At 35.3% G+C, this 72,089-nt stretch overlaps 4 protein-coding genes across 4 annotated transcripts in view; 2 read left to right on the forward strand and 2 right to left on the reverse strand.

The window, feature by feature from the left end:
- LOC121266816 (probable ubiquitin-conjugating enzyme E2 24) overlaps positions 1 to 8,959 on the reverse strand; it is a 9,563-nt gene extending 604 nt beyond the window's left edge. The window contains exons 1-9 of the mRNA XM_041170646.1: positions 8,529 to 8,959; positions 5,492 to 6,660; positions 5,200 to 5,272; positions 3,642 to 5,080; positions 1,977 to 2,114; positions 1,198 to 1,608; positions 1,042 to 1,105; positions 776 to 915; positions 237 to 548 (exon numbers count right to left, since the gene is read on the reverse strand). Of these exons, the coding sequence (XP_041026580.1) occupies positions 237 to 548; positions 776 to 915; positions 1,042 to 1,105; positions 1,198 to 1,608; positions 1,977 to 2,114; positions 3,642 to 5,069 (2,493 nt within the window). The 5' untranslated portion in view covers positions 5,070 to 5,080; positions 5,200 to 5,272; positions 5,492 to 6,660; positions 8,529 to 8,959. The remainder of the gene's footprint in view (positions 1 to 236; positions 549 to 775; positions 916 to 1,041; positions 1,106 to 1,197; positions 1,609 to 1,976; positions 2,115 to 3,641; positions 5,081 to 5,199; positions 5,273 to 5,491; positions 6,661 to 8,528) is intronic.
- Positions 8,960 to 17,345: 8,386 nt separating this feature from the next.
- LOC121266817 (50S ribosomal protein L21, mitochondrial) lies at positions 17,346 to 21,341 on the reverse strand. Its single transcript, XM_041170647.1, has 5 exons — positions 20,793 to 21,341; positions 20,627 to 20,707; positions 18,814 to 18,915; positions 17,982 to 18,056; positions 17,346 to 17,895 (listed from the first exon to the last, which is right to left on the reverse strand). Exons 1-5 carry the CDS (start codon positions 21,246 to 21,248, stop codon positions 17,776 to 17,778), a joined length of 834 nt encoding a protein of 277 aa, XP_041026581.1. The 5' UTR covers positions 21,249 to 21,341; the 3' UTR covers positions 17,346 to 17,775.
- Positions 21,342 to 40,674: 19,333 nt separating this feature from the next.
- LOC121266818 (linoleate 13S-lipoxygenase 3-1, chloroplastic-like) lies at positions 40,675 to 45,943 on the forward strand. The gene is made up of 9 exons (XM_041170648.1): positions 40,675 to 41,093; positions 41,187 to 41,458; positions 42,702 to 42,939; positions 43,115 to 43,450; positions 43,879 to 43,964; positions 44,103 to 44,210; positions 44,346 to 44,647; positions 44,792 to 45,058; positions 45,155 to 45,943. Exons 1-9 carry the CDS (start codon positions 40,679 to 40,681, stop codon positions 45,909 to 45,911), a joined length of 2,781 nt encoding a protein of 926 aa, XP_041026582.1. The 5' UTR covers positions 40,675 to 40,678; the 3' UTR covers positions 45,912 to 45,943.
- Positions 45,944 to 70,626: 24,683 nt separating this feature from the next.
- The window catches only part of LOC121266820 (L-type lectin-domain containing receptor kinase VII.1), a 2,550-nt gene continuing 1,087 nt past the window's right edge, over positions 70,627 to 72,089 (forward strand). Inside the window, exon 1 of the mRNA XM_041170649.1 lies at positions 70,627 to 72,089. This exon is cut by the window's right edge and continues 734 nt beyond it. Within this exon, the coding sequence (XP_041026583.1) occupies positions 70,776 to 72,089 (1,314 nt within the window). The 5' untranslated portion in view covers positions 70,627 to 70,775.

Raw genomic sequence — 72,089 nt, forward strand, 5'->3', positions numbered from 1 at the left:
TAACTTTTTTGTGACATTCAATCTCCGGGGTATCATGTAAGCTTTGAAAGAATAATTTAATGGAGGCACCCTTTTCATGGATATCTCTCCCATATGAATCCTCCAAGTAGATTCATTGTAGAAAATGGAACATATGCAATTGAAGTCATTGCAAACAATAAATGATTGAAAATCATGTGAGACTCAAACCACCACATCGATAGACTGAGTTGAGCTTTGAGAACTAATGGTTGTACCTTGGGGGGATTTCGTAGTAGATATAGCATGGACTTGCACGTGACAAGGAATGCATTTTCGTTGTAGCTTACTGAGTTTTTCTCTCCCTCAGCTCTTCCAATCTGCTTTTCATACCCCGCCTCATTGAAATAAGGCTTATCATTAAGCACGAGGGCCTGGAGCGAGAGAAGAACCTGAAGAATGGTTGAGCTTCCTGGATTCCATACTTCAGAGCCTGTACCACTCCATGTATTGAGAAGACTAAGACAAACCTTTCCAGATTCATACAAGTTAGGGTTTACACGGAGACCACCGGAATTGTAATGCACCACCTGCATGAGATTTCATGTCACAATAACAGCATAAGATTCTTTTTGGATATAAAATAAAATACCAGTCTTTTTTATGAGTGATTACATGCGTGTATATATACACAACAGATTCATGCATGGACTGTGAACTTGGACACCCACCCTCTTTCAATTAGTTGGGCACTATTTAAGTATTATACCGAGCACAAAGTTATTAGTAAGCACATTAAAACTATGAGAAAACTTACAGGTGGTTGGTAAGGATAATCCAGGGGAAGGAAAATGTCAAAGAAGAAAAGCCCATCATGATATGGAGTTCCAGGTGCGCCAACAATGGCTGCTCTCAGTAGATCCATCCTTTCATCAAAGACACGGACATAAATTGTTTCTGTGAAATCACCAAAGGTTTTTAAGTAATAGCACAGTGAACATGGTTTGCAAAATTTGCAAAAAACCCCATCCAATTTCCAGAAAAAAAGAAAATAAAAGAATGGAAAAAGACAAAAGTGCTAACCAGGAAGATCTTTCTCTAGAATGCTCCATTCTTGCTGAACCTTCTTTAACCAAACTCTTTTTACCTATAAGGGAATTGAAAGGGGAAAACAATGATCATTCTGATTGTTTGAAAATATTATCTTCTACATTTAGAAGGGTAAGCCACGTTTCTTGCCTGAGACAATGCCAACCCTTTATCAGCACCAAGAAAGTGATGGTCTGAGCAATCACCAACCATATCAAACCATCTAAACTGATCAGAGTTCTCACTGGCTGTTGAAAATGGAATGGCTTCATCACCCTGAGTTTCTTTAACTTCATGATCTAAACTTTTCTTTCTAAATGTCTGCAACAGCTCACAACTGTCCATCACTTCGTTCTCATGGAGAATCCTAGATTCATTTCCATCTTCAGAAATCAAGCCGGATACAACTGGGCATGAAATTGAAGTTGAGCCAACAGATCCAAACAGGTTTGTCACAATGCTAACGAAAAATTGAATGGCAGCATGAGGAAGGAAAAAGAAACCAAACTCCCATGAATGCTTTTTGCAATTTTCACCAGCACCATCAGAATCAAATAAATCCTGTGTGTAAAAAGTGCTATTCAGATCACATGGAGACAGTTGCGATAACACAGTTTCTTTAACAACTTCCAGAATCATATTGGAAATATTAAAAATCCCCTCAATTACTATTTTCGAGTGCAGAAAGACAAATTTTAAGACAAAATGCTGCTCATATCTTAAGATGCACTCAGTCTCAAGTTAGTCTAGAGTTCTTAATTTTAACGTGCCACCAATTCTCCCACTTTGCTCTACATAACCAATCAATTTATCATTTTTTAAATACTGTAGTCACCAATTAATCCAGGGCATTGAAATCACTACTCCAAATCTGTTTGTACACTATTTGACAAGTGCGTCAGAGAGAGAGAGAGAGAGGATGGCTTTACCTTTCCTGTATGGTTATAAGACTCTTTGTCATGTTCAATCATCTCTTGATTCGATTCCTCAACATTTTCTTCATAGAGCACAGGAATTGCAGTTGGACCTTCATATTTATCCATCCGAAATATCTCATCAGGTGTAACCTGTAACGATGGCCAAAAAATAATTTGAAGAAGTTGCAATCCCTAATTCATGCATTGAACAAGAATGTAGTAATCACAAAATGGGTTTCATAAGTTGCTGAAGTTGGCTGGATATCATAACACTCGCTTAGTATGGGTGTCTGCATTACCACATCTATACCTAATCACTGCATCTTAATGAAAGCTGGAATGATGATCCAAATCTATTGTATCGCTGCCCGAATCAAGAATAGACATGCATCTCCCAAATAATTATCATAAGTGGCAAAATTTGGTCTTAAAATGTTACAAGGTCACCTAGTTGGTTGTTTGCAACTATTAACTCTACTACAGGATAGTGTTGTTTCACTAAAAGTCGAACCCTATCCTACATTAATGAATGCTTTCCTTTCCCCCTGGATAATTTATACAAAATTTTAAATTTGGAGAAATATTGTATGACAATACCACATTGTCAAGTTAAAAATGTCAAGAAGATATAATAAGCAAAAGCCTCCAATAATTCATTAAAAAATCAACAGGTCATCCATATTTCACAGGAAGGCAGAAGATGCATCAGGCAGTGGCATTTTTTTCGAGTTCAGTGCCAGCTCAATGCCAATTACCACCAAAGTTACTGAAAGTGTTTATCAATGTACAAACATAACAGTTTTGAGGCATGAGCTCCAGAAGGGGAACAGATCAACCCTAAACCAAACTCAAATTGGATTAACAATGGTCACAACTCAACCATCTGTAGTAGGGTGGAGAAAATTTTCAGCCCTATGAAAACTAAATTTTCAAGCACACACCAAGTATATAGCCTGTCCAAAAACAGGGGAATGAATGGTGGAAATTACCACCTAAGCACAAAATTTTGGGAAACGATATCTTCATGCCATTTTTGTTTCTTCCACACCACCAAATATGGAAATAGTGCTACCCAGTTAGTTTTCTTAAGCCAGATAATTATGTATGCACACAAGGACAAATTTATCAATGATATACAGAAGAAAACACCAATCTGGTGAAAGATTCCCTGTAACGACAAGCCAAACCTGACTTCAATTAAAAAAATTCTTGTTGACCCCATCATAAATCCCATTTAATAGACAGTCTTATTTTTTAAGTTTACATAAATACTCTCAAAGAGTGATTCAATGACCTGTTCTTGTGAAGAAACATTGTTAGACCTGATTAAACAATCTCCCAATATAATGCAAAACTTGCTGAATTCCAATACTAGCCGAGTGATTCAAATGACAACAGGCCTCACATTTTCAGCTCTCTCATGTATCTCTTTCTTAATGATTTTTCAGTGGTCGCATACTAATTAATTGCATGACACTGTGCAATCTTAGTTTGAACATATCCCATTTGCCTAACACAATCATCTGAACTTTTCCCCTTCAAATATAAAAAATTCCGAAAGTAATTGTGCAGACTTAGTCCTAGTCACAACGGTATCTTATACAATCAACAAAATCTCAACTACAAGTGATTGAGTACATGCATGCACAAATAAATATTTAGATGACTATATCATACCTTGGTTTGCAAACCAGTAGCCCATCTCACCTCAACAGAACCACCTTTGAAGCCTGTGACATTGCCAATACACGATAGGTAAGACTTATCAGGGTATTGGTTCTGATCCATGTTGCATTTCAAAGCAGCCTCCTCACCCATGCAAGTTTCTGAGGTTACATCATCTTTATCGTCTGAATCCCCAAACTGGTTCTTGACTAACCTAAACACAACATCACCAAAACAATACGAAAACTCAGGGTGCTCAACCAATTCATAAGCACTCAAAGTTTCCTCCATCATGCCTCCATCCAAATTACTTGCTTCACTCACAGAAAATTTTTTCCACTGCACCCTTACAGTTCGTTCCTTTGCATCCACAGACTGCACAACACCCCATCTGTGGCTGCTAGACATGTGTGGATCCTCACAAGTTCCCTTTTCCAACACAAATTGTTCAGGCAAGAATTCACAATCGTTTACAACAGTCATAAGGAGTAAATTTTGCGAATCAAGTCCAAAAGAGTAGCTGCCATCCTGCCACACAACATCGACTTTAGTCTTTGTCTTCACAATCACAAAGACCTCATCTAAATTTGAGTTCCTTGCCTTAAATACACTTGCTAAGTTCTTATGCTCTTTAATCAGCTGACCAGTAGAGTGCTCCTTTTCACCCTCACTGTCAGCTCTTGGAAGTATGCACCAGTCACCAAGCTGCCAATTTGCATATGAAAAACAAGACAACAAAGTCAAGTTTTTCGGATCCTGCAAACATGGTGGAGTAGGCAAGCTCAAATCACTACCCAAGGGAGCAGATGCAAGCCAATCCACATACACCAAACCTGCTTCCACACAGCAAACAGTTCCTTCATCTTGATTTTGCCTCCAAGTACCACGTAACCAACTAGCTGGTGTAGAAACATTTGATGGCCTAATTCGCACTCTCTGTCCTGGATAATACGGATACTGTGAGTCTTCCAGTACATCATGAGAAATTGGCAAGACTTTCTCTTGGTCTATCACAGTGACTACACAGTTTACCCCATCATCAAGGTTAACAGTGACTTTGTCAACTACTTTGTCAACCCTTCCAAGCCAAGGCCCACCAACCACATAATCCCCAACTGAAATGGAGCGGATCTTTAGAAGTTTCTTGGAATTTACATTTTTTACTGTTTTTCCCCAAACACTTTCCAAATCTACCAACATATCAATGCCAACCACTCTGCCCATCTGTCCAGATGGATCTGTTACGGTGCCCACCAAATCCCCATGTATAAATCCCCTCTCAAATGAGAGAAACTCATCAATTTTCCCAATGCTCTCCTCGAGGCTTGACAAGATGCTGCTAGCCTGCCCACCATATAAGTATTCAGTTTCCTCCTGATCCTCACTGCTGCCACTTTCACTATAACTCTCCCAATCAGAGTCATTTAGGAACACATCCATGATTCAGATGCCTATTAGAAGATACGATTACAACTCAGTCTAATAGCAATTGCATAATTACAAGAATAAAAAGGAAAGGCATCAACAGAGAAGAATTAGAGCCTATAGTCTATTAGGCAGGATCTCTCATCTCAGCTGAAAAAGATACGGACTCACAATTATGTTTTCCGGTAAGCCAGCTCAAATTCCTCAGCTGATCTTCACTGAATATCACAAGAACAAGATTCTTTTAGGAAGTCAAATATCTTCAAAGAAAGCACATATTCCTTAACATTTATAAAGAGATACTGGATTAAAATCAAGACTTAACCACATTTCTCTTAATTGACATGACTTTGAACTACTTAGGATGTACTTTTAGATTGTAATACTATAACAATAGTTACCAAGAAGAAAATTAAAGTAGGGATAGAGAGAGGTACCGTAATATTTTTCCCCTTTTAAAGAAACTGGAGAAGTTGACAGTCTCGCTCCTAATTTGAGCTCGCTTTGTTAATATTTATTGCCTTGAGGATGAGTAGTTTGTAGTTGTTCCAAAGGAAGATAACAAATTGCAGATTAATGCGCACACACACACACACACACACACACACACTAATTGACGATGATATCTGATAGTTTGTCTATATCTCCAACCGGATATGTAAATTGCTAACACTGGAGATCTGCTGCCAAAGGAGATTTGCCCTATAGAGATAACAGGAGTCGAGTTACAACCCCAAATGCCAAAGGAGATTTGCCCTATAGAGATAACAGGAGTCGAGTTACAACCCCAAATGCCAAAGGAGATTTGCCCTATAGTGATAACAGGAGTCGAGTTACAAACTCAACCCCAAATGCCAAAGGAGATTTGCCCAATGAATGGACAGAAGTTCCCACTAGAAGAAACTTCTGAAAGAGACTTTCCCACTGCAGAGGAGTACAAGAGCTACCATTGTCAGATCTACCCCACAGATGATATAGAAGACCTTCAGAAGGAAAAAAATGTAATTGCAGGAGATATTCCAATAGCAAGGGTGGAGTTCCAGTTAGACGGATGAAAATGATGAATTTCCAACCAAACAACTCTGAAGTCACCCAACTGAAGGAATCTTTAGTAACTTTTGCCAAAGGAGATTTGCCCAAAAGAACTGGATCTTCACAAAATTATGCTAAGCAGTTTGTTAATCTTGAAATGTATATTGCCAAAGGAGATTTGCCCCAAAAAATAACCAAAGTTTCTGTCACATTATCTTCTGCCGAAAGAGATTTGCTTCATGTAAAGAGTTTGATTGACCAACTGAAATCCAAGGTCCAGATAAGGTGAGTCATTTCACATAACAGGATACCAATTGTAGATATATCTAGCAGCTTGACTGACAGAAACTCAGTTGCATATTGTTTGTCTCTGAGAGCTATCTGAATAAGCACTTTAAACTGAAGAAAGCTTCTCTAAACAGCTTAACATCGCAATTGAACCTGAAGCAACACCATATCTATAGCGACTTTGAAACAAACAGGATGCTGTCTCTGACAGAACTATCAGTGTAACCAAGTTTCAGAGCTAAAATGCAGAAGAGCTTTTCTAAGCAGTTTTACATTTCCACAGAACCTGACAACACAAAAGCTGATACTAATAAGTCCTTAAAAACTTTTAACTATTGACAGAAAATAGAAGCAGCAAAATCTGAGAATCCAGAATCAGTTAATCTGATTGCTTCTACCATTCTTTCAAAAAGTAAACTCTTATAAACTATAATAAAGATACCAAAAATGGCCATACAAGTAGACGAAGAATAAAAACTAGAGAGGTTGAGTACTGTTACATTTGATTTGACTTTAGACACTAATAAGCGAAAAACTAGTGTTGTTTGTGTGTAAACGATAACTAGCTAACCATTACCAGAATACTACAATTATATACATAACAGAATTAAGACCAGGATCTTTTTAGATACATACAGCTCTAAGATGTGTGCTTTTTTAATATATTAATTAATCGAATTAAAGGTTCACCTTTAAGAACAATGGATATGATAATATGTTAAAACTCTTTCAATGCATGAGCTTCATAATGTAACCATCAACTCAGGGTACCACAGAGGGAGAGAGAGAGAGAGAGAGAGAGAGAGCAGTCATATGGTATAACAAAATCAAAGTTGGTGCCCCACCATTTATATTGCATTTGAATTACGGATTTTTCTAGAGGGGTTTAATTTCAGACTCCAGGATGGATTGCTGGAAAATGTAGTTTTAACAACACGTGAAGGTTAAGTGAAAGTAGAGCAACTATTGAACAGATACTATACTTCAACCAAGTCTATTTGTGACAACACCTTTAACCTAATCATTGCTTTTATCTATCAACAAGGGACCGATTTCACCAAGATTAGTTAAAAAAAAAAAAAAAAAAAAAAATACACGATAGTGTAACTCTCAGTTGTCATATATCATTCAAGCAATTGAAAACATGAGCTAAAAATTCAAGTACCTAGCTCCAAAGTTTTCAAATGCAAATGAAAACAAAAATTATATACAAATCCAATTAGCCATCAATTTCATTTACAAACAAATCTTCACTCCATTTCAAAGAACGTCCTACAATGGCCTAGTGAAAGTAATCTTGACAAACTATAGTAACACAAGATATACCACCAGCTTCACTGCAACACCCTTACAAACTGTCGTGACAGTCCCGTTCGGTACCGCCACATTAGTTATTAAACTCATGTGAAGAGTCCACTTGTGTCAGGTGCCATATTAGTCTTAAAAACAAAGTAACTATTTTTTAATGAAAAACAAAAAATGTAGGGATGGCCAAACCACCCCAACCCCTTTGAGGTGAGCGCCGGCCACTGCCTCAAGGGAAGTAGTCAGCCACCCCAAGGTCCCTATTTAAAAGTTACTTTCGGCTATTTTGTTCTAAATTATTTTTAATTTTATAATTATTTACTAATGTAGCTTCGGTGACAAGTGGATTGTCCACGTCAGCGTGGCAGTGACACATGCGACTGGCATGTTAGTTAAGGTATTGTAGTGAAGTCGGTAGCAAGTCGCATGTTAGTTAAGGTATTGTAGTGAAGTCGGTAGCATATCTACAATTAATTTACTCAATCTATACGAACAACCGTGCCCCTCAAGAAACTCAAACGCCATCAAAGAGAACTTTTCCAAAGTCTAAAAACAGAGAACTTGCATCTTCTCACACCAGACTTCCATAAATATCACTAAAAGAACAATATTCCAAACTTATGCCCCTAAGAAATTCAAGTCCCACGAAGATCCAAAATATATAAAAAGTTAAAAGCATTTCCAATAATTCTACAAATTTAAACACCATATTGACCGAAAGCTTGTTGCTTGATTGTGGCAAAATTCAAGATAAAAGTTAATTCATTAATCCATAAACAACAAAAAAGAAAAAAGATGTTTAGAAAAGATGGAGATTAATGAAAAAAATAGAAGAACAAAGTACTGCACCATTGGCCACCTCTGCTATTCATTGGACCGCTCAATTTTATTATCAGCACCCAGAAAACAGCACAAAGTCTTCAAAAAGCTGATCAAAGGAATACCACCCAGAACATTACTGACCGAAAACGAAGCCGCACCTATGGTTTTCTTTACTTCAAAGTTTTCTTGTGCTTTATCGCTTCCTCTTTTCTCAGCCAACAGAAGAATTTACTGTTGGTCAAAGAAGGGAAAAGCTGGGAATTCAGAGAGGCGGAGTTCCTCTCTGAAGCCCGCCCTTCTCACCATAACCGAGCCTCCAAACCATTAGAGCACTGTGTCTCTGTTTCTGAGGGTTGGTGTGGCTTCCCGGGATAGGTGTGTCTCACTGTTTCTGTTGCTCTGGAACGTACGTTGTAGGTTCTGCGAGTGGGCCGCGCTTATGAGTCTCATCCAAATAGACGAGGAGAGCGTCTATTAAATGGTTTACGAAACAAGAATATACCAACAGTATCGGACATGCCGTAGCTGTTACAATCTTAAAATTAAAATTATGTTTTTTTTTTTTTTTTTTTTTACGAGTAAATAAAGTTTTGAATAATGTTAGATGGAGCCCGACGCGCACTCTTATTTTTTTAAAATAAAAATTATTATTAAAAATTAAAAATATTCAATAAAAATTTTATATTTATTATTTTTATTAAAAGAAGTAGGCAGTATTTATAAGTTTTAAAATTGTACGAATCATTTTTTAAGAATACTATATATATATATATATATATATATATATACAATTAAGAGCTAGAGATTGATATAAGGAAATTTCTATTTTGTGTTTATAGTTTAATTAATTTGTATATTTTTAGGAAAGAGAAGATTAAATTATTGGTTCTAGAAAGGGGCCGTGATTAGATTGTTGATTCTAGAAAGAAAATATTGTAGATTATATAATTCAAAAAAAAAAAAAAAAAGGAAAGTGAATTTTTGGAAAAAGAGCTAGAGTTACGAAAACTATGTATATTCTAAGATTATAAATGCCATATGAAAATTAAATAAATTATATATATAGTAGTACTAGAATTATGCCCTTTTTTCAGTTAAGATTATATAATTAATTTGATATTCTTATAATAAAACATTAATATAGATTGTTCTGTTGATGTATGTCAGCTAGCAAACCTAATTATATATGGAGGGTGCTAGCAGGCGGCCAGCATTTATAGTGGAGCGTACGGCTAGTTATAAATTTATTGTTTTTATTTTATTTTTTTTAAATATTTTTAATTATTAAAAAAATATATATATAATTTTACTAATAATTATTTTCTTAACTATAAAGTAAAAAATTAAAAAATTAAAAAAATTAAAATGCATTAATCTTACCGGTAAGATTGAAGGCTCCACTGACATTTTCCATTATATATATACAAGCACTTTTGGCGATGGCTGCTGCTTGCTTTAGTTTCCCACGATAATGGCCTTCACATGTTAACGTTCACGCACGTAAGTAGCTTTTAAAAGTTAAAAGGATCCAATGTTGCAAAAGAGTATATGCTAGCTTGATCATACATTAATTACAACATCACACGTTTTATTATTGTGAAATAATATTTTTCATAAACAAGGATATATATATATATATATATATATATATATATATATATGTGTGTGTGTGTGTGTGTTAAGATCAGAATCCAATTAATCAATAATCATGATGAATTCATTAAGCATTTAAACTCATTTATGCTTTACACGTACGTAATATGAACGGCCTTATTGATCATGCATGTTGTAATCATGATTTCTCTACAAAATAAATAAAAATCACGCATGCATGCATGCCATGAGGCGTTTCCGACTAATTGCCAATATATATATATATATATAAGAACTATTAATCCTGACTTTCTCCAATGTACGTATATATATAGTTCAGACAAGTAGTGTTTAATTGTTTCCATATATGATGGCTCTCCAGCTTGCACCATTTATTGATGCCAAGTGCATGTCTACTCCTGATCTTCTGGATATCCATAAAGAATAATACGAGAAAAAGATGTTGAATTAATGAAAGATGAAAACCGAAAACTCTTCTGATCTGTACAGGCTAAAGAACAAATACATATTAAGTACGTACGTGGTTATAAATAATTATGACATTGCTAGTGCTCGTTGAAGTAGGCCACTTTTTAGAAGCATCAATGGAAGTCATGCACTTTAAATTATTTCCATAAAGATGAAAATGACAAGTTTGGATCGAGTAGATATGAACACATATATCTGTATACATAAGCATACAAATTAAAAGAGAAGTACTTTTAACACAAATGCAAAATTACTGGTTTTGATTGCTTACAGGGAAGAAAAAGAATATAATATGGAGTCAGAAAACAAATCAGGCAAACTGGTTCTTTTTCAACGGTACTACATTTTCCTTAGGATTATGAAGATCCTCTTTTATGTACAATCTTTTGCAAAACGAGGCACGGCATGTATACCTTGCTGAAAAGACATATCATACACTTAGCTAAACACACGTTGCAATGAAAATGACAGATTCCTAATTACTGCATGCATGCAGTGTATGTACTTTTTATAATCCATTATATGCTTTTCTTTTTGGTGGATCAAGTTTTAATTCTAGGAGTGCGTTTTGCCATGTAGTGCATGCCCTCATGAATATGCATCCAAATTCATGTGATCTGAACCAAAGACGTTTTCACAAATTAAGGACCAAACCACGTACGTACAAGCTGATCAGATCTGAACTGGGATGTTTAGTAATTAATCTATTTTTGGTAAGTATTTAAAAGTGACATATATCCGAGGAAAAAGTTACGATCGAACGCCTGGTTATTATGATAGCCAGCCATGCACGATATTTACACTAACTTAGTAGTACTGTTGCACAAATTTTGCGAAGCCAAACTGATAATCATGATTATATACAAACAAGCTTAGCAATCAAGCACTTGTTAAGGTACGTTTGAAATTTCAAATCATTTCAATTTTTTTAAATTTTGATATAAAATATAATAAATAATTTAATTTTTTTAAATTTTAAAATAATAATATTATTATTAAAAAATAATATTCTAATAATATTTTATCATCTTAACTCAATTTAACTCAATTTAACATTTAAATACAGTCTAAGCTCGCATGCATGCATGATTGGTTCTCTGGTGAGTAATACTATTCATACATAACCTAGCTGCAGTACTGCACATGGTTTGTTGGAACTTGGCGCACTCAATTTTCGTCTCCAGTACTATACGTACTCATATATATATGTCCATACTGTATTTTTATTAGCTAGCATTTGGAGTACTGTATATATATACCATATATATATTATGAGAAGGGGCTTGCTAGCAACAAATGTTTTGACGCACCAAATCGCTTATCAATATTTACATAATTTTTTTTTATTAAAAATAAAAATAAAAATAAAAACAAATTTTGAGAGAAGAATGAGGTCTCATATCTCACGAAAATCATTTTCGTCTTCAATTTATACTGTTTTATTAAACGAATGCCTTACATTTAAGATCGATATGCGGTTTGATGCATGAAATCACTTGCAAGAAGACATTTCCTTATGAGAAATGCACTAGTCACAAAGTGATTGCACAAGAGTAATTCCACAAACTAATTTAGCTTGATTTGGTTTGTTAGATTGTAAAGTTAATTTTATTATAAGATAAATCTGCGAATTACATAAATCGACGTCAATTTGTGAAATTATTTTTGTGTAATCTCTTTGTGGCTGTACAGAAATCGACGCCACCAGCAGCCACCGACGCGAACTGATCGACCGCATCAGGAACCAGCCGAATTGGTGGAGAACCAGTAGGCGTGTGGTGGCAATTTGAAGAAACCGACGTTCAACTGTTTGGTCCGGATTTGAAGCTGGACCAGACCACTGAACCGACCGATATAATAAAACTTTTTTTATTTTATATACCCTTATCAAAACGACGTCGTTCAACTTAAGTTTAAGTAGAACGACGTCGTTTTATAACTATAAGTATTACAACAAATAATGGAAATGACGTTGTTATGTATTAAACTAAACGACATCGTTTTATTAAGAACGTAAGAAAAAAAAATAGTCATTTTGAGATGCGTCTTCTTCTTTCCAATTTACTCTGCAACTCTCTCTCTCCTCTGTAACTCTCTCTCTTTCTCAGTCTCTCATTATTTTCTTAGTAGATAATCGCCGCTAAGGGAACCGACGCCGATCGAGAACTGTCAGAGAACTGTCTCGATCGATTTTGCCCAAAAACTGTGCGGAAGCTGTCAGTTTTCACCCTTAAGGGCAACGTCTCTCTCTCGCGCGCGCACAAAAAAAAATTTGTGATTATAATGAACTTTATATATTGAGAGCATAGTGAATGGTGTGTGTTCTATATATATATATATAGAGAGAGAGAGAACACATAGATCACAAGCAATTTAATGTAAAAAAGTCAAATGGAATTATTCATTTAAGAATAATAGGGTACCAGCTTATATACAAAGCGCTGTATAGCAGCTGGTACAGCACAATTAGGATCCATCAGATGATCAGATGGAGTTCGAGTTCAAAATATCCAGAACTGGCTTATCCCTCTCATCGTTATAAGTGGCAGCGGTTGGCAAGATACTGCGCGCTCAAGGTCTTTATAACTGGCACTTTGCTCGGTAAAAACCTGTTCTTTGAGAAAACAATAGAAGCATATTCTACCCAATACAAGCTGCATGTTGACGATGACTAGTTTCCACGCACTGATCAACAACTCATGACATACAATATGCGTAATTATTGTCAAATGAGCTATGTGGTATATTAGCACAGTACTAGAGATATTCTCAAAATCCTCGGAGCCTTATACCGTTGAACGTGGATACTGATGATCTTATTATAATTTATCTACTACTTTTCACTATTCTTCCATGGAAAATCGACACATGGTGGAGGGCTTGATCACTCACAAAATGGCTGTCACATGCATCGTGTTCTAGATGAGTCACAAAAAGTGCATTCAGTATCTCTCTCTCTCTCTCTCTCTCTCTGTAATCTCTCTCTGCTAGGCAGCCTTTCAGAATATCTCGTTATGAGAAGAACATGTTTTTCTATGAACTTTCTATTAACGTATCTAACGTACAATAAAATCATCTGAATTGATAAATACCACGAACACATGATGTAAAAAGTGTACGGTAACGACAATAAAAGTAACCCATTTATGGCTCAACTTGAAATTAACAAATATTGGAAGAGATTTATACGTAATTCTCCAGTTAGCGCACCAATATATTGCAAAAGGTTTTATAAGCCTAGCTAGATCATCATGAGTATCTTTTCCTGTGACTGTTGTGGAGGCTAACGAACAGGACAAACAATTATAATTAATGTGATCATCTTGTTTATTATAAGTGGATCATCCGTTATCTTTAAATGAAAGGGAAATATTTATTTAAAAAAAAAAATAGAATCATGATGATCAGAAGGATCAGGAGATCCACTAGGCCGGAGCGAGACTAGGCGCATTACCTTTATTTAATAAGAAAAAAAAAGTTCCTATAATTCGAAAATCTTAATTAATAATTACCCATTAACCAGTCGCATTATAAACCACTAGCTAGCAGGATCGATGGAGATGGTACTGCTGGTCCAAGAGATTAGGTTACATTTGAACGTTGAAGTGAGTTGAGTTGAGTTGAGATGATAAAATATTGTTAGGATATTATTTTTAAATATTATTATTATTTTAAAATTTAAAAAAATTAATTTATTTATTATATTTTGTATTGAGATTTAAAAAAATTGTAATAATAAATTGAGATGAATTGATGTGAGTTGATGATCCGAAGCATATAGAAAATATGGAGAGTAAGGAGACTTCCCATGTTCAAGCATGTATTATATCAAATGTTGTTTCCTTGAATTAGGAACCTGATCTATGATGAAGTTATATAAACAATAAGCCTCGTATGAACCAACCCTAGCTAGCTAGCTATTAGATCATGGCCTCCATAAAAGTATACAAACCTGAACAATGATTCATTTTATTATTGCTTTCTGTTTTTGGCTCAAAATGAATGTTTATTTTCCCTGCCGGCCAGTATGATCCACTGCTACAGATCATCCACCCTTTTGCATGTCTAATAGTACTGCCCATCTTTGGGATCGGACCACCATTCCTAATTCATTGGATGGTTGCTTCGTGTTTTCAATGGAAGAATGGTATTGGTTTTTGTAGAGGCCAGTCTACGCATTTGGAATGCTGCCTCATTTGTTTTTTTTTAGATAATATGAGATGAGTTGAGATGAAAATTAAAAATTGAATAAAATAATGTTAGAATATTTTTTTTAATATTAATTTTATTTTGGAATTTGAAAAAGTTTGAATTGAGATTTGAAAAAATTATAATTATTAGATAAGATGAGATGCGTTGAGATCAAATCTGAAAACAAACGAGGCATAAAGCTACAATTTTTGTATTCATAATTCAGAAACAAGTGTAATGCTACGTATAGTCGTGGAGTGTGCAAGCGTCGTGCAATCGCTTTGAAAAAAAGTAAGGTCTATTATTAAAAAATTAATTTCCTTTTCATATAGATCCCGTATTTATTCACTTTTTTCAAAATGATTGCGTGATGCTTGCACACTCACGACTATAAATATCATTTCTCCATAAACAAAAGACGTTCTCCACAGAGCACATAACTCCCTCTATACCCAATAAGAAGATCGATGCCCTTGCTTCAATTTGTTTTGCAGAAGATTGAGAATTGCCCATTTCAACTGCTCAATCATTGTAAAAGATGAAAAGAGCTTGTGATATGATGCACAGGTCTAGCGACCATGTCAACGTGTACATATACGCGCGTATATATATTTATAAGAAATCTCTCTCTCTCTCTCTCTCTCTCTCTCTGAATTTTCACCTCTTGTTTTAAGTGGTCAATTGCCGGCCTAATGTTTTGAGGAAAAGACCAAGGAGTGATACAAGTCAAATCAAAACCCCACCATGTTCTATCGAGCAAAAAGGAGAAGGTGTCTCTGATCGGTAAATGACAGTGACATACAAAGTGGAAGCTGGATGGAGCAGCAGGCATGCTTATCGCAATCTACAGCGCTTAATATTAAATAAAATACAGAACACTACTTAAATTCTGGACATTATTATTGTTAAATGGTGCAATGGAGATCTGTTACGGCCAAAGTGAAAAGAAGTGGACAAAACTATTGTGACAAAGAATTCCATTATCATAATCATATATTAAATGAAGGTGGGGAGAGAGCACAGAGATCACCAGTGCCAGAGGGAGGGAATACCATGCAAGTTTTCATATATAGTTTGTTGCAGAAAGGGGGAATGGATGGGTGGCCGCCAAGAAAGCGAGTCCACTTAGAACCACTTCGCTTCATTGAATGGGATATCCTCCAATTACTAAACCCATGAATCACAGAGAAGGTTTGGACTTGAATCGGAAGAATCAGAGAGAGAGAGAGAGAGAGAGAGAGCAAAACCCATAAAGATGGGTTATTTGAGGGGGTCCGCAAATGACCTATAAACAAGCCCCACCTGTCATAGGGCATTATTATTTATATTAATATCAATCCATCGAGAGAGAGAGAGAGAGGAAACACTATTTTGGAGAATAATCCAAACAGTATAAAGATTATCTTATTTATTTCCACGCTGTAAATAATTAGTTTCCACACCATCACTTCTTATAAGATTTTTTCGATTTTATTATAGAGGAATGATGTTGATTGTTGAGGTAACCAACCATGATCTCTCGAATACCATTCCCTAGTTTAGTATTTAAAATTCCGTAACATAAAGTTTCATCCTAAGCTATTTGGCCATACGATGTGTATTAATTAATTTGTACGTCAATGCGATTGCTTTCGGTAGGGAGGAGTTGGAGTGGATGGGACTTCCTAGATCTAGCCTTCTACTGTTGTTGGAGATGGACTGCTCTGTCATGTCTTTATCCATATATTATATATATATATATATATATATATATGTATATATATATATCCCACAAATTTATACGTGGCCACATGTACTTCTTTTTAGTAGCATAAAACGTGTTGAAATCTGTTTTTCCAATTTCCATTCTGCAGAATTAGCCGATCCACGAAAGTGTTTTTCTCCATCCATCCATATCCATCTATTCATTTTTTCAGGTCTATTGAATTCCAGCTTTAGTCGAATCAACTGCAAAATGACAACGAGAAGTACCTCGTTTTGCATGATGCATGTTTGTCGACTCATATATGGCAATCATATATATGTTGGTTATTCAAACATGGCATAAAGTTTTGCTAATTCGGAAAGCAAAAGAGAGAGTTAGATCATATGATCCCATGAATTATCAAACACTTTTATCGGTCATGGGCTGGACGGAAATCCACAGGGCACACCCAAGCCGAAGAAAGACTATAAAAAGAGGTGAGAAGTAGTGATGGGAGCAATACTGTCTACTCTTAACATGTTTGTCACATTTGAGAGTATAATACTCAGCTTCCACTAGCAAAAAACATGCAGATCTAACCAGTTGGGAGTAGCTAATTATGGAGTCTCAAGCACTTTCAACGACATAGCTTAAATACTGGAAAAAAATGGTTTGAAATCAAGAGTCAATGGACACGTAAAGCACGACAGAGTAAATAATGGTAGTTGCTCCAATACGCACCACAGACACATTTCTGCCATCCTAGAACCACTTCTCATGAGCATAGATTATTACAGCTTGATAGATACAAGACATGAGGGTGTACCTCAAAACTCTAAGTTTCGATTTTGAGCCCATAAGTTTCTGACTTTGGAAGAATTAAAATCAATGCAAAGTAGGTATGATCATTATGTAATGTGCAAACATGTGCCATTTAAAGGGATACAAGAAGATTTATTACACGAGGTTGCAACCACAATATATGCTTTAGGCTCCTAGAGTTAGGTAGAATCTAGGAGCAAATATGTAATTCTCTAAGACCTCGAAAACATCTCTGTTTTGGGAACAAAATTGATTGATTGCACAAAAGGTTTAACGATTCGAACTGCTAACTACAAAAGATAACGGGAAACACAAGTCCAACATCTGCCCAATTGGATGGTGGTTGGTTATCTGCTCGACTTGACATCCAAGATGTACATGGTCCCCAATTAGAATGTGATCATGCTCATCATATAGCATCAAAAATTCAAAACACAGACGGTATTGACATGGACATCCATTAATGTTGGTGTATATAGCCTCGGGCTAAACCTCTTAAGCAGCAACTGCAACTTTTTCAGGCTTCTTCCCGGCACTGTTTGTAGACGTCCCAGTGGCTATCTTTTCAGGTTTCTCAATTCCTTGAATATCAGTTATCCTTAATTTAGTCAGCTCCTGAGGATAACCATAGATAAAGAAAAATTACAACCATGATGTAAGCACAATGCACTTGTTCAGCCAATTTCATTTCAAAAACATACTTGGCGATGTCCTTTGGTGCGACGATAGTTCTTCCTTCTCTTTTTCTTAAAGATAATTACCTTTGCATCTAATGCCTGTGAGAAAGAGAAACATAAGAAAATAACTGAATGCCCAAGAAAAAAGAGATGCCATAACTTTCACCATGTTTCACAAAAGCTCTATGTTTTTATCAGAAGAAAATAAAGTTTAGAAAAGACAGAGATCTATATAAGATGGGGTCACATTAGTTATCTGCATACGTTTTGCCTCTGCCATGTGTTTTACGATTTTTCAACTTGCACCAGCACCTTCAGGTGGTCTTTTTAGAGGACCTTAATCATATCCAAATCGTCAAAACCAGCATGCCCTCAATCTATCACTAGTTTGGGGTACATAGAAGGTTGCCTGATTGGGGTCATTTTTCTTACTACTTCTATAATTCTCAGCAACCCTACTTCTTGAAACATAATTTGCAGCAACCCATTACTCTAGATCGTTGGTCAAGGATTGCCTTTGTAAAGTTCAAAGAGTTGCCAGGGTCGACCCCAACCCTGTTCAATGTAATATATTTATCTGCGGTGTTGCATATCATATAAAAGATCAGACCTTCAGTATTCGGGGGTATAACAAAATTAAATATCCAGTTTGGTATTATTTCCCTGAACCCAAATATAATTACTATTTCTGTTCTGAACTAAGCAACTCTCTGCATCTAGAATTCCCCTCTTCCTCTGTAATTAATCTTGGAAGAGATGTCTCCAATTGATTGAAAAGATTATGTGCACTTGAGAACACATTTGCACAATTACCATATACATGAGAGAGAGAGAGAGAGAGAGTAGTAACACTCACGTGCTCCTCAACAACTGCATGAACAGCTCCATCTGGTACAATGGGCCTGCCAATAATGGTCTGACTACTGGAGCCGAGCAAGAGGATCTTGTTCAAGATCAACTGCAACAAACAAAGACGTGGAAGCATTAATAAATTAATCAGCTAATTGAAATAAATAGATGTTTGAACTCTCGTGGAGAAAGTAAACTAGATAACTCTCCAGTAAACTACAGACAAGACAACAATAATTAAAACCAAGGGAATCATATATAAATTTCAGTTACACATCAAATTGGCTAGAGCATAAATTAACAAGGAAAATATAAATTAATTTGGAGATGGTTAACATATAGATTAATTTTAATTGCTTTACAATCAAGTTTAACACTCCAACTTCACCTGAACTGTCATCAACAAGGCCTCAGTCCTATATCTGAGTTATACAAGCTCAATTGCATGAATTCCATGTTGCCACACAAATCTTTAACTAGTCCTTACAAAAAGGATAAATAACTGCAAAATAGAAGTGAACATCATCCAGGCTGAGTTCAATGCCAATAACAAGTTCATCTTCTCAGTGTCTCACTTTCAGCCAAACTGGGCACTATATACAATTCTTGCCAGCATACAATCCTAATATTCCATCTTAAAATGCATTTTAGCCACCGTTTAACTGAGCACGTTAATATTTTTTATATGTAATGAGATTTCGTTAAATAGCACAAACTGGCCAGCCCAATTGATTACATTAATCTTAGCTGCTCAACATCCAAAATTAGTAAACATAAACGGTCTTCCACTTGTTTTGAAAGTTGCCCTTCAATCTCTCTCTCTCTTTAAAGGTAAACCAAGACCTGTAATTTTTTTTTTTTTTTTTTTTATAAGCAACAGATTATAGTAATAAGAATAGGCATAGCCCCAAGTACACAGAGGGTATACAAGAGTTAACACCTAGTTAGGAGGAAGAAATAGAAACAAGCAAATCATGAAAATTTAGGCCATTGAAATATACTGCTTTAGTCCAAAGGAATAAAGTTTAAACAAAGAACAATCTAATCTCCTCCAATGAGCGCTCCTTATCTTCAAAAGTCCGATCATTTTATTCCTTCCATAGGCACCATAGATACATATAGGAGCCATCTTCTACACACACAGCTGTGAGTTGTGAAATACCAACCAGAACCTTCCAAGACCAGTAAATAAAACCAGCTTCCTCTTTGAGTAATTTTTCTAATGAGAAAGAGCAAGTCATTGATGAAGAGAAGCTAAAAGCTATACGGCGGATTGGAGATATCTTCCCATGGAAAAAGGGGAAATATACATAGAAAGACAGAAACCTGTGTGGCATGAAGATCAGACTAAAGTGCACTTTATTTAGCGATAAAATCTACTCTTTGAGTTGACTTATCAAAGAATCAAAGAACGCTGGTCTCACAACTGAGCCACTATATTTTAACATAAAATACTCAGTGGACCAAATAATTTTTTTCATTGGAACGTATTGAAAAGGAACAATCCACCCGATGAAGGCAAGGTTATAAGCATGAACCAAACTGTTCACGCGAGTTAATCACACAAGTGGATCAAGCCGTATGATATCCTATTGTGGCAAGTCCAGAGAACCAGAAGCATGCTCGATATTTATGAGACTATGGCAAGTCCAGAAGACAACACACCCAATCATTCATCCCGAAACGCATCAACACGATATACAATGCGAAACACGATGTTCATTCCCTAACTTTTAAACGATATCTTTGAGCCCACCAATCAACAATGCATTACATATCATGCGATTTATACCCGACCACGTAAATACAAGAGAACCCACCTTGTCATTCACCTCGCAGAATTTCAGTCTCTCGGTGAAAATGCAATCCCCGTTACTCACCTTGAACTGATGCGACCCAATCTGCAGATGCCGCATGGTAATCAGTACCCCATAAACACCCAATAAAAAACACCACCAAAATAATAATAAAATGGCGAAAACGAACCTGAACGACAGCGAAAATAGGCTCGTAGGACTTGAAAACCCAGTCGGAGCGCTCGAGCGGGCCAACCACCTTGTAACCAATCGCCGCCGCCTCAGCCTCTCTCTCTTCCGCCGTGTACTCTGTTTTGAAATTCGATACCGATGCATTACCATCGTTCTCATCCTCGCTACTTTCGCACAGTTCTTCGTCATCGTCATCGTCATCGTCATCCTCGGCGTCCTCGTCTTCGCCTTCGGCCTCGGTGTCCCTGTTGGAAGAGAAATGCCGAGGGTGGGACCAATGGGAGCACCGAGTAGGTCCGATAGTGGTATAATCGTGGGCCAATTTGGAAGCGATGGTTTTGAGCGATTGGCCGGTGAGGGGAAGCGGTGTTAGGTGGAAAGAGAGACTGATGTTTGTGGAGAAGAGGGCCGAGGTGTAGCGGGTCAAAGCGAGGAGGCACCGCCTGTTCGCCATGGATACTCCTGGAGCTCGGTTCCAACACTCTGATAGGACTAGGGTTTTTGGCTAGATGGAGCCGGAGGGTTTTGAGGTGGCCCAGCTTTCCGTGGGTTTTGACATCTCTTAAAAGAGGCCCAACAGAAAACCGAAGCCCACACTCAAATGTGATAAATTGACATCTCTTTCACTTGCTATTTCCGCTCTGTATGCTGTTAATTGAGATTCACTAGGTGTAAATCGGTCTCGTCCGGTTCGGTCCATCACCTCTGCTCCGGACCAGACCGAACATCTTTAGGGATTTGATTGGACAGGTAGGTATCGGTTCTTTCAATCTGATCAAATTATATTTTTATTTTTTCTTTTATTTTTTTAAATAAATTAATAAATTTTTTTTATTGAAAATACTAAGGAGAGGTTTGTATTCGCAACCCATCTCAACTCATTTCAACTCATCTCATTACTATTCATTACTATTTATCAACTTTAACTCACAAATCTCACTACTATTCACAACCCATCTCACTACTATTCACAATCCATCTCAACTCATCTCAACTCATCTTCGAATCCAAACAACACCTAAATTAAAATTAAGTGAATTATTAATGTGGATCATGTAACTAACTCAATAAAAAATTATTTTATATAGTCAATGATAATAAATTAGATGAATATTAAATTCTTAACTTATATAATTACTCTATAATTAGTTAATTGATATTATACATTAGTTAATTGATAGAATATTAATTTTTTAATAACATATTTAAAAATTTATATTTTTAATTGTGATAGGTTAGATGAAAATTACATAATTAATTATACAATTATTATATAAATAATTTTTTTTTTAAAACTCGGTTGGTCCAGGATAGGAAACCCCTAGATCGGGGCTGGACCAAAAAATCTTGGTTCTCTATTTCAGGGACTGAGATCAACTGGTCTTGGACCCAGGTCGGTCCGGTCCGATTGGTTTCTCCGGTCTGGACTGACCAACTTTCACCCCTAATTGAGATCAATGAAATGGCAGCCCAAGGCGTGCATAAGTGGTAGAGCTTCAGATGCAATTCACTCTGATAGAGAGAAGATTGCCCCATCTCTTACTTTTATGGTTCTGGTTGTAATTTGTGTTTTTGGGTCGTATTCGTGTCATACCGACTATATAAGTCAATCCAAACTTGACCGGTTAAGTTAAATGTGTCAAACGTTCAAACTTTAATCCGATTTATTTAGATAACGGATCGTGTCGTGTCACTCGTTTAATAATTAATTAGAAATATGCTAATAATACATGACTCATTTAAATCCGTTTTCATGTTAATGTATTGAACTAACACGCATGACCCATTCGACTTGATTAACATAAATTATAATCCCACATAAAAGTTAAAAATTATATTTATTAGTAGCCACAATATCTTTTTTATTTTAAAAGAGTAACCACAATATCTTAAAAATATATGAAACTACATACTAACAGAAAATATCAATATTTTTCAAATTTTAACATATAATAAAACTAATATTACAAACCTTATATTAATAAATATGAGCATGGGTCCAAAATTAGAATTCCAATAATAAAAAGATAAACATATATTATATATCAATATTATAACTCAAATATAATAAAATTGTAATTTTGAAATAAAATCTATACAGGTCAAAACGGGTTGATTTTGGATTAGACAGATTGATCCATTTATATATCGTGTCTTAACGGGTCAATCTGTTAACATCAAATCTAAACTCGTTACTTTCGTATCTTATTCGTATTAAATTAATGAGTTGTATCACATATTATTACCCCTAACTTAAAGATATTGTTATGCTCCAATGCAATTGGATTACATTTTCTTTGTAGAAAAAGAAGTTTTCCCACCGTTGGTTCCTTTGAAATACGAATCGCAAAGTCGTTCATCTTGTTTATTGAAATCTCGTTTTGTTTGTTATTTGCATTTTACCATAATTCAGAAAAAAATAAATGTTAACACGAATTTATATCAAACTCAAGTTTCTTAATTAATTTAATGCCCAACTTTTCAACGCTACCTATTAAGTTGTTGAAGTTTCAAATCATCATCATTATGATATTTTCATCGAAGAGATATTGAGACACATAGAAACAATAGCCTCGCATTTGATAAGGAAAATGCTGTATATACTTGTCATTTTATTTACATAATCATACACGTTGTTCTGTCAATTATTGAAAATAATAAAAATTTTAAAATTTGAAATTTGAAATTCAAGTTTTTTTAAAAATATTGATAAAATAAAACTGTCACTCAATATATATGATATTATGAGTAAAATTATACGTATGTATAACATTACTCGAGAAAAGAATGAATCAAAGTGAAAAGAAGAAGAAGAAGAGAGCAGACAATATGTAAAATTATATCAAATGTTAAAAGAACGAGATAAAAATGACAATCATTTGATTTTTTAAAAATTATGATTATATTCCTAAAAGTTATAATTATCTTAAAGGTCTATAGATATTTTCGCTCATTGATTGTATTTTTAATTTTAAAATCTGAACTACATTCCAGGATTATTCGAAAAAACACGTTTAAGGAAAAACATCATTCCTCAAACGTTCTTTTAAGTTTATTTGAGATTAAAAAGTATTTCAATATGTAACACTCAAACAACCTAATTTGTAATATTTCAAAATATGTGAATAGTAGTAAAATCGTTTAACTTAAGATGTTTTATTATGTATTGAGATATGAGAGAAAACAAAGTTTAATTAAGATATTATAAAGTTAAAAAACAATTTGAATATAATTTTTTAATATAATTTTTGTTTTAAAGTTTATAAAAGTTCTATTAATTTTTATGTTTTATTTAGAAATTTGTAAAAGTTATATTTGTTTTTGTGTTTGGATAATGATTAGTTATATAAGGATTCAATAAAAAAGTTGAAAATTTGATATTTGGGTAGTTAGTTGAGATGAGATGAGTTGACATAAAAATTCAGATAATGAGTTGAGATGAGATAAAAATTGAAAGTTAAATAAAATATTATTAGAATATTATTTTTTAAATTATTATCATTTTAAGATTTGAAAGAGATGAATTGTTTGTTATATTTTATTTGAAAAATTGAAAAAATTGTAATGATGAGATGGGATGAAATATTTTTTATATTTAAAGCTAGCTTAAAAAATATTTTGTGTTTAAATAATTTTTGAGAATAAAATTATTACAAATGTTGATAATTTTGTATCTCTTCCACTAGTTTCACGTGTTTCGAATAAAGAGCATGTAACTCAAGTTTGATATTGAACGCATTTTCATTGCTCCCTGCATGAAATTCAGAATAAGTTAAAAGATGGTAATCGTGCTGTGCTGTGGGGGCGCTAAAAAAGTAAAAAGTACGTAGGGCTTGGGTAAAGTAACGTAAGAACATTCTTCAATCAATTTAAGGTCACCTTCGATCAATCTAAGGTCACGTTTTCTTTGAATTTTTAAAAAAAAAATAAATTTGTCTCAGTCATCGGCCAAAAAGTTCATGTTAAGAAATGATATATGAGTATGAGTGCTCCGCACACTCCACGTGCGATTTTTTTTTTTTAAACGCAGCGTACAGTAAATTACAATAAATATTTTTTTATGAATATACAATTATATTTTAAAATAAAGATATTTATATAAATTAATATTACTTTTATAAGTTATTTTATAACAATACTCTCCATTTAAAATATAATTTTAATAAAAATTGTAAAAAATATACCATGTCTAACATTTTCCTAAAAGGAATAGTTTCACGTGTTTGGAATACATAAACTGGCCCAAATTGATTTGCAAATGGTGCATATTTTTCTGTTCACTTCATGTATGTAAATTATGTAAGGTGAAGGAAACGTGTCTATCTCGCTCCCTTAGTGCCTATTTGGTTTTGAAGTACTTTTAATAATTTAAGAAAATTGTTATATAAATAATATGTTTGATAAATTCTAGAATAATGATATATACAAGTATCAAATGTTCAATTCTCATGCAGGCTTTTTCTTTTTATAAAAAAATAGATCTCATTATGAACAACTTAGGGTGTGTTTGGTTACTAAACTCACCTCAACTCATCTCAACTCATCATTACAATTTTTTCAAATTTCAATACAAAATATAATAGACAATTCAACTTTTTCAAATTTTAAAATAATAATAATATTAAAAAATAATATTCTAACAATATTTTATCATCACAACTCAACTCAACTCAACTCACTTCAACATCCATACACACCCTTAATTTTTCTTAATAGAACTCACCTTTTTGGGTTTTAAAAATGTTCATCCGAGTAACGGCTTGGCTCATAACCTAGGTAAATCTGCGACCCAAGTTTGCTCAGGTACATTTGGATACCCGGTCCGAAACTCCAATGAACAGTCCTACTCTAAGTTTTAATCCCACCCACATCCTAAGTTTCAATCAAATGTTTTAAGAAATATTTTAATTCCAAATTGGTGCCCAATTGAATGGTGAAATGTCTGAGAGCCCTTCTACTCTATCTCTAAACTACACATCATACTCGATTTTTTTTATTATTTTATTTTTACTAAATTAAAGGAATTATTCTATTCATCATCTATACACTATATAATTGATAAGGAAAAAAAAAATCATATGTGACTTATGATGTATGAATGTGAGTTGAATTTTTCAATTTCTAATATAAAACAGATGTCCACTCTGTTCGTGGTGCACGTATAAGTTTGGGTCTCCTAAAAAAATGAGAAGAACTCAAATTCATTTTTACAATTATATTTAAATAAATATATTTTACAAAATATTTTATAAAAATATTATTATTTTATCAATTTATTCCTATTTTAAAAATATGATTTGTGTGTAGAAATACGGTGAAAAGGGCGGTAATTTGTCGCCCAACAAAGTTTCTGATTAACTATTGCATATTTTATTTTAAGGCCCATTTGGATGTTGAGATTATCTTATCTCATCTCAACATTTAAACACCATTTAAAACAAATACATATCAATTTTAAATTTTAATTTTTTCATCTAATCACTACTTAATTATTACAACTTTTATAAACTTCCAATCAAAACACAAAAAACAATTCAACAATTTTAAATCTCAAAATAAAAAATATATTAAAAATTATATTCTAATAATATTTTAACTTTATAATATTTTTATTCAATTTTTTCTCTCTCCTTTCTCAAAATCTTATAAAATACCTTAACTCAAACTATTTCAATACTATTCATAAATCATTTTATTACTATTCACAAATTTATCATTTTATTTCATCTCGTCTTAACATTCAAATAAGACTTTAATATTCTCAAGCTGATGTGTAGAGTACATTTACATCAATTAAATAATAATATTTTATTTGAAATATTTAAATTTTAAAATTTATCTTTAAAACCAAATTACACCGTATAAAGACTTTATTAAATTTTTTTCAGTTTTAGAAATCATGAAATTAAATTGGAGCCACCCGTTGCCTCTCATGTCCTCTCTCTTTTACCTCATTGTGTTGATTTGTACTGTGTTGTAAGGAAGAAGTTCAAAAAATGGATGATAAAAAAATGATAAATTTGTTTTATATTTTTATTTTTTATAATTTCTTTTAGATAAATTATTTTTAAACATAATAATATTCTCACAATTCTATTTTATAAAATTGTATTTCATCTAATTCAGAGTTATTAAAATAAAAATTATTTCGTGTCGATCGATTTGGATATAAAAATCACCAAACTCATCTCAATTTATCTAATTTAATTATTATAACTTTTTTAAATTCTCATACAAAATATAATAAAAAATTCAATTTTTCCAAATCTCAAAATAATAATAATAATATTAAAAAATAATATTCTAACAATATTGTATTCAACTTTTAATTTTCGTCTTAATTCATTTCATCTCAACTTACTATTCAAACCTCCCATCATCCGTTGCTTTTGTGTTTGTAACACCCCGTATTTTAGTGTATTTTTACTGAAGGAATTATTTTTATGTAATTAAAATAATTTCTCTTATTTTAAATTGGTTGGATTTTAGTGAGTTTATTTCTATGATTTTTATTTGGTGAAAATTATTTTTATATGCTTTCTTAATATTTATTTATTATTATGCATTTAAATTGCTTTTAATATTTAAATTAATTACCGTGGGATTTAATTATTTCAATTTGACTTTACCATTACGTTTAAATTATTTTATTTAACTTGTGGTTTTAAAATCGTTTCTGTTGGATCATTTTTGTGACCCAAGTTATGAGGATTGGACCTCATTTCTTTTCCCTCTATTTTTCTTTTCTTTTTCTTTTTCTTTTCTTCTTTTCTTTTTTTTTTCTTTTCTTTTCTTTTTCTCTGGCTGGCTTTCCTTCTCGCGCGCGACTCTTCCTCTCCCTCTCTCTCTCTCTCTCTCCGTCCGTTCTTCCTCACCTCCCAGCCCGCCGCCGTCGCGCCGCCGTGCGCGACACCGCCCGTCCGACCAGCTCCCCCTCCCTCCGGCGACCTCACCTCCCAAATCTCAGCCCCTACCTCGCCGCCGGTAGCCCACACGCGCCCCACGAAGCTGCGGGCCACCTTCACGCCAGCGCCGCCGTGAGCCGGCGGTGGCCTTCACCGCCCAGCCCGCTAGCTTCCCCAGCCGCCGGCGACCTCACCCCACCAACCTCACCTCCATCCGTGCCGCCGTTAACCACCAGTAGCCCTTCGAAGCCGCGGCACTCTTTCCACCGTTGCGCCGCCGTCGCACCACCATTGGCCACCATTTTCCTACCACATCATCCTCGACCTCTTAGCAACCCATTGGACCCAACCCCAGCTCCGATCCATCACCGGTGAAGTCCCACCAAGTCCATCTCCGATTTGCACTTTTTTGGCCTAAAACCACCCCTTGCGCCGCCACCCACGGCAAACCACCACCACCACTAGCTTCACCGACCTCCCTAGGCCCTACCATATCAATCTTGGGTCTTCGTTTGTCCTCGTTGAAAAGTTGGTATTTGTGACCCACGGCCACAGTGTATTTTACACTGTGGTGTTGCTCAAACGTCGCCTTTTTCAACTTCGTGATCCTCGGAAAATTATTATATTGCACTGTAAGTATTTCTCCAAAGAACTTTCGTAATTTAAATGTATTTTTGCACTAACCCATTTCACTGTGTTTTTGGCATGCCGGACTGAGTCCGAGGAGTTCGGGGGTCGGATGGATTTGTGATTGGAGTTGTTTGGTTGATTTGGTTGAATTGGATATTTGTTGTTGATGGGTTGGTTGGATTTGTTGGTTTGGATATTGTGTTGGTACATGTGCATTTCATTATTTCATGCATGATCATGTTTGTAAAAGAAAACTGGGTTTTCGTGTATTGCATTCATGTTCATGTGATTTGAAAAGCTATGATTTTATGTGTTAATATTTTTTGTGCGTGTGTATCACGACCCCAAGCCGAGATGGGGCATTAACTCGGTGGAGCTCCTCTGGTTACTCGGGAGCGGAATATACTGAGTAACGTCCCCTGGATTGTCGCCGGGCGACAATGGGATCGGACGAGATGGTCTCGTGCCGACTCCGTGGTCCTTCTGCTGGCGGGGACTAGAGGATGTCTGGCCACGTACGCGCTGGGCGCGGAACTGGGCATCGCTCGTTGCGTAGTGTGAGTGCTTGGCCATGTACGCGCTGGGCGCGGAACTGAGCACCGCTGCGAAGCCAGGACGTGCGGATGGTCCATAGGGGAGACCATGGTGCATATGGAAATAATGCATGGTGCATTTGGGATTAATGTACTATTTTCTGAGAAAATAGTGCGAGTTGATTTTTGGGTAAATCATTTTCTGGGAAAATATTTTACGGATAATTTGGACCAAAATGAGATTTTGGTGTGTGTTGGAAATTTATCATTTTCGGGGAAATGATGTTTTGTGGAAAAATGTATGTTTTCATGTGCATGCATGTTAGTTGCATTTAATGCATTTTATATTACGTTGCTGTTTGGGTTATACTTACCTGCGATACCATTTTGTGGTAACGCAGATTTTGATGCTGATGAGGAGGAGGAGGGCGAGCCTGAGGAGACGGCTCCGCCTGAGGAGTGATCTGGGATCACTCGTTTGTATATCTAAAACTATTGTAAATTATTTTATAGATGACTGTATAATTGCTATTTAAATCTTTACTGATGTTTGATTGTAATTAAATTCTGGTACTTAGTTGACTATCCGCTGCGTTATTTTATTTGAACACTGTTGCATGTACACACACTGGCACTTCGTTGGGATGTGTGACCGTGTTGTCACCATCCTGGCGTCTCGATCCCTGTGTATTTATATAAGGGGGATTGGGGGCGCCACAGTGTTTATCTTTGATTCATGCAATTTTGTTTGTGCATGCAGCAGGTCTTATATTGAATTATCTTGCAAAAAAATAGAAGTAATAATTCAAGAGTAATGTTAGATACAGTTATAGAGTGTACAAGCACCATATAATTCTTTTAAAAAAGACTGAGACTTATGATTAAAAAATTAATTTTTTTTCTTATGAATCCATATTTATTCATATTTTTTAAAAAAATTATATAATATTTACATCCTCCATAATTACTAATATCATTTCTCATCATTCAATGGGAGTTAAAAGGCACGAGTGGGCGACTTTTTCATGTTTGTAGGTACTTGATGTTAAACATATAATTTAAGCGAAAATTGCTAAACATACTATAAATTTTACTTAAAAAGTCTCACTATTGGTGTTGGTGACAGATCACCATCTAATAATATGGTTTGACTGTGATTTAAATTTTAATTGGTGTAACAGTTGTACTTAAAACTTATGTACTACCACCGCCTCGCACAAGGGGAGCTTTAACGCTACCATGCACGGTATTTTTGAAATTAGAATTATCGGTTTCTTTAGACTCGATTGTCTATTATACTTTCAGGATAGGATGTGTCCCTCACGCGCCACCACAGTCCCTATATATGTTTGCTTTTTTTATTTCCACTAAAGTTGCAAATGTAAATTTACAACTTTTCAAGCTATATTTTACTATTTTCTCATATATCATTTGCATTTTTTGTGTTTTCTTTTGTTTTGGATTAATAATAAAAAAGAAATTATTTCTTAGACATTTTATTCATAGAGTGAAAGTTTTCTCCTCATCTGGAGGGTGGAGTTTGAAATCTTTACTTTAAACAGAGTGTAGTCTCTCAGACGGTTTGTCTGTAGAGAGTTATAGAAGTTAAGACCATACCAGTCACAAAGGAATTTGTGTGCTGGTTGAGTCTCAACCATGAGTAGTTGGCTTGTGATGTGAGTTTTTTCCTGTATGTATCAATCACAGTTGTAACTTCATTTTCATGAATGAATGAATTCTATTTCCCATCAAAAAATAAAACTTATGTACTAAATCTTTGTAGTACATGTAACATTACCCATTTAAATAATTAAAGTTATTTCTTTTATCGATTTAAATTTTTGTATAAATAAAAAATTGATAAAAGTAAATAGTGATTTAATATAGTATCAAATGCATGTCATTTGATTTATTCCTATCAGTTTAGTGATTTAGCACTTTAAAATTAGTTGTGCGATATATATAAATAATTAAATTTTAAATAAAAATAACATGTGCAAATAAGTTAACATATTTTGACACATTGAACAATAAGTAAAACATTTAACAGAGAATCAAAATATTAGTTCTTTAATTTTCAAAATTTGGTCGCGCACCTTGAACTTCAAAATTATATTTATTGAGTTATTAAATAGAATATGATGACTTTAGAATATACAAAAAAAAAAAAATGAAAAAATAATAAAGTACACATATATTGATATAGGAAAATGCTATGGTTCACGATGAGACAATGTGTCTTGACTTTTTTTTTTTTAATGATTAAGAAAGTATTTTTAATGATATTATAAATTTTTATTAAAAAAAAATGTTTAAAAGTATTAAAAAAATGTATGAAAAAAAAGTTGAATACACTTCTTGAAACACATCGTCGGAAATGTGTTGGGAGGCGTAGCATGACCCATTGATGTATCCGATCATGATCGACAAATGCAAAGAATGACTTCGTGTGCAATAATGCACATGGACATGTACAGTGAGATAAAACTCAGCCGGTTGTCAATGGTTTTGCTTTAATGGAAGATGATATATCCTTTTTATAGTTTTTTTTATTACAATTATTTTTTAAATGAAGAGTATTTTTGTAAAATAACTTATAAAAATAGCATCAATTTACATAAAGAAAAATTTTACTTATCATCTCCTACACCACACATCAACATGTAGTTTATTATTTTTATTCTATTTAAACACATATTGATGTGTAAATATGATTTTTTTTTTTTTTTTTTTGTGTGCAGGTAAAACTCTTAAACCATCCCATTATAAAAATGATGAAATTTAAGGAGGAGATTTCTTTATAATTAAAATGAAATCAGAAATGGTAAGAGCATCTTTTGCAAGTAAGTGAGCTATAAGATTGCCATTTCTCATAACATGAGAAACTTTCCACTTTGCAAAATTCTTAAGACATAACCTAGCTTCACTCATGAACATGCTTGAGTTGCTCCAAACTTCTCTATCTTCCAGCAGAGTTTTTATGACTTGCAAAGAATCACCCTCGATAACAATATGTTGCAATCCAAGATCACATCCCAATTTAACAGCCTATAAAGCTCCATATGATTCAGCTAGTAAGGGGTTTGGATATAACTTTTTCCTCTGCCTCATTGTAGCAATAATCTGGCCAGTGCAGTCCCTAATAGCCACTCTAATTCCAATCAAGCCATTGGTCTTATCTACTGCCCCATCCCAGTTAATTTTAAACCAGTTCAATGGAGGAGCCTGCTAGACAACCACTGAGGAGCAGACCTGGTTGTCTCTACTGCATTTATCAAATTCCTTCTCAGCCAACATGTCTAGCACTGTTCTTGCCTCTCTTAAAATCAAATTTGGATGAGAAAACTCCTTGTTAAAGATAAATGAGTTCCTTCTCCACCAAAACTTCCTTGCCACCACCACAAACTCTTGTAGTTCTTCTGCATTCAGTACCATGGTTAGTGAATAAAAAAAAAGTAACATAGGGGACTGAGGGATAATGCATTTTTGTAGTCTTTTAGAGCATTGACTCCACATATCCATGGTTGCCTTACAACTCCACAAAACATATAGGACACTTTCTTCTTCCCTGCAACAGGTGGGACATAGAGGGTCATTCATTACTTTCTTCTTGAACAAATTGGATTGAGTGGGAAGGGCCTCCTGACTTGCTCTCCATAAGAAGGTTTTATCACCAGGTGTAACATGTAACTGCCAAATTTTGTTCCAAACCTTTCTGAGGCTGTTGCTTGTTGATGCTTGGCCTTGAGCTGCCATCTCCCGAGACTTCTCCATGTGGTAAGCACTCATTATTGAAAAGGAGCCATCCTTAGTCCCATGCCAAATAATTATGTCCTCAGTATCCATAGCACTAATAGGAGTTTTTAGGATCAAGTTAGCTTCCCTCTCCTCGAAAATTTCTTGAACCAAATCTGTTTTCCACCTCTTTGCTTCAGAGTCAATCAACTCAACAACTTTTGCATTGCCATCAAGGGTCTTAACTGGACTGGTGACTTTGCTAGGGTTAGCATGGTCTATCAATTTGTCCTTCCAGATCAGAATTTCAGACCCTATACCCAACCTCCAAAAGGAACCAGCCTCTACTACATGTCTGGCTGCCGGAAGGCTTCTCCACACAAAGGAAGGCTTAGAGCCTACTTTAACTGTCTGAAAGGTCGTGGTAGGAAAATATTTGACCTTTAGCACTCTAGCTACAAGGGAGTTAGGATCTTGAATCAGTCTCCAACATTTCTTGGAGAGCATTGCTTTGTTGAAGCATTCAAGATCCCTAAATCTCAAACCCCCATCTGACTTAGCTTGCCCCCATTCTTTTCCAGGAAATCCAGTGAATTTTATGCTCATTCTCTTGTTGTCCCCACCAAAAATTCTGGATGATTCTATTGATGGACTGAAGTAAGGTGGTTGGCAGGTTAAAAACACTCATGGTATAGGTTGGGAGGGTTTAGATTACTACTTTGATGAAATTTTATTTCCCTGCCTGAGATAGAGTTTAAACTCTATAATTGCTTAGCCTCAAACTGATGTTATCCAAAATGCTCTATTTCTACCCACCACAGAGGGCAAATCTAAATATTTTTCATAAGGCATGGTTGTTTTCATTCCATCAATTGATAGGATGTAATCTTAAGTAGGTCTGGCTGTGTTTTTGCTGAAAATGATAGAGGTTTTTTCGAGGTTTAGTCTTTGTCCAGATGCCATCTCATATGTTCTTAATAGGCTTATCAACCTACATCATTCCACTGCAGTTGCCTTACAAAACAATAGGCTGTCATCTGCAAAAAGAGATGAGAGATCCTTAGTTGCCCTCTTGTAACTGGTATCCCATATAACAGCCTGCTTTATTCAGCTTTGTAGATCAGATTGCTTAATGCTTCAGCCCAAAGGATGAAAAGATAGGGTGATAGTGGGTCACCTTGTCTAATGCCTCGAGTAGGTATAAATTCTGGTTGAAGGTCACCATTCACTAGGAGGGCATAGGAAGCGGTTTCAAGGCACTTCATCACTGGTTCCACCCATTGGCAGCAAAAACCCAGTTTATAGGAAACTATTTTCAGAAAGCTCCACTCCACTCTATCATAGGCCTTGCTCATGTCCAAATTTAAAGCCATATAGCCTTCTTTTCCTGCCATTTTACATTTCATTGTGTGCAAAGCCTCAAAAGCAATAACTAAATTATTAGTAATTAGTCTATTGGAGACAAAAACAGATTGAGAAGGAGAAATGATACAAGGTAGCACCTTTTTTAATCTATTGGCTATAACTTTAGAGATGAGTTTATATAGAACATTATAGAGTGATATAGGCTTGAACTTTGTCACTTTTGTAGGAGCTTTCTTCTTTGGGATAAGTGTAATGAATGTGCTATTTATGTCACCCAAGTTGCCATTTGAGTTAAGAACATTCCACATAGCTTCACACACCTGGGGTCCCACTACTAACCAGTGCTTTTGATAAAAGATTGCAAGGAATCCATCTTGTCCTGGGGAGCTTAAGCCATTCATGTGAAATAAAGCATCTTCAACCTCTTGTTGGGAATAAGGTTTGGACAGCATCTCATTATGTTCTGTAGTAACTCGAGACTCCAAAGTTGCAATGAATGCTGCTAGGATTGGAAGAGGAAAACAATGATGTGAAGTGATTTTGGAATAACTTACTAATTCCCTCTCTTGAGGTAGTAACTTGTCCATTGTTGTCAACTAGCTTTTTGATCCCATTTGTTTTTCTCCTATGTGACGCACACTGATGGAAATATTTTATGTTTCTATCACCTTCCCTCAACCATCTTTGTTTTGCCCTTTGTTTCCACTTGAGATTTTCTACCTCAAGAATTTTGTCCACCCCTTGTTGCACTTGTTTGATCTCCTCAGTTAAATGGCCTGAGTTCATTTCCTGTAATTTTGAGAGATAGTCTATTTTTTCATTGACTTCTCTCTTTGAATTTCCCAAATCATGCTTACTCCATTGAGACAGCTTCTGTTTACAGATTTTAAGTCCCTCAGTAGTGTGTTGCATTTTGTTTACAGCCATTCTAGGCATCCTCCAAGCTTCATCAACAGTTTTAAAACAATCCTCCCGTAGTGTCTAGCTTGCCTCATATTTAAAAGGCTTTTGATGTCTATAAGCACTGGGTTGCAATTGTTCCATAGCAATCCATATGGGGTTGTGGTTTGAGTTAAGAGTTGGGAGGGTGTAAACTCTTGAGTCATTAAATAAGGTTGACCAGACATTGTTGCAGAAGACCCTGTCTAACCTTTCTTTAGTGAAAGCCTCCCCTTGCCTCCCATTTGACCAAGTAAAATTCCTTCCATAATAGCCCATGTCATTGAGACCACATCTACTCACAACATCTCTAAAAGTTTCCATTTGGTTATAAGGTCTCAAAGTTCTCCACATTTCTCTCTATAGCTCAAAATTTCATTGAAATCACCTACACACAGCCATCCTATTAAGGTTGTAGGTGTAAGAGCCTGTAATAGTTGCCAGCGTTCATGCCTCTTTGTTGTGATTGGATTGCCATAGAATCCAATTAGAATCCAGGGAACACCCTCTTTCATTTCCTTAACTTTCAGTGAGATGTGATGTTGTGTATAAGATAGGACCTCAACTTCTATTTCTTCTTTCCATAGAAAGACCAAGTTTCCATTTGACCCTTTCGAATTAACCACAAAGCTGTTATCAAATTTCAGCTTACTTTTGACAGCTTCCACTTTAAGTCTATTGCACTTTGTTTTTACTAAGAAAACATAGGTTGGAGCCTTATTTTGCACCATGAGATGCAATTTATTCACTGTCCGAGGGTTCTCAAGCCCTCGATAGTTTCAATTTAGACAACTCATAGCAAATGGTGGGGTTGTACATTAGCCACCACCACATCAATTCTATTTGCACTTTCACCAAGCATCACCACATTTTTTGCTTTCTTAGTAACCTGGGTTGCCTCTCCTGCACTTGATCTAGTAACCATTCTATTAATGTAAAAGTTTGTTGGCTAGGATTAGATGACTATGACCTATTTGAATTATTGGATGAATGTAATTTGTCTTTATCTTTATCTATGAATATTTAAATTCAAAGATAAATAGATTAATAGATAAAGGTTTGTCTTTATCTTTATATATGAATATTTGAATTCTAAGATAAGTGGTTAAATAGATAAAGGTTCAAAAGACTTTTGATCAAGATTGAATGTTCGAAAAGATAGGAGATATCAAGTGATCTGGATAGAAGATTCAAAAAGAAGATATCAAGCAGAAAGAATTTCGAATTATCAAGAAACTATCCAGAATAAAAGCTGAACAAAAATCAGTTACTGCAGAGAAGAGTTATCGCGACATGTCAGCAATCCGTCAGGAGACGTCTTCGCGACAGATTCTATCTGTCAACAGAATCCTACTGAAACTGGAACTCTTTCCAAATAGTTTATTTAAGGGATTCTACTAGTTAAGATTATTAGATATTCAGATCTACATATTTTCTATAGCACTTTCTAGTGCATTGTTTGGTGAAAAAATTCCTTAGTGAATTTTCATATTTATGATCTCTCTTTGAGTGTGATCGTGCTTCGAGCGTGGAGGATTGTATGATTAGATTTCAGCCCCTAGAGTTCTAGGAGGAAAGCCAATATTTGAAGATCGCCAGAGGTTCTGGCTGCTACCGCGGTAGAAGACAAACGGGTCGTTTGTCTGGGCAAGTAAGAGAGTCAAGTTGCAAAAGTTTTATAATTGATGAGTACTTGTAATTGTTTTCAAATAATAAGATTGATTTTCTTGAGTTTGGCTGCCCCATAGGGTTTTACCTTTAAATAGTTCTTTAAAGGGTTTCCCTTCGATACCAATCTTAGTGTTATGCAATTTATTTATTTTATGTATTTGATTGTTTATCAAATTAATTGCATGCTTGACAACTAATCAATTTGTTAAGTGAATTGGTAGATATTTCCGTTGCATTACATGGGTACTTGGGTAATTTCACATTCTCTTGGTGCCACTTGGACAGCTTGCATTGCTCTCCTCTAAACCAGCTAAAAGGCTTTTAAAACTTTTATTTCTAGCTTTCCTCTTCCAACTTGCATTATAGGGGTACTTGGGTAATTTCACATTCCAGACCGGCATCCCCTTCATGAAAATTCAGCTCAAAACTATCCAAAATAAGCTCACTCAAGCTTTCCTTAAAAAGCATCTGGGTTGTCTTTATAGAAATCCTAGGAGAAAGTGTGTTTTCAGTTGACATCAAATTGGCTGCATTGTCAACATCAGGCAGACCAGTTTTCTAAAATTCTGCAATTGACTCAGTGTTGTTTTTTGGACATTCACCCTGTCCCCCCTTCCCTTCATCCATGACTGTCCCTCTCCTTTGTGCTGAAGGTCTTCTTCCCCATATTTCTTATTTGTGCTCTCACTATCCTTCACTACTAGAGCTCACATCCACACCCGATATTGCAGCTTATTGCCTCCAAGTGAACTGACAGAGCAGCCTTGCTTAGCATGCTTAGTCACACCACACTTAAAACAAAAGATAGGAAGACTTTCATACTTGATAGGGACCCAAGTCTTCTTACCTTCAAATGATAAAAACACCCCTTTGAGGAGAGCTTCTAAAATATTAACCTCCACCCTTATCCTCAAGAACTTCCCCCATCCAATTTCTCTGTCATCAACCTGGACAGTTATTACTCTACCAATATTTTCACCAATCTAGACTCCAACCTCATATGTCATGCTTGCAAGTGGCATGCTATAAACCTGCACCCAAAACTCTTCTTTATTAAAGGGTACTTCATTTATGGATCTGTTGCCTTCAAAAACTTGCAGACACAACAACCATCTATCAAAGGACCAAGGTTTGCCTCTAATAACTTGCTGCAGATCCTTCTTTTTGTTAAACTCGACCAGGAACTTATTATTCATGCCAACTTCTGAGAATTTAAACCAACTCTCACATCTCCATATCTTGGCCATGGTAGACTTAAAGGTTTCTCAATTGACTGGTCTTTTTGCTATGATCATGGCCAGCAAACAAAACTTGCCATGTTGTGATGTTTTGGCAGTCACGTTTGTAGGTAAAACCACTTCCTCTTTTTCCTTCTCAGTGAGACAAAGGCCTTCCCAATGTTTAGTTAAATCCTTCTCCATTGTAACCTCTTCATACTAGCCAAGCTCGTCTAAGAGACTTAACTCTCCCTAGAGAGAAAAAACTCACCCTGCTAGGAGAGGACTCATATGACATTTGTAAATATGTATGTTTATATAGAAGAATAAGAATAAAAAATTACATGTTGATGTAAGGTGTGGAGATGGTAAGTAGTATTTCTCTATTAATTAAATAATTAAGGTGGAGGAGGTGAGGATCAAGGAATCTCTTAGGGAGGTTTGAATAGTGAGTTGAGATCAGATAAGACGAGATGAAAATTAAATAAAATATGATTAGAATATTATTTTTTAATATTATTTTTGTTTTGGGGTTTGAAAAAAATGGAATTATTTATTGTATTTTGTGTGAGAGTTTGAAAAAGTTATAATGATTAAATGAAATGAGATGAGATAAATTGAGATGCTTCTTGTATACAAACAACCCATTAAGTGAGGTTTAGATAGTGAGTTGAAATAAAAGTTGAATAAAATATTGTTGGAGTATTATTTTTTAATATTTTTTTTTGTTTTTGAATTTGAAACAATTGAATTGTTTATTATATTTTGTGTAAAAATTTAGAAAAATTGTAATGATTAGATAAAATGAGTTGAGACCAACTTTGAATCCAAACGGTGTAAAATCATCTAGGCCTAAAAGCTATCCTAGACTGTACATCATCTTCCCTCCTTTCCACGTGAAGTTGAAAACTAATTGTAAAATAGTAGTATAATCACAAATCTAATTACATAATGGAATCTAATTTAACTTGTTTACGACAATAACTATCAGAAGCAAGATCTAATTTAACTTGTTTACCGTTAATACGCGCATGTTTGGATTGTCAAAGAATTCTCAAAACTTCTTATGGATTTATTTTCAAATATCAGTCAGGCACAAAATATTTTTCAATTTAAGACTTTTATTACTTAATCACTATTCCAATACAAAAACCAATATAATTTTTACAAATTTCAAAATAAAACACAAAAATCAATACAATTTTTACAAACTTCAAAACAAAAGTAATATTAACAAATTATATTCAAACAATATTTTAATTTTATAATATTTTTATTCAATTTCATCTATCTCATTTGTCTAAATTCAATAAAGCATCCTCACCCAAACCATTTTAGTACTATTCACAAAATTCTGAAATACTCTAGGGGATGCTTAGGGAATGAGATGAGGTGAGAATTTTGTGAATTGTAGTGAAATAGTTTGAGTTAAGATGTTTTATTAGAGTTTTGGAAAAGAGAGAAAAAATTGAATAAAAAATATTATAAGTTAAAATATTGTTAGAATATAATTTTTTAATATAATTTTTGTTTTAAAATTTGAAAAAGTAACGTTATTTTTTATATTTTGTTTGTAATTTTAGAAAAGTTGTAATGATTAGGCAATGATTAGATAAACAATGTGAAGATTTGAGATTAAAAAATATTTGTATTTGAGTGATATTTAGTTAAAAAAATTATGAAAAATTTTGAGATAAGATAACATATGTGTTTCCAAACAAGCCTGAGACCTCGTCTAGGCTTCAGGTTAAACACAAACTGTCTGTGGTTGTTTCGTAGGGCCATAGTTGTTTGCATCCAAACGTCTTATAAAGCACTTCACGGAATATTTCATTTCAACTACATTTGGATGTTGAGGTGATATTAGATTACCTGTGAATAATAGTAAAAAAATAATAAATAATAGTTCAAAAATAGCGAATAATTTATGAATAGTAGTGAGATATATAGTTTGAGATGATCTTAGATCACTTTACTAACCAAACATAGCTGGGCGAGAGAGAGAGACAGAGAGAGAGGTGTAATAATTCAAGGAAAAATCTAAATGTAAGCAATTCTGCGCACTAATACGCGCACTCATTCAATATGATTGGTCTGAAAGTAGATTTTATTGAAAACATTGCTCATTTGAATTTTGAATATGAAGACAACAACATTAGTACACAAATTGGTACGCAAACTTACTTGTACATATCAAAACTCTTAATTCAAAGTGAAAGAAAGGAAATTACTAGACTAATGAGAGACCAATAATGAATATGCGATCATTTGGTTATACAGGCGAGTTGAAATGAGATGAAGAATTTATAAATAATAGTAGTAAAATGGTTTGAGTTAAAATCATTTGTTAATAATATTAAAATAGTTTGAGTAAGATGTTTTATGGAATTTTGAAAAATAAGAGAAAAAAATTGAATAAAAATATTATAAAGTTAAAATAATATTGTTAGAATATAATTTTTGTTTTAAAATTTGAAAAAGTTGAATTATTTTTTTATGTTTTAATTGGAAGTCTGAGAAAATTGTAATTATTAGATAATAATTAGATGAAAAAGTTGAAATTGAAAAATATTTTTGTTTGAATGATATTTAGATATTGAGATGAAGTGAAAAGTGATTGGTTGAGACCATCCGAATCCAAACGGAGCATTTCGATTGGCTTGACTATAATAGCACATCACCTGTGTGCAGTACTTGTGATTATAATTTTCTCCTCTTAAAAATCATGTCCATTCTAGCTCAACGTGTTTTTCATGGTTCACGAGTGAGGATCAGATGGTCTCTGCATTGTTTTTCATGGGATCATGTCCCACCCCACCCCTCTTTTCTATAAAAGCATAGCAACATTAATACTTGTATAAATTATCTGCATTGTTTGTTATTCCACATATGGTAAATGCAATCATGACTACGAAACTCCTCATGAGTGCATTTATCGTGGGAGACTGCCAGCTTTTTATTACTCCCTTTCCAAGATCTCTTCCCCGTAGCCATCCCCTTCAGCACACAATCTTTCGGCCTACTCGTATGAAAATACTGCAACTGAGGAAGCAGCTGGGAGTGATCAGATCTGGAACATCTGCCGCGGCTCAGTACACTCATGTAAACAATCGGCCGCCGGTGAAAACTGATCATGTTGATCAGAAACTTGTGGCATTGAGCGTTACAGCTCTGGTCACTATTAGGAATAATGAGATGGGAAATCTCATGGAAATGATGCCTCAGTTAATGTTAAATGCTTCAAATCCCAAGCAGCTGGGAGGTGTTGTTCTTCAGCTTGTTAGCAGTACTGAAATCGATCCAAGTAATTATAAAGATCACTTCTTAATATGTTTTATTTATGTTGTTTTTGTAAATTCCTGATGACTTTCTTACAACTCTCCCCAATAATATGAAGGAACGATGAAGCCAAAGATGAGCAAGGAAACAATATTGGACTGGTCCATGAAAGTACCAACCGCAGGTGGTGAGACGAGTACTTACAGAGTTGATTTCATGGTGGAGTCGGACTTCGGCGTGCCAGGAGCCATCACAGTGTGCAACAAATACCAGAAGGAATTCTTTTTGGAAAGCATCGCCATTGAAGGAGTTGTTCATGAGTTTGTGTGCAACTCTTGGGTACAGCCTGAAAAGGTCTATGCCGGTAAAAGAATTTTCTTGTCCAATAAGGTAATTAACTATATAAGATCATCATGATGATTCAGTACTGTTTCAGCGCTAGCTCTTGCTGTTGATTTTAACCAATTAATTAATTGCTTGTTATTAAATAAGACGTACGTACGCATGCTAATTAGTTTGTGAAAAGTAAAATGATACTATACTTGAGTTTTTTCTTAATATTTTTTTATTTAATAATTAAGAAAGTGATTATTAGTATATTAATTTTTTTATTTTTAAAAATATTTAAACATGTTTGAAAAATATTTAAATTAAAAAACCAAAAAAAAAAATACAATTTGTATTGGGACACGTCAAGTAAGCAAATTCACTACTCTTGTAAAAAGAAAATGATAGATATACAATTTTTTTATAATTTTTTATATAATTATGTTTAAAATGAAAAATATTTTTATAAAATAATTTATAAAAATAACATTGGTTTATATAAATATATTTATTTTAAATTATAATTATATAAAAAATTATAAAATAAAAAGTCTTATATCTATCGTTATTCCTTATGAAAAAGGAAACAGTTACTCGAAGTTGGCCAATATTTTGGAAAGTTTGGATTTAGATGAAAATCGACGTCAATTCTGATGATTCGTAAATAATAATAAAATTTAAAATTTAAAATTTATAAATAATAATAAAATAAGCTAAGATAATCTAATGAATTGATTGGTAGTGATGTCTTTCTGTACGTACGAGTATCTCTTCAGTTGGAATTTAGTGCAGACATGATGGTCCCTAAATGATTCTATATGTGTAACCAATTAACTATCACCACGCACGTTATTTATAAATTCGTTTCATATCAACGACAACATTGACTGTGATGCTCTTTTCAGGTGATTTTAGATAATTTATAAATAATAATAAGAAATAAAATTATGAATACTAATAAATAATAACATAGCCTAAGTGATAAAAGTAAAATAAAAAGTGAAATTAATCACACTAGATATAGGATTTATGTAGTTTGATAATATGCATGTCTGTATGGAAGTTGTAAAAAAATTAGAGCTGGATAATCATACCAGATTGTCACATACACAATCAGTCTCGCACATAAAAGCCCAACAAAGATCTATATTCTACTGTACAATGATCATCATGTATGTTGCTTGAATGGTTGTTTAATTTTTCGTGTTGTTTATGCTGAAAATGGGGAAACTCATGAATATTTTTCCTTTGAAGAAAAAGAAAAACCATTCATCTTGATTTTGGGGATGTGATTTACATGTGGCAGGCGTATTTGCCCTGGGAAACTCCAGCGGGACTCAAGGAGCTAAGAGATGAAGAACTGAGGGAACTTCAGGGTGATGGAAAAGGACTCAGGATACCTTCTGACAGAGTATACGACTACGACGTATACAACGACTTAGGCAATCCAGACCAGGGAATCGAATACGTGAGGCCAACCCTTGGAGGTCAAAAGAACCCTCATCCAAGACGTTGTCGTACTGGACGGCCTCCTACTGATACAGGTGAGTCTATCACTTAAAAAGTACGACAGATCATGCAATTAATCCTGGAAATTCATGTTCACTTCCTAATTGGGTTGTAGAATCTTTGCTTATTTTACAACAAGATCGATGATCAGTTGTAAGATTTGTGAAAATTTCTGAGTTCTCGTTCATGCATATTTCATGAATGGCACAGATATAAATCAAGAGTCGCGTCTGAATGCCTCCCAGTCTATATACGTGCCGAGAGATGAAGTGCTGGAGAAGGGCAAAAGAGATGCTTTCAATCTGGGGAAGTTGAAGGGAATACTCCGGAATATAATCCCGTCCTTAACTGTCGCAAAGAGTGATGATGTTTTCAAATGTTTTTCTGATCTTAACAGCCTCTACAAAGAGAGGACTCTTCATGAAATGAAGCCACGAGATGGAAGTCATGAGAAGATGATCAAGCGTTCATTTCCAAAGATTTTAAGAAAGGTGCAAGATTCTGTAGAAGAATTCTTCAAGTTTGACCCTCCACAGATCATCTCCAGTAAGCATAATTTTAATTATAGGACTCCTTTTGGCACTATAACAACAAAACTAAAGTGGTGTCCGTACTTATATGCTCTTAGATAAAATATAAGGAATAAATTATCAGCATTCTTGCAATTGATTACAGGAACCTTGAAGAGGTTCTTGATGCTTGGAAGAAATTATATAGGGTATAGTTCCATTACATGCTGTGACAAAATCCCAGAGCTCTAATGAGTAAATCTCATGGGTACTGGCAATGATGGGAATGCATTACTACTCCATGAATTTCTTTACATATATATATATATATATATGTGTGTGTGTGTGTGTGTACTGCTCTCCTTTTAAAGTGTAATTCCTCAAGGAAATTAAACTACTAATTATAGCACAATTCTATATATATATTTAGTATTTATATATGTGAGAACCTTGATCTGGTTTCAGGGGATACATCTTGTTGGTTACGGGATGATGAATTTAGCCGTCAAGCTCTCGCAGGGATAAACCCTTTAAGCATAGAAATTCTCAAGGTAATTACAACTGCATACAGCACAATGATAACGCCTTAAAAAAAAAAAAAAAATAGCAATATATGGTTATGGCATAGGCTTTTCCCACTGAGACTATTTAATTAATTTCTTCTCGCGAATGTACAAAACAATATATAGGATTTTCCACCTAAAAGCAAATTGGATCCCTCCATCTACGGTGCACAAGAATCAGCACTCAGAGAAGAACATATTGAAGGCCATCTAAATGGGATGTCGGTACAACAGGTAACGATACTTGCAAGAAATTATTTGTAGCACAAAAGAAATACATGAGTTCATTTTCTCAATACAGTTAACAACAACAAACACTTCTTCTTCTTTTTGATATCTGATCATCAACTTTTTAATATACTTTTTCAGGCAATGGAAGAGAATAAGTTGTTCATACTAGACTATCATGACATGTATCTCCCATTTCTCAACCAAATAAACAGTCTTGAAGACCGTAAAGCCTATGCAACTCGCACAATCTTCTTCTTAACCCCAATGGGAACATTAAAGCCTATTGCTATCGAGCTCAGCCTTCCAGCAGTGGATCCAAATTCTTCTCCAAACCAGGTCCTCACACCTCCTGTAGATGCTACCACACATTGGCTCTGGCAGCTTGGAAAAGCTCATGTCTGCTCCAACGATTCTGGTGTTCATCAACTTGTTCATCACTGGTATATATGCAAAACCCACCTAGCTCCCTATATGTATATACAAAAATAATCTAAACCTGACCTTTGCCCGTGATCATGTCAAGAGATATGATCCACTCACTTTCCTAACCAAGGAAGATTAATTGATTGCCAATGATTAAACAGGTTGCGCACCCATGCATGCATGGAACCATTAATAATAGCTGCTCACCGACAGCTGAGTGTGATGCACCCCATATACAAACTTTTGGATCCTCACATGCGATACACATTGAAGATAAACGCAATGGCCCGTGAAACTCTCATCAATGCCGGAGGTATCATCGAGACGAACTTCACAGCCGGCAAATATTGCATGCAGATTAGCTGTGCTGCCTACGGGAACTGGTGGCGCTTTGACCAAGAAAACCTTCCCGCAGATCTCATTAGAAGGTTTGAGATATGAACTGCTTTAAATCCTTTGAATTACTGATTTCCTCACTAAAGTTGATTGTCTTTAGATTTAACTCTAATTTCCTCTCCATGTAGAGGAGTAGCGGTACCAGACCAAACTCAAGCCCATGGCCTAAGACTACTCATTGAAGATTATCCTTATGCAACAGATGGGCTCCTCATATGGTCTGCAATTGAAGACTTGGTTCAGACTTATGTGGGTTACTACTACACAGATGCAAATGCAGTCTGTTCAGATTTGGAGCTTCAAACTTGGTACAATGAGTCGATCAATGTGGGCCATGCTGATCTGCGACATGCTAGTTGGTGGCCAAAACTCTCTACTCCTGATGATCTTACCTCCATAATCACCACAATAATCTGGCTCGCATCAGCTCAGCATGCAGCATTGAACTTTGGGCAGTACCCTTATGGTGGTTACGTCCCAACACGACCACCATTAATGCGACAACTCATACCAAAAGAGAATGATCCTGAGTACAAACTTTTTGTCTCTGATCCGCAGGGATATTTCTTATCCTCTTTGCCAAGTTGGAGTCAAACAACGAAATATATGGCTGTGATTGATATAATTTCATCACACTCACCTGACGAAGAATATATAGGAGTGAGGAAAGATTTATCGACCTGGTCGGGAGACACTGAGATCATTGAGGCATTTTACAGATTTTCAATGGAGATAAGAAGAATTGAAAAGGAAATTGAGAAGAAAAACTCTGATATAAACCTTAGGAACAGATTTGGGGCAGGGATTTCACCATATGAGCTGCTCATGCCGAGCTCAGGGCCTGGGGTTACCTGCAGAGGAGTGCCCAATAGCATAACAGTGTGAATATTGAATAATTCAAATGTTTATAATAGTCCGCTACTTTGGTTAATGATTACTTCACAAAATGATCGAAGTATCTTCGAAAGTGGCCATGCATGAATAAAGTGGACAAATCTCGTATATAGCTACGTAGAAAGTACGTACATATATATATATACACACTAGTAGTGGTTAAACGTGCAAAACACGTTTGCCACATTTGCCTAATTGAAAGAAAAAATAAAATTCTTGAAAATAATGTGTTCAAACAGTAAATAAAGTGTAACTCCTTACATGTAAGACAAAATTTTGAATAATTGAATTAGTTGTTAGTTCACAATCATCAAAATTGAACGAGTACGTAAGATTGATTAGTAAAAAGTGTAATGCATAGGAGCATAAAACCTAATATAAGCAAGCATCAATGAATTTCATATTTCTTTACTTTAACAAGAAGAGTTTGTTGCAACTGCAGTATCTCCAAATATTTCCTTTGGGTTGATCATTATGTGAAAGATCAATCATGGTCACATGTTAAAGCTCTGCATGGAAATTTCAGCTCTACAAATTAACCATATTTGACGATAGAGATCAATGCATGTATGTCATGTTACTTCCAACCATGCAGAAAATGTAGAAAGCAAATCTACCCTCCCTGTTTCTGCATTTTCAAGAATAATAAAATATACTCAAATTATGGCAAGAAAAGATAATTTCCAAAATTTGATTGCATGAATAAAAAAATAATCTCACGATTAATAAAAACTCAACCACATTACTAAATGACTCAGGGAGCACTTAAAAAAATACCGAGTCTTTTATTCTTATGTTGCTCTCACGTTCTTTTATCATTAAACTCCTTGTTTGGCAGCCAAAAGTACCTCAAATACTCTCAAACACTCTCACTACTATTATTTACTTTATTATTACTTTTCACATACTTTTTCTACTATTCATTACTATTCATTATTTTTCATCTACTTTTTACTACTATTCAATATTCTATTATTACTTTTTCATTACTTTTTTCATTACCATTCACAAACATTCTCAACACTTCTTATGTATTCTCACTTGCTTTTGGAAGTCCTAAAAATATTATAATATGTCAAAAACTCTCATTATTTATATGGTTTTACTCTCTTAAAAATATTTAGCAAAACTTCACCATTTATTTAATGATGATAGATTAGTATTTTATAAATTAAAGTTAATTTTAAATGTATGATATGATATTTATATTTTAATTATCTACTTTAAGTTAGTTTATTTTCAGTGTTTTAATCTCCACTATTGAATCAAATCTGTAGACTCAAGATGAAGGGTTGAGATTTAAAGCCTCAAACCCTAGCTTTTCCCCTCACTTTTCCCTCTTCCCTGTCTCTCCTCCCTCCCTCCCTCCCTTCCTCCAGCCACACGCCATCTCCCTCTCAAAAAGTAGGATAAAAAATGTTAAACACGAATTACTATTCATTCATGTTCATCTCATATAGACACTATATAAGAGATATCACTTTTTTCTATTTATGCCCCTGTCTTGCTTCATCTCATTACGTTTTTTGTCTATCTGGTTTTGAAGAATTTCAGACCACACATAAATCCTCGTGGTGACCCTGTGGTGGCGGTAAGGGGAGAAGCATGGTGGCGTTGGGGTTCCAAGGGCTTGGGCGTGGGATACAACAGAGCAAGGGAGAGGCAGAGGCTTGGCTGGGCATGGAGGTGCTGCGGAGGGCTGGTCGCGGCGTCGTGGGCTGTAGGGAATCTAGCTAGGTCATGCAACGGCAAGAACCCGAGAGATAGAGAAAGGCTTCGTGAGAGAATGAGTCAGATCGGGTTACTGCGTCGTGAGGGAGAGGTGGCAGTCGAAGCATGTGGGAGGAGCTACTCACAGCAGCGCGGTGGAGGGAAATCAAAGGGGGAGGAAGAGAGAAGGCTACGGGCTTCGGCCTGTTGCCGAGGGGGGGAGGGAGAGAGAGAGAGAGAGAGAGAGAGAGAGAGAGAGATCTGTGGGGAGGAGATCAGCATGGGGAAGGTTGCCGGTGATTAGGCCTGGTGGTGGTGCGGCAACGGCGGCTGACGTTGCTAGGAGGAGCCAAGGAGAAGAGAGATCGAGAGGGAGAGGGGCGTGGGCTGGAGGGAGGGAGGAGAGAGAAGGAAGAGGGGAAAGTGAGGGGAAAGCTAGGGTTTGAGACTTTAAATCCCAACCCTTCATCTTGAGTCTTTAGATTTGAACCAACAATGGAAGTTAAAACATTGAAAATAAACTAACTTAAAATAGATAATTAAAATATAAATATCATATCATACATTTAAAATCAACTTTAATTTATAAAATACTAATCTTTCATCATTAAATAAATGATGAAGTTTTGCTAAATATTTTTAATAAAGTAAAACCATCTATATAATTAGAGTTTTTAACATAATTTAAATTTAATTCATAGATGCTTGCTTATATTAAGTTTTATGCTCCTATGCATTAATGGTACATTATGAGATGATGAGTAGTATTACTCATTTACTAATCAATCTTATGTACTCTTTCAATCTTGATGATTGTAAACTAATAACTAAGAGTTATGCTAGGCTGCCACTCAGCAATGACCGCGGGGTGTGCCACCTAGCACAAACTTCCCTTTTTATTTTTTTCATTTCATTTAAAGAACATCTCCATTTCAAAAAGTTTTCTCTCCGTACATTTCTTCTTCCTTTGCGTGTTTTTTTGCTTGCTGTTGGTAGTGTTGTGTTAATGGCAACAACATATTGTGGTGATTAGGGCATTAGTCCAGGTTGAGTTATTGTGTTGGTTGGTTAGGATGGGGTTGTGTAGGGAGGTGGTTATTGATCAGAAAGTTTTTGAGTTTAGAAAGGAGAATGATAAGTGGTGGAGAATCATTGAGAGCAGCCGTCGTGGGGTGAAATACATTTCTTTGGACCATGAAGCCCTGGGATGGTTGGGTTCAATGGTTAGGGAGTGTGCAGCTACTTTGGGACCTGTAGAGTTCTTGAGAACTTGTAGAAAGGGAAATAATGTTTTAATGGTGAGGAAAGGTTGTAACAACAACGAGTATTTTATCTGCAATTCAGAATTTGGGCATGAAAAAATGAGAGGTATGCTATTAGTGCCGGAAGGAAGGAAGGGAGACAGGTGGAGGAACTTTGGTGTTACTCTTAAGGAGCTCAGTCCTCCTTCCTCTGTTTCGAGTGTGAGAAACAGAGGTGGTATGGTTCAGGATGGGAACCTGAAGATGGTTAGGGGTGGTGGTGGTGCTCCTTCGTGGACGGCAGTTGGGGCGCAGTCGTACAATCAGGCACTCCAAACACAGAAGAACCAGGTTTGACCAGTGAGTGTTGGGTTGCCAGGCGTGGGAAGTGCAGAGATCGTGCATGGTAGTGTACTGTTGGGGCCAAATCAGGAAAAAATTTTACGGGTGCTGGGGGAGATGGAGAAAAAAGTTGGGAATTTATTAGAGGAAATAGATTGGTTGAAACGCTGCGTTAAAGGCAAGGAGGTATTGAGAGTGGGTATGGGCTGTGTTTCGGGTGTTAGTAAAGAGAATGGTTTGGGCCGTGATTCAGGGGTAGAGTTGGGCCCGTTGGTGGGCTTCGAGAAACCTGGGCCTGGTTTTGGTAAAGGCTCGTCGGCCGATATGGGCTTGGCTCTGGGCCAAGCCGTAGGCCCAAAAACCTGGCGGGCTAAGCAGCTGGAGACCGAAATATCGGTCTAGCTGCCGAGTCATTCTCCAATGGAGCCGATAAATGCCGTGCCTGTCTTCCCACCGGCACAGAAAGAACCACTGGTCGTGGTTGAGCTTAACGGTGTGCTGGTAGTCTTTCAGGAGAAGAGTTTTGGAGGATGGCGAGATCACAGAGGATGTTGTTGCGGTGGAGATCGTGAGGGCTGATCATCTGTTGTCGCAAGGTGGGTTGTTGTCGGGGAGTGCATAGACTCAGCCGTGCATGGTGGTTCAGATCATTTTCCTATCCTTTTGGATTGTGGGGGTATTCACAAGGGGCACAAATATTTCAAGTTTGAAAACATGTGGCTTACAGAGAATGGGTTTGTAGAGATGGTACGTGCTTGTAGGCTTCGTATCAGTTTATTTGTACCCCTAGTTACATTCTTGCAGGAAAATTGAAGGCTCTTAATCAAGACTTGAGGAAGTGGAATTTGGAGGTGTTTGGTCACATTGACAATCAGAAGGGTACACTGATGGAGGAACTGTAAGACTTAGAAGAGAAAGAGTTCTTGGGAGATAATTCGGAAGATGTGGCATTGAGGAAGGGCATGGTTATGGCAAATCTGGAAAGGGTTTTGTTGTCAGAGGAGACTTCATGGCGTAAAAAATCCAGGGCTCTTTGGTTGAAAGAAGGTGATAGGTGTACGAAGTTCTTTCACAAAGTAGCCAATTCACATAGGTGTAACAATGCCATTGAGTCTCTTAAATCAGGGTTTTAAGTACTAGCTTCTCCACCCGAGCTAGAAAACCATCTAGTTCAGTACTATGAGACCCTTCTCTCAGAATCGGTTCCTCGGAGGTCAAAGATTGATGCTTTGCATTTTGAGGCAATTGACCCGCAAAGTGTAAGTGTGTTGGAGAGACCTTTTGGTGAAGAAGAGATTTATAAGGTCATTTCGGGTATGGCTAAGGATAAAAGGCCGGGACCGGATGGGTTTACAATGGGTTTCTTTCAAACCTGCTGGGACATAGTAATAGGTGATGTTGTGCAGGTTTTCAATGAATTTCATTCTTTCCAAAAGTTTGAAAAGTCACTGAATGCGACCTTTATTGCTCTCATTCCCAAGAAACATGGGGCATCATCTATTGAAGACTTTCGGCCTATAAGTCTGGTTAGTAGCGTTTACAAGATTATTTCGAAGGCACTTGCTAACCGGCTTAGTCTGGTGTTGGAACATATTGTCTCCAAGTCCCAAAACGCCTTCATTCGAGGGAGACAAATCCTTGATTCAGTACTCATTGCAAATGAGTGTTTGGACTACAAATTATGGGAGGGAGGTTCAGGTGTTTTGTGCAAGCTTGACATGGAGAAGGCATACGATCATGTGAATTGGGATTTTCTCTTATATTTGCTTGAGAGAACTGGTTTTGGGGATAGGTGGATTGCATGGATGCGTCATTGTATTTCAACCGCTCGGTTCTGGTTAATGGCACACCTGCTGGTCTTTTTGACAGTTCGCAGGGCTTGCGGCAGGGAGATCCTCTATCTCCTCTTCTATTTGTTATAGTTATTGAAGCTTTAAGTAGGATGGTGCAGGCTATTGTTGGGGGAGGTTTCTTATCGGGATTTCAGGTGGGCAATGGTTCTGGTGGTTCCATTATCATCTCACATCTTCTTTTTGCAGATGACACGTTAGTATTTTGTGAAGCGACTAGTAGCCAGATCCAAACTTTACGAGCTTTGCTACTTTGCTTTGAAGCAGTGTCAGGGTTAAAAGTGAATCTGGGCAAATCTGAGATGGTTCATGTGGGTGAGGTCTCTAATATCCTAGGTTTGGCAAGCCTTTTGGATTGTAAGGTATCCTCGCTCCCAATGAAATATATGGGCCTCCTGTTGGGAGCGACTTTCAAGAATAGAGCTATATGGGATGAAGTAGTGGAAAAGATAGAGAAAAAGCTGGCTGGTTGGAAATGAGTGTATTTATCAAAAGGGGGTCGCCTTACCCTTATCAAGAGTATACTCACTAACCTCCCTACATATTTTCTATCTTTGTTTCCTGTGCTTGTAGGGGTGGTGAACAGAGTGGAGAAACTCTTCAGGACATTTTTATGGGGAGGCATGTGGGAGGAGAAGAAGTTCCATCTTGTTAGATGGAAAACTGTATGTGCCTCAGTTGTGAATGGGGGGTTGGGAGTCTGTAACTTGAGAATTTTTAATAAAATTTTATTAGGAAAATGGCTCTGGAGATATCACTTGGAGAGGAGATCATTGTGAAAGGAAACTATTGATGCTAGATATGGGGTCGATTGGGGTAGTTGGGGCTCTAAGGAAGTGAGATGAAGGTATGGTGTGGGTTTATAGAAGTACATAAGGAAGGGATGGCCGAGTTTTGTAAATCAAATACGCTTTGTAGTTGGTGAGGGCGCTTGTATCAGATTTTGGCGGGACGTGTGGTGTGGAGATTATGCATTGGAAATGGCTTTTTCGGCCCTATATTGTATTGCAGTTAATGGGAAAGTTTCAGTGGCGGATGTGCGTGTATACTCTCATGGTGTGCAGCAATGGAATGTTCTTTTTATTAGAGATTTTCATGATTGGGAATTACCTATAGTTTCAGAATTTTTCAGCTTATTATACTCGATGGAGTTTCCTACGGCACAACGAGATAGTTGAAGTGGCAGCTTAATAACCACAAGATATGCACAGTGAAGGCGTATTACAGCATCTTAACAACATAACTTGGTAGTATTCAGTTTCCTTGGAAGAGTATCTGGAGGTCCCGTGTGCTTTCGAAAGTAACTTTTTTTGTATGGAGTGCTACTCTTGGGAAGATATTGACCACATAAAATTTGAGAAAGAGAGCTTGGGTAGTGTTGGATTGGATTGGGGTTACATGTGCAAAAAGAATGGAGAATCTGCGGACCATCTATTATTACACTATGAGTTAACAAGGGTGTTGTGGGATGAAATCTTTCTAAGGGTTGATGTTGTTTGGGTTATGCCTATGAGGGTGGTGGATTTGTTGGGTTGTTGGCCAAACATGCAAGGCAGTCATCAAGTGGTAGCAGTATGGAAGATGATTCTGTTGTGTATTATGTGGTGTATTTAGACGGAAAGGAATGCACATTGCTTTGAAGATAAAGAACGCTCAATGACGGAGTTGAAGAATTTTTTTCTCCATACTCTAATGTGTTGGTTTTCCACTATTGTATTACATGGGGATAATGTTCAAGAATTCTTGTCTTTATTTTACCGTCTTTAGAATGTAGCTACGAGTTCTTATGTATACTTCCTGTGTGCAAGGACTATGTCTATTTCATTCATATATATAATATCTTTCTTTTACTGATAAAAAAAAATTCATTTTTTCATTTTTTGAATATTTTTAAAACATAAAAAATACATCAATATATTAAAAATCACTTCCTTAATCATTAAGTAAAAAAAAATTAAATACACAAGCGATCAAAGTGAAAGGACAAAGTGAGGGACAAACTAGTACTTTCCAATAACTAATTCAATTACTCAAGATTCTGTGCTACATGTAAAGAGTCACACTTTATTTGATGTTTGAACACATTATTTTCAGAAATTTTATTTCTTCTTTTAATTAGACAAATATGGCAAACGTGCTTTGCATGATAAACCACGGCTAATATATATATTATATATATATATATATATATATATATATGCGCTAGGGAAGTATACGTACATTGACAGCAGTAATTATAAAGACATCGAATGACTTTGGTATCTTAGCCAAAAGCTCAAAAGCTAAAAGACCAGCCGCCGATCTTGTTCTGACTTCTACGAGTTTTCTTTTCCCTCGACTAATTAAACTAAATATATTAATAAAGAAAGAGTTCAAGACGTTATACTAGCTTGAAACAAATGAGGTAGAAATGAGGGAATTAAGATTGCATTATTCGGGTTTATAGAGGAGGATCATTATAAGGAGATTTTTCTTTTTCTTTTTTCTTTTTTGCCAATTAAAAGGAATATATAGGAGTTGGCAATCAGAAGTAGGGCTGAGCAAAAATCTAAAAATCCGACTCCGACTCCGGCTCCGCTCTGACTCCGACAAGTAGGAGTCGGAGTCGGAGGTTTTTTCCTCTTAGAAGTCGGAGTCGGAGTCGGAGTCATTGATGAACCGACTCCGGCTCCGCTCCGATCCGACTCCGACCCTCAGCCTCCGACTCCACCTCCGCCTCCGATTTTATATATATTTTATAAGAATATGTGTTTTTCTATATATTAATTATTTAAATTTTATACAACTATATCTTATATAGTTAATTAAACTCAATAATATTCTAGTTAAATAATATATTTATACTATAATATATGGACTAAATTGACTAATAATAGTTTAGTATATAACTAGATGTAAATATCATACTATTACAAATTTACAATATTACTAAATACTACCATGCAACACTAAATTACTAATGTATAAATATAATAGCATATAATACTAATGTATATATAATATACCATAAACACTAAGAATCTAAGATGCATAATAACATCGACATGTAATATTGTAATACTAATGTATAAACACTAATCTATAAATTTATAATAACATATAATATTAATGTATAATAACTAAAGTATTATTCATATAAATTACTAATAGTATTAATTACTATATATAAATTAGTAAACCACTTTAAGCCTATATATAAATTACTATATAAATCACTATAGTATTAATTACTAATATTATATTACAGTATTACTATATGATACTATTAACTATAGTGATATACTAGTATTAGATATTAGTGTACTAATACAATCAGTGATATAGTCTGTATAACATTTATACTAATATTATTATATAGTTATACTAAATTAAAATCACTATAGCAAACACTAATATATAATTATGCTAATCACCATAACTAATACTAATACTAATATAGACTATAGTTATAACTTATAGTATTATAACTATACTAAATTACTATAAGTTATACTAATATAGTTATACTAAAATTTAAATCACTATAAGTAATACTAATATAGTTATATTACTATAGGGTACTATTAACTATAGTAATATACTAGTATTAGTATACTAAATTAAAATCATTATAGCAAATACTAATATATAATATAGTAATGCTAATCACTATAACTAATACTAATACTAATATAGACTATAGTTAAATAGTTATAACTTGTAGTATTATAACTATACTAAAATTTAAATCAATATAACTTATACTGATTTAGTTATACTAAATGACTATAACTAATACTAATATAACTATTAGTATAACTAATATCACTACTAATACTAATACTATTAGTGTATTACTAATATTTATATATATTAATATATATATATATCAAGTATAAGAATTAAGAGGTTAGAGATTTAATCTATATACATATATATAAAGTATATTAGTGTATTACTAATATTTCTTATACGGTACCTTTTTTTTAATATTCATGTATAATAATATATATATCATATATTTTTTTATGAATCTTAATATATATATATAATATATAAAATAGATTTATACTACTAATATATATAATACGGCGCCGTTTAGATTTATACTTCCCCCCTTTTCAATTTCATCTTCAAGAATGGTGAATTAGGGCTAATTCGGCTGAAATGAAACTGAAAGTCTGAGACTCTGAAATACAAAGCCTATCCCTCTCTCGCGCAGCGCCGCAGCGCAGGCCCGCAGCCCTCCCTTCCCTCTCGCGCAGCCGCAGCCCTCTCTCGTAGTCGTAGACTAACACAGCTCTCTCACGCAGCACTCTCTCGCACAGCAATCTCTCGAGTCTCGCCCTGCCGCGCAGCCCTTTCGCGGAGCCCCTCCCTCGCGCAGGCGCAGCCCTCTCGCGGATCCCCTCCCTCACGCAGCCCTCTCGCGGAGCCCCTCCCTCGCACAGGCGCAACCCTCTCGCGGAGCCCCTCCCTCGCGCAGCCCTCTCGCGGAGCCCCTCCTTCGCGGCGACGCAGCCCTCTTGCGGAGCCCCTCTCTTGCACAGCCCCCCTCTCGCTCAGCTCCTCTCGGTAGTAATATTGATTTTTTCTATGTTTATTTCCAAATTTGGCATTATAGTTTAATTCATAACAAAATGATCTCCATAATTTTTGGCATTCATGCAAACACAACACTGACATTCTGGCACTTTAATTAATTAAATGAGCCAAGTGAACAAACAAATTTTGAATCTTTGATGTTAAACAGAAAGCTCATCACTCATCAGTCATCAAGTTTTGGTTTATTTTGTTGATTGTTGATTGGGGAATCTGTTACCCAAAAGGGTCAAAAATATGTAATTTTTGATGTTGTTTTAGTGGTGTTTTCGTTTATGTTGTTGAATGTTGGGTATGATTTTTTTTTTCTATTTTTCTGTTTAAGATGAATATATATTTTCTCAAATATATTTATGTTTTAGTGATTGTAAAACATCCACAAGTTGAGTTAATGAGTTTGTATTATGCTTTTAGGGCTGTGTTTGGCTGTTTTAGTGATTGTCTTAATCGTATGATTTTTTTTGTTTGTTGTGTTTTAGTTCTTAAATCATGAATATAGAAGGCACAAACACTCCTACATCCACAGCTACATCTTCCCCTGGCATCCCAGAACAGCCTATTGATGTTCCATGTCCCATAGTTGAAGAGTCCAGCGGACCAATAGAATCTTCGGTAGGCACTCCTAGTGCCTTCTGTTCTAATCCTCGCCCTCCACCTGGTAGTAGAGTTCCTAAGAACAGGTCTTTGGTATGGGTCCACTTCACAAGAGTGTCCGATTGTGATTCCGAAGAGCTTATAGCTATTTGTAACCATTGTGGGAGGCAATGGAAATGCCATCCCAAACGGCAAGGCACTTCGGCCATGAAAACACACATCCAACTTTGCCCCAAAAACCGTAAGAGTAAGTTGGACAAGACTCAAACATTCTTGGTCCCAGAAGCAAGAATTGAAGGCCAAGGGGAGAAGAGCTTAGGAATGACCAAGTACAATGAGAAAAAAATCCGGGCAGCTCTTGCTAGGATGGTGATAGTGGATGAGTTACCCTTTAGGGTTGTTGAGGGCCAAGGGTTTCGGGAATACACTAAATCCCTTGATCCTAGGTTTTCAATTCCTTCTCGATTTACCGTAATGCGTGATTGTATGAGGCTATTCTTGAAAGAGAATGATAGCTTGAAGAAAATGTTTATGACCACCAAACAAAAAGTGTGCTTGACCACCGACACTTGGACTTCTATCCAAAATATTAATTACATGTGTGTGACCGCTCATTTTATTGATAGTGATTGGAACTTGCAGAAGCGAATCATTTCATTTGTTCGGATTAGCGACCACAAGGGGGCAACGATTGGGAGGGAGTTGGAGGAGTGTATGCTTGATTGGGGCATTGACAAAATCCTCACAATTACCGTGGACAATGTTACCTCTAATGACTCTGCTATTGATTGGTTGAGAACAAGGGAAATAGGAAGTGAGGATTGTGTTGCAGCTCACGAGTTTATTCACATGAGGTGTACAGCACACATCTTAAACCTTGTTGTGAGTGAAGGTTTGAAAGATGTTGATGACTCGATCATAAGAGTCAGAAATTTGATTAAGTATGTGAAGTCTTCTCCCCAAAGACTTGTCACTTTCAAGTCTTGTGTTGATAGGTCAAAAGTGTCATGTTCTAGTTTCTTGTGTCTTGACGTGCCTACTAGATGGAACTCGACTTTTCTTATGTTGGACGTGGTTGATAAGTATCAAAAAGCCTTCCAACTTTTGCTTGATGAGGATCCTTACTCACGAGTTTATTTGTCTGAGGATGGGCATGGGAAAAAGGGTCTAGGAGCTCCTGGGGCTGATGATTGGGAGACCATAAGAAACTTTGAAAAGTTTCTTCATGTATTTTATAATGTCATCCTGCGTATTTCTGGTACACTATATGTCACATCAAATTTGTATGTCCAAGAGCTCATTAATATTCATAAAAACTTGAATATTTTTTGTAACAATAGTAATCGACGCTTGAGTTCAATTGCTTTGAGAATGAAGACAAAGTAGAATAAATATTGGGGTGATCTAGAAAAAATAAATCGATTTTTGTTTGTTGTTGTCATTCTTGATCCACGGTACAAATTAGTTGCTCAAGCATATTGGTTCAACAAAACATTGGGCGATGAGAGGGGTGAGGAATTTGTTGGACTCCTCAAGAGGGATATGGAATATTTGTATGAACAATATGTAAGATTTTGTAGTGGTTGCGTAACTGGGTCTAAGTCAACTCGGAGTCGGAGTGGTGAGGCTAGTGCATCAATGGGGAGTAGTAGTAGTAGTGCCTGTAATGATGATGATCCCATGGACTTTTTGTTGGGATTCCATAAAGATCGAAAATCAGCATCCTTGATGGATTGTAAGTCTGAACTAGAGCGGTATTTGTTAGAGGATGTTGAGGTTCCTATGGGAAATTTTGAAATTTTGGTATGGTGGAAAGTCAACTCAAGCAAATATCCAGTTCTTGCTCTAATGGCAAGAGATATCTTGGCCATTCCGAACACCACCGTTGCATCTGAGTCGGCATTTAGCACAGGAGGCCGTGTCCTGGATCCATTTAGGAGTTCTTTGGCTCCTAGAACTGTCGAAGCTCTTGTGTGCACGCAAAACTGGTTGAAGTCAACTCCTATATGCTTGAGTCAAAATTATACGGATGCCATTGATGATGTGGAGAGTTATAAGTTAGACTCAGGTAATGTATTTAGAGATTTTTTTAAGTTGTTATATATGTTGATTTTGACTTTTTTGATACTAACCTCCTATACTTTAACATCTTAATGTAGAATTAATCATTGGTATGGCCAACTTACTTCGTGAAGATGATTGACAATTTGACATATTGAGCATTTGAGGTTTGAGTTACTATCCAAAATACTAAATGCTTCATGTTGAATTCTGTTTACTTTTCAAAGACAACTCTGCTATTTACTTCTACTTTGTTTATACCATAAGTTCATATTTATTTAAGTTTCCGAGACCTTAGTTCAAAAAAGCTAAATGGATCCATTCCTCCTAATAGGCTTTTTGAGAATATTACAACTATATAAGATTTTGCATCTTCCTAATAAGATGTAATATACATGTTTTTTATATTTGTTTAAATTTATTTTTCATATGATATTAAAGTTGGGTTGTTTTCCTTACTAATATTCTTTTTTTTTTTTTTTTCAGGCACAACTTGAAAGTTGGAAGTTGGAACATATGGAAGTTTCTAACATTTAATATATTTTGGTTCATTTGTTGGGCATTTAGAATATTGTAATTTGGAAGTTTGTAATTTATTCTATTTTGGTGCATTTGAAAGTTTGTAATTAAATATTTAAATGTTCTTGGGAACATTTATTTTGGTTGGCTCTTAGAACATTTTGGATTTTTTTTGTTGTTAGAATGATGTGGATATCAGGATATGGATGATATCATGATGGGAGTACATGTCAAAATAGAACTTTCTTTTTAATTTTTATGGATGATGGATGGTAGGTGTGGTATGTGAATGTTTATTGTAGTGATTAGTATTTAGTTGGATGTGGATATCAGGATATGGATGATGGGAGTATATGTAAAAATAGGATTTTTTTTTTTTTACTTTTTGAATGCATGTTAGTATATTACTTATTTTATTTAGTTGTATTTTTTGTTATAATCAAAAGTTTAATTAGTTTAGATTGTAATGTTGAGAAAATTGAAATTTGAAAGCCCACAAATTTTTTTTTTTAAAAGTAGGTCAAATATGAAGTTAAAAAAGATTAAAAAAAAATCAAAAAATCCGACTCCGCTCCGACTCCGCTCCGACAGTCGGAGTCGGAGTCGGAGCGGATTTTGCACATCTCGGAGTCGGAGTCGGAGGTCGGATTCGACCTCCGACAAAGTCAGAGTCGGAGTCGGAGGTTGGGCCCTCCGACTCCGAAACAGGCGGTGCTCAGCCCTAATCAGAAGTGGTCTAACACCCAAGCCAAACGCAAGTTCTATAAAATATTTTAGGGTTAATATATATGGAAAGCCTACTTGAAATTTAACGAGTAATTTTTAATAGATAACGAGTCTAAAAATTTATTTTGGTAGAATATAAATTTTTTTTAAGTAATTTAACCGGACAATATTTAAGAAATCTCATTTAAAATTTATTAGATAATTTATTATAAGCCCACGAACAAAATTTTTGGTTAGCTGGAATTTTTACATAGGCTCAAGAGTAAAAAGTTTATTTTAAAGCCCATTAGAGTTTAACTGGTGTTTTTGGATTCAAAAACGAAGCCCGTGAGAACCAGGATCAGATCCCATGCCATGCCGTCTCCACGCGATGCACGTTTTCCTTCTCACTGGGGCTTTTCAGTAGCATTTACACACGTTGGAATAAATAGTTTCTTCCCCAAGCTAGGGATGCCGCTCAGCATATAGCCTCCCTCATCATCCTCTCTCCCTCAACCCTTCTACACCTAAGTCTAAGCCACTGCACCACCATAGCGCCGGTTGCACCACCATGCAAGAGATCACCCTTGCATGTACAGCCCTTCCCGTTCGACATCAAGCATCTGGAGAGAAAGCAGTCTCATGGCAGAACAACCTCAACCCAGTCGCACCTCCACCTTGACTCCACACCACGACAAGCCCAGTACCTTCACGATCCCCACTCTATCACCGTCGCATGGAATCGAGAAGAAGAAGTCCAGCTCGAGAAACAACACAATGTCACACCCTGTAGCGTCGCTGCACCAGACCACCACTGCACAGAGTGAAAACCTGAGCCAGCGACCAGGAACCACCCAGACGCTGCCCTAGCACCTCCCAACACCAACCCGCAAACCTCCACGCACGACCAATGCACCCCAACGCCTCACCTCTGCTTTAACCCCATGGCAACAGAGCAATGTCACTGTCCACCCTCCATGCACGTTAGCAGCATGCATACACCTCCCTCCTCCGCTAGCACATCCAAAAGCCAACCACTGAGAGCCTTTGTGTTAGCCACCCTCCGTTCAGCCCGAGCCAATATTTCCAGCATGAACATTAAAAAACCAGCCCCTGTTTTTAAACAACACAAACAGAGCAAGTTTCTTGCTCAGCCCACCACCGTGCACGGCTGCAGCACCACCATCGGAAGGTTACCACGTTGCCGAACGTTTCGTGGAGATACGTATGGACGAACCACCATGCCCATCCACCCCTCTCGGTTCCTCCCTCACATTAGTTTCTCTCTCCTTCTCTCTCTACGTTGTCTCCCTTTTCCCCTCCGTTATAACATAGACCTTTTAGTGTTGATAATAACGTTATTTTATTTATGATGATTTTATATAATATTACTAAGAGAGAATAGATGTTTGAGTGTTTGAGCTTTTTTTTAAGGTTTATTATAGTTGATTGGAGAAATTAGATGGGAATTAATTATTTATAGTGATGATATTCTAGGGTTTCGAGAATTTAGACATAAGGAAATCATGAATTCTTAATATCTCGAGTTTTAATTACAAAATATGTGTTCAATTGAAAGTTTACACAAGTTACGCGACTATTTTATAGGTGATTATTGTTATTCTCTTGGCACTATTGTGAGGAAATTTAAAGAAATTAAAAAGTCTAGGTAAGCGGGGTTCCTTCATTCTCATGCTAGACTTTGTATAAAAGAAATGAACTGAGGCTGATTTTAGAAAATATGCATGTTTTGTTATAAAAAGAAATTTGAAACAACCTCAGTTATTTGTTTTGTATTACTCATGAAATCTAGATGAAAAAGAAAAGTATTTTTGTCATGACTGATGTAAACATAAGCAAATTTTTGGCATTATGTTTATGGCTGTGCAAAAAGAACGAATATGAAATTTAAAAATTTGTGCATGTGATGTGAAGATGTTTTGAATCTGTTTATTAAAATGTGAAATAATTTGAATCTGTTCAATACTCTATTTTGATATGATGTGGCATTTGAAAAAGCTTTGGCATGACTTTCTGATTTTGTATCTGATTTTGTTTATGTTCTGTTCCATTAAGACCCCGCCACTGGTCATAATAGTAGTATACGGTTCTACCACAGGTAATAGTAATGGTATACGGCCCTACTACATGTAATAATAGTGGTATAAGACCCTACCACAGGTTATAATAGTACCATGGCCTCTGTTCTAATATAATGTTTTGATATGATGATGATAATGCTTAGTTATGCTATGTCAAAGGATACTTTTGAATAAGAATATTTTTTAACTTTCGTTATGATATTTTTGATAACATGTTTTGATTTCTGTATTCTAAAAGTAAAAGTATTTTATTCTGCATTCTGAACGTTATTAAGGCTTGTGTTTACATTCTAGTATATGTTCTCTGCTTACTGAGTTGTTGATAACCCAACCTTTATCTTTACAATATTTTTAAATGTTTTGGATGTTTCAGCTAAGGATTAAGAAAATGAAGCATAGGTAATATTGTGAGAGCATAGCAGATTAAGTACAAAGAATGTACTTTCATTATTAGAGAGTTTATTCATAAATTTTATTTTGCTCTATTATGTTGGTATTTTGGAAGGTTAACGTTTATTTTGAAATTTTGTAGTGTTCTTAATTAATTATTTTAGAGTAGTTGGTTTAAAGTAAGGAGATCTATGTGTAGTTAAGAAATTTGAGTTTATATATATATATATATATATATATTGTAAGATATGATCTTAGATGATAGTTAGTAACTCTCCGATCTCTCCGATACCCACGCATTACATGGTCTCTCTACCTTACCATAATAACATCCTTTCACTAAATTAAGAGAGACCTAAACGCAGAAAGCACATTCTCTAGAGAATTGTTATTATTATTATTATTATTATTTTGTCGTCATGATCGTGAAATCGCACACATGCAATGTCCGATGACTATAACGAGGAATAGATCGATCTGGTTGTTTAGGATCTAGATGCAACTAGATGAGTCACATCGGTAGTTTGGATAAGGATTGCTCGAGCTGCCCATGATATAATTATGGAAAATGCTATTCTTATCTAGAAATTCTACCGACAGATGCTATCGATTATTTTTTTTATGTAATAGTTAAAAAAATATTTTTTAATAATTTTGTCATTTTTTTGAAATATATTTATGAAATTTAAAAAATATTTAAAAAAAATACACATCCGATGAAAATTTTCGATACTGTAGCATGATCTTGTAATTATTGCTTTGCAAAAGAGAAATATGGATATAATTATTACGTACGTATTTGAATTCCAATATGGGTGGCTCTAGAGCTACAGCTGAGAGCGGGCTCCCATTAGTTTATTTTGGTTTTTTTTTATATGTATTTTTTTAAATATTGTTAAATATTTATTTTTAAAAAATTCATAATATTATTAAAAAATATTTACTTAATCATTAAATAAAAAAAATAAAAAACTCGACGATAATCCCGCGAGAGCTACCAGCAGGAAGAAGGGTAGCTTTCTCCTTCCAATATTATAATGTTGTCATGATAACGGGAACAGCAAATGGGTCACAGCAAATAAGGGCGTCGGTAGCAACGTCCCATCATACTATAATTATTTAATACACCAGGAAATGAATAAATGTTCACAATTTCTTAAGTAAAAAAGAGTGATGAAAACAGCATTCACTTGGAAGCACAAGTACAATATTCATAGAATAAATATAGATAGAGTTATTATTAAGAGCATTTATTTTATATACATAATGTGACATCATCTAAACCATACATCTTTTTAATTGAGTGTTGGAAATAATCAACTAGAAGCAGCCATACAGTGAGTGTAAAGTGTGCACTGCTACAATAACTTCTCTCTAGCATTACTTATATTCATATTGTAAAAATCCTCTGGCCCCCGGACACAGATCTTCAAAGACTATACGGGCTAAACTAGCTCGAACAAAACTTGATCAACCGGAAGCAGTGTCCCTACCACTGGCGGCAACTTTTTTGTGACATTAAAACTCAACTATTAATCTAAAAGTCTTACGATTGTTAGATATTAATTTGGTTAAATTTTTAATTTTTAGAATCATAACATTTTACTACAATTCTAAATTCAATGTCCATGACGACTCACTCTATCAACTAGGGGTGTGCAAAATTTCAAAAATTTCAACTCCGTCTGACTTCCGCTCTGACTCCGACTCCGACTTCGTCGGAGTCATCGGAATTCAGAGTCGGAATTCGGAGTAGCTCCGAATATGTATTCGGAGTCGGAGTCGGAGCTTCAAGAAGCTCCGACTCCGACTCCGAAATTTTTTTTACTGTACACTTGCGCTTGAGTGAGGTGTCGAGCGCAAGTCGAGCACACGTTGTATTGAACATTGGCTCGAGCGACATGTCGAGCGGAAGTCGAGCGAACCTCTGGAGCGACGTGTCAAGCGGAAGTCGAGCAAACCTCTCTGGAAGAGTTCTGCTCGAGCGACATGTCGAGCGGAAGTCTAGCAAACCTCTTCTAGAGAGGTTCGCTCGAGCGACATGTCGAGCGGAAGTCGAGCGAACCTCTCTGAAAGAGTTCCGCTCGAGCGCCACGTCGAGCGCACGTCGAGCTCCGATCTTATGTCGGAGCTCCTATAGGAGGTCGGAGCTCCGACCTCCGATCGGAGTCGGACTCCGACTCTAATTCGAAGTCGGAGTCAGAGCTCCAATTTGGCTCCGACTCTTGTCGGAGTCGGAGGTCGGAAACGAGCACTCCGACTCCGTCGGAGTCGAAGCCCAGCCTACTATCAACATTTATCCAATGATAGCCCTTTCCTTTTGGTGGCTTTACTTCTTTTCGTGATTTGAACTTGTGACGTGATTCTTGCTCTAATACGAATTATTAAACACCTAATTATTGATTCGAAAACTTTAAGACTATTGGATACTAAGTTGATTAAATTTCTAACCCTCGACATCGTAACATTGCCCTAAGAAGTGGACCTCCAAACATGCCTTGGTTTGACCTTTCCGGGAATGCTTACTGCCCTTTTTTTATCCCCTCTTTACAGGAAATCAATGTAATGGATCTGGCAATGGCATCCGTACAGTAGGCTGGAAGAAGGAAGGGAAGAGCTAGGGAGTGAAAACTTAAGTCGTGAATCGTAACCAAGCAGAAGGCAGCTGGTCACCGGCTACCTTTAGATTAGTTTTGGGCCTATTGTCAGTGGGCCATGGCTCTCCATCGCCTACAATTCTAATTCAGCCCAAAAGAGCTGAATTCATGATCAACACGTGTAGTAGTGAAGTGTGATTCGATTCAATTGAAATGTCTGAAACCCAAATTATAACGGGAAATTAAATAAGGTAATACATTTTCACTGTAATTTAAATGTTTTTTTCTTTTAAGGAATTTCTCGTCCCAAAAAATTATTTTCACCTCAAAAAATTGACCTTTCAGAGTATCCACGTTGATTTGAACAAATGGAAAAATTAGTTAAAATTTATATAATTGATGTAAAAAACACCCCACATTAGATTGATCAAATCTAAAATAAGATAGACTTCTGCTACAGTAGTCGGTTAAAAATGAAAAACCACAATTGATTCATCAAATATTAAAATATTAATTTCTCACTCCAAACAAATATTAAAATATTAGTTTCTCATTCCAAACAAAAAAATACTATTTGGTTTGTTAAGAAATTTAGATGAGTTTAATCAAATATTTTTTGTTATTAGCATTAAATGACTTTTGAAAATATGATTTTTGTTAATATTAATTTAATTAAAATATAATTATTATTAATATTAAATTAATAAAATAATAAAATGTGATACAAATAAATTAAATAAAAAATTATTAATTTAATAATATTTTGTTATTATATAAAAAATAAATAACTAATTCAACGTAGAGGTTGAGTTTAAATAAATATAAAAAAAATATAATATTAATTAAATTTTAAAAATACACTTGACCAAGCCACTGAGCTATTAGCTGTGCAAAGGAAAATGCTGAATTCGAGAAAGTTTCAGAGCACTTGCACCAAATATATAAAAGGGCAGTCTACAACTGCAGAATTAATGCTGATATCTCCCATTGGACTATTCTCTATATGTGGTTTGAATTTTGCTTAAAAAATTGTTGGTGCGTAATAAATTAGGGTGACAAAAAGTCTTGCCTGACCAATTAATTTGTCACATTCCTAATTTTGTATGATATCTTGCTGGCAGTGTATATTTATTTTTCCTTCTGCTGACTCTGCAGGTCGTATAAATGGGATATCTTTGGGCTTTTCTTTCAAATTCATTTATTCGATCACAACTTGCAATTAATTATTATAAAAATTAATTATTATTTTTTTTTATGGAAAGTGCTTGAATTCAACATTCAATGTAAAAGACTGTTGCTTTTGATTCAATTAGTTCGGTTTAAATTTAGGTCAATTCTTACATCTAAATATTCAATTCTTAAATTACTAAACTCATATCAATTTAAAAAATTTTTTTATATATAGAACTCATAACCTTTTTCAACTCAACACCTATTTACACGTGAGATTCATAATTTTTTTTTAAATTCTCATAAAATACATTTAAATTCATATTAATATTTAAACACATTTAAACTCATTTTATATAAATTCTATAGAATTTACCCTACAATTTTAACTCATTATTATTAAAAAAAATTCAATTCAGATCAATTTAGCTCAATATCCTAACATAAAGAAATTGACTTACAATATGTTCTAGAAGGGCGTTTAATTACCATTCAATTGTTGCATTTGCATGGGGATTTTTTTCTTCTATTTTTTCCAACAATGGAGGCGTTTACTTGCGCACCCAACCACATATTAATGTGATGTTGCCAAGTGTCAAACTCGTAGGATGGTGGTGCTGACTCTTCAAATATAGTAGAAGGCTATCTCTACTTCTAATAATAATAATAATAAAAGAATGATCACTATCATAGTTATTACAATAAATGGTCATCGTCCTAATATCCATAAAAATATTAAAAAGAAATTCAAAAGTTAGAATTAATAAAAGTTTTCTTTTTCTTTCTTTGACCAAAGGATAGCCATATTGAAAAGTATTGCTACACCCATCGGGAGTAGGTATCGAAAAAAAGTCTGTGTGTAAATATTTTTTAAATCTCTTTAAATATTTTTTTAATTACAAATTTATTAAAAAATACTTTTTTAATTATTAAGTTAAAAAAAAAAAAACAACGCAAATGATACATTTTGTCGGTTAATTTTATGAGTATCATTTCTCCAAAATATTGGAGAGTACTATTGCTTATGGTGCTCGAGTTTTTCTTCGTATTCATATTAGACATTCAATTTTTCTGTGCCATGATCTATTTGCAACACAAATCTCACGTTGAAAAGAGGTGGTTTTTGAAATGTCATAACTAGGTTGTGGAAAAGTTACGTTTTGTCAATAACAAAAAAAAAAAAAAAAATGTATATCTACTTTTTTATATGCATGAAAATCTCTTTCTCTCTCTAACACTCTCTCATAAACGGATGAAAAGGTTAGCAGGTAAACTATCCTATCCATATGCCGCGTAATAAAAGGAAAAAAAAAAAAAAAAAAACTTCTCAAATTCTTATATGTAAAAAAGAGATAAATATATAAAATAAAATTTAAAATATTTAAGCTCATTTAATGATGTCTAAAAATTTAAAATATCTATTCTATTATAATAAGTGACTATCTAACTATTACAATAATTTTTATTATTTTTCCATTAGTTTTCTTGTTTTCCCATTTATATTGTATTTAATTTTGTGACTTATATACTTCTCTAGAGAGAGAAGCTGAAATCAACTTCTCACTTTCAAAATTAGCTTGAGGGGGCTCACCCCTCTCACCCCCTCCCCATTTGCCTTTTTTTGGTTTTATTTTCCTTTTGTGTTTTATTAGATCTAATAAAAGTAGAACACGTTCCGGTTTTTCCAGTCTCAACTCTTTCTTTCGATTTCTGTTTCTTTTCGTTTTAGATCTGTTTTCTCTCTCAGAACCATTTGTCTCTTTCATTTCTGTGTATCCTCGCATGGTGTTGACGATGCTGGGACTGAGCTTTTGAGGCGCAAGGACCAAGAAACTAGCATGAGATGGTATCGAGATGGTGCTCATGCAATGGTGTCGTGCGTTGCTGTGCGCTGGTCCAATGGTGCGATGCGAAGGTCTTGTGTCGTGCGATGGTGCGATTTGTGTCATGTGTGGTACGATGTCGTGCGAAGGTGTGTCTATGTCGTGTGAAGGTACGATTTGTGCCGTGAAGGTGTGAGGATGTCGTGTGTTCATACTCATGCCATGGGCGGTTGTTTTTGTCCGATGGGTGCTCGTATGGCCTTTTGTTCGTGCGATGGGTGAGCGAAGCTAGGTTGAGTGAGAGGAACGATAGAGGAAGCTATTTTTGAAGCCTAGGTAGAGGCTGCTGAAGCTCACAAGGAGGATGGGCAATAGAAGAGGATCAAGCTAACGAGGAAGAGTTTCGAGCGACAGAGGAAGAAGAAAAGAAAATAGAAGAAAGAAAATAGAAAATAGAAAAAATAAAAAAATAAAAAAGAAAATTGAAGAAGGGTGGCGGCAATTATGTTAGAGATGAAACTTAAGGCTGCCCCTCTACTCTTTTTGTTTTCGTATCTAAATATGTAATTATTATACTTATCGACTTATTATTATCTAAAGATATTTGTTAAAGTTTACTTTTTTGTCTCTATGCATTAAGTTATTCATTAATCAAGTTTTTATTAACAAACCATATTATTTTTATAAAAAAACCTGTTTAACCCAACTAGTAAACATGCTTTGCACGTGGTCCTAACCTAGTATGTATATATATATATATATATATAGATATAGATATATAGATAGATAGATAGTAATAAATATTGCAAAATCTATTCTGTATATTTATCTCTTATTTAAGATGCTCAAATTCTTTTAAATTTGAGCACACTTTCAGCTCTATTAAATCTCCACCGAGGGTTTAACAATGCATTCTCACAAGAGTAACTGAACAGTGTGATTAGAAAAATATAGAGAATGTGCTACATCATGTAGATAATCTAGCACACGTTGTCGGTTTATAATTTGACCAAACAATTATTATTATTACGGAATCCAAAAAAAAAAAAACAAAAAAAAAAAACATGTGCAAAGATTGATGCTTTTAACTTATGGCACGATTGTCCTTGCCAAGTGTCACAAATTAATACTAAGAGAAATTTGCAAGATGCTCTCCAAGAACAAAATAAGTTAGTTTATATGATCATCATCATTTAAATCTTTATATATATATATATATATATATATATATGCTGCATTAATCAAACCTCTCAATTAATTCATTATTAATGGGCCCCTAATATGGTAGATGATCTAATTAGTGGAAGTTCCCCTTTCTTTTCTAAGAAGGTTCTCCTTTTCTTTTTACTTCCACACTTCCTCCTCCTTTTACTTTGCTTAAAGTGTAGATTCCTCACATGCACCTTTTAATTTCAGTAAAGATATTACAAAAATAATATCAAATTAATTCGTCTTACTATTAAATTGAAAAATGAAATTAATTCAAAATCCCAATGGCCATTTTGTATTAAAATATAAAATAAATAAAAAAATTTATCACTTCCTATCAACTTAAGCTTTTGAGATAAGTGATGATTTCACATGGTATTAAAATAGAGATTCTAAGTTTGAACCCTGACTTTACACTCTATCTCATTTAATTAAATATTCAACGTGTTGAGTTATCTATTGATGGAGAGTTTAGTTCACACGTGAGTGGGAGTATTAAGATATAAAATAGATAATAAAATCTACTTATTCCCATCAGTTGAATCTTTTGAGAACAAGTGGTGATTTCACATTTTGTTTGAATAATTCTTCAAAGGGGCACTTCGTATGGAAGATAAATGTAAGGGGATTGTTACGAGTAAAAGCCATTTGTCCAGGTTGTATTCCTCAAGGCTGGAGTCATCTTTGTCCCCCTTGCATTAGTCTAAAAAATGGGGATGTGCATTTTGATGACAAGATGGTATAGTATATGGGACAGAATTGGTATTGACTTTTTTATATTTTTTGAAAAAACATCTTAATGTTAGAGCAACAAAAGGATGACTTCTTGAATTATTTAAATCATGTGCTTGTATAGAAAGAATTAACAGTCTAATCAACAGCCAATACTCATTCGCAAATGCAGACATAATTGTTTTTTTCTCTATTATTAAAATATTAATTTTTATCTAATGTTGTTCATATAACAAATTAATAATGATATACATACAATTTCTTTTTTTATAAATTTGTTACACAATCATATTTTAAATTAAAAATCTTTGTGTTAAATGATACTATTTTTATAAGTTATTTTATAAAAATAACTCTCACTTAAACGATATGATTACTATGTAGAGAATAATACTGCAAACTTGATCATAGGGTAAGAAAGAGATGGAGGTAGTTGTGTCAAATATATCATCATCTGTCATCAAGTTATAAAAAGACCCGACTTCTTGACATATTAAAGAGTAATGTTAAAGAGAAGTTACTGTAATAATGTATATTTTATACTTATTACATGACTACTTTTAATTCTCTACTTTTTTATTTTAAATTTAAAAGATATGTAATTTAGATAATATCATATTATACCTATAAAATAGTTATTTTTAATAATAACTTCTATCTATATTTATCTCTTCAAATAATATAATATGTTATATAAGGATGTTTTACCAAAAGAATTATGTTCCAAACATCCACGTGTTTAATTATGACAACACAGAAGACGCCGCAAAAAGGCAGGCAATTCTAATCGCGAGTCAAACCACTTGTTCAAATCTCACTCTCTTTGCCAAATGATCCAAGGGGGCCCGGCGGCTTATTGCCCACTGCCAACTTTCCCACTCTACTTTTATAACTTTTTTTCATTTTATCTTAATATATTATTTACTTTTATTTAACTTTTGAGAGTTTATATCCAATTACCATAAAAAAGGAACCTTGTACGATTCTTCGACTCTACAGATATCTCAAAGTGGGTTGACCTAAAGTTCATAAAATTAAGATGAAAATTAAAAAAGGTTTTCATTTTGTAATTAATCAAAGATCCAGGCCCCCATGATGTCTAAAAGTTGACCAAAATACTAGATATTTCCTTATCAACCCTTCTTTTCCCACCTCCAAGGCTCCAACCTCCTTATCTCTCTCTTCAACCTCTCGCCAAGAACAAACATAATCACCAACAGCCTGTCCTGATGTTTCTCCTGCTGCCCTGCATCTTCCTGTTCTTCCGATCCATTTCCGCTGTTGATTTCGCCTTCAATGGCTTCAACTCCTCCGATATGTTACTTTATGGATTCGCCACCGTTGAATCTCGTGTTCTAACACTCACTAATAGAACGACTTTCACAATTGGTCGTGCCCTTTACCCGAAAAAGATTCCAGCAAAAAAGCCCAACTCTTCTTATGTGTATCCTTTTTCGACTTCTTTCATCTTCTCCATGGCTCCTTACAAGAATACTCTTCCTGGGCATGGCATAGTTTTCCTTTTTGTGCCCTTTACTGGCATCACAGGCGCGAGCTCAGCTCAACATCTTGGCCTTTTCAACTTCACCAACAATGGGAATTCCAAGAATATTTTTGGAGTCGAATTTGATGTGTTTAAGAACCAAGAATTCGACGACATAAGCGCCAATCATGTTGGGATCGATGTGAACTCCCTCAAATCGATCCAAGCACATGATGCCGGGTACTGGCCCGACAACCGAAGAGGCAACAACGTCAGCGATATTGATGATGCGAAGTCCTTCAAGGAATTGAAGCTGAACAATGGTGAAAATTACCAAGTTTGGATTGACTATTCTGATTCTTTGATTAATGTTACCATGGCTCCTGCAGGCATGAAAAGACCCCTGAGGCCTTTGTTGAATGTTTCTCTTAATCTTTCTGAGGTGTTCGAGGACGAAATGTATGTTGGCTTTACTAGTGCTACCGGAGCGTTAATGGAAAGTCACAAGATTTTGGCGTGGAGCTTTAGTAATTCGAACTTTTCATTAAGCGAAAAGTTGGTCACGACAGGTTTGCCATCGTTTGTTCTTCCAAAGGGGCCGATATCTCGTTCTAAAGGGTTTATTGCAGGAATGACGGTGGGAGGTTTCATAGTTATTTTACTTTGTGCCCTGTTTACTGTGTCTTGTATCAAGAGGCAGCGAAGGAAAGCTAGAGAGAGAGCGGAAATGGAAGAATGGGAATTGGAGTATTGGCCCCACAGAATTGCATACCAAGAAATCGAGACGGCAACAGAAGGGTTCGCAGAAGAAAGTGTGATCGGAACCGGAGGGAATGGGAAGGTCTACAAGGGGGTTTTGGTAGGAGGGGCGGAGATTGCGGTGAAATGCATTTCACATGAAAATGATGGGATGAGAGAATTCTTGGCTGAAATTTCAAGCCTTGGAAGATTGAAGCACAGAAGTTTGGTGGGGTTGAGAGGCTGGTGCAAGAGAGAGAAGGGAAGCTTCTTGTTGATCTATGACTACATGGAAAATGGAAGCTTGGACAAGTGGGTATTC

The sequence above is a fragment of the Juglans microcarpa x Juglans regia genome, chromosome 5S (assembly GCF_004785595.1).
Source record: "Juglans microcarpa x Juglans regia isolate MS1-56 chromosome 5S, Jm3101_v1.0, whole genome shotgun sequence".
Taxonomy (NCBI): Eukaryota; Viridiplantae; Streptophyta; class Magnoliopsida; order Fagales; family Juglandaceae; genus Juglans; species Juglans microcarpa x Juglans regia.

Excerpts from the sequence above, each read along its gene's own strand:
- LOC121266817 (XM_041170647.1), bottom strand. The coding sequence starts at position 21,248 with ATGGCGAACAGGCGGTGCCTCCTCGCTTTGACCCGCTACACCTCGGCC. Across the intron at positions 18,057-18,813 it reads ATGCAGTTGTTGAGGAGCAC|GCATTAGATGCAAAGGTAAT; the intron begins GTGAGTGTTACT and ends TCTTTCTCACAG. Across the intron at positions 17,896-17,981 it reads GCACCAAAGGACATCGCCAA|GAGCTGACTAAATTAAGGAT; the intron begins GTATGTTTTTGA and ends GGTTATCCTCAG.
- LOC121266818 (XM_041170648.1), top strand. The coding sequence starts at position 40,679 with ATGGTAAATGCAATCATGACTACGAAACTCCTCATGAGTGCATTTATC. Across the intron at positions 43,965-44,102 it reads TAAGCATAGAAATTCTCAAG|GATTTTCCACCTAAAAGCAA; the intron begins GTAATTACAACT and ends AACAATATATAG. Across the intron at positions 44,211-44,345 it reads ATGGGATGTCGGTACAACAG|GCAATGGAAGAGAATAAGTT; the intron begins GTAACGATACTT and ends ATACTTTTTCAG.